The following is a 72,089-nucleotide window of genomic DNA, read 5'->3' on the forward strand; positions in this document are numbered from 1 at the left end:
GGCAGTGAGGAAGTTGGATGGGTTGGAGCAGAAAGTAGCTATGCAGTGGGAAAGAGGTGCCACATAGTTGTTGAAAAGCCTGGGAGAAAACCTGGTTGGAAGACCCAGATCAAATGCAGCATGGTCAGCAGGTTTGTGGGGCTGCGTAGACAAGGAAGAGCCCATTAAAAATATATGCAGATAACACACTAACTCGTCCTACCCTTCCCATACTTGTGGAGCCACTATGTCGCACTAGCTATGAAAATGTTTTGTTCCGGTGGATTGCACCACTAACAGGAGTGTGCAGTAAACGTCTAGGTCGACAGACTTTTTGGAAGGATGTTCACTTACTAGGCCAGAACACAGGAAAGAGGAGAAGCAGAGGAATTCATCATGTATGGCAGGAGTGGCCACCAGCAGAAGTGGCAAAAGTACAGACTTGAAGAGTCCGAAAGTATCAATTGTGCATGTTAGTAGCATCCAACTGGTAAAGTAGGACAAGCACAGGGGTGGAGAGGGAATTTGGCAAGGTGGCAATTGCCCCCCACCCCTAGACTGGCTATGCTGCTTTCCCTGAGCCAGAGCAGCAACATGTTAAAAAGACATTGACGAATACAAAATCCTTCCAAATCCAGTCTGCCTCAAAGGAAAGGAATGCTGGAAGGCCTGCTCAGATTCTGTGTAGATGGGACAAGGCCTTCACCTTGATTTCAGAAATGTTGTAGATGTTCCTGGGGGGCCCCCACACATTGGCCTCCACAGAGAGCGACTGAGTAGGAGAAGAGTCTAGGCTGCAGTGACATATCCACACGGCCCAGTGGCATTGTATACATTTAAATGACAGGCTCTGTGACCCTGGATGGTAATAAACCATAGACCTGTAAGAATCCACAGACCCTTATCACAACTCTTCCTAGACAAGCAAGTAATGGTCCGTATCTTATTAGAGTTTGTCCTCTGTTTAATTCTGTAAAAGGCTTCCCCTATGTTATGTTGCATTTCTTGATCACTAGTGATCTCATTATAAAGCAGTTACTAGCACCTTGAACGGCACTCATGGATGTTACTATATGGTGGTTATGGAAATGGCTTTTGGATTGTTTTTATAACTCACTTTTGGGCACAATTGAAAAGCATTCACAGAAGGAAGTATCCTTTCGGTATCAATTCTTAACAGGCTACAAACTAAGTGGGTAATTCAGAGTTGGGTGGATTTATTTTGAATGAAATACCACTGGAATAAAGTTACCATGAGTTGTTAGCCGTGAACTGTAAGAAGCAGCTGTTTTCGGACCATACCGAACGCTTGGAAGTGACGTTTGGACCACAGCACTGCGAGTCAGCACGGACTCTTGCTGTGTGATTTTCGTTCCCTGGAGGGGGCGGAGCCAACTGGTGGACACGTGACTCATCACCTGACCAGAAGTTCCTTTAAAACGCGCCCGCACTCAGCCGAGCGGTGCGTTTTTTCTAATCTGCAGAAGCAGCTGTTTTCGGACCATACCAAACGCTTGGAAGTGACGTTTGGACCACAGCACTGCGAGTCAGCACGGACTCTTGCTGTGTGATTTTCGTTCCCTGGAGGGGGCGGAGCCAACTGGTGGACACGTGACTCATCACCTGACCAGAAGTTCCTTTAAAACGCGCCCGCATTCAGCCGAGCGGTGCGTTTTTTCTAATCTGCAGAAGCAGCTGTTTTCGGACCATACCGAACGCTTGGAAGTGACGTTTGGACCACAGCACTGCGAGTCAGCACGGACTCTTGCTGTGTGATTTTCGTTCCCTGGAGGGGGCGGAGCCAACTGGTGGACACGTGACTCATCACCTGACCAGAAGTTCCTTTAAAACGCGCCCGCATTCACCCTTGCGGCGTAGAGCCCGGCAGTGACAAGGCCGCTAACTGTGCTGTTGTGCGGCTGTTTGGCGCTCAGGCGTAAGTGCTGGACTCGGTAAAAATCGAGTCTGTCAGCAAAGATCCCAATGAACACAATACGGTCTGCTGTCATTTAGTAAGTCTGTCCTTGGACTCATGGAATTAGTGTAATAAGTCATTTAAGGAATTCTGGTTTTAGTGCAATTGCGCCTGTTCCTGAAATTATTATTTGGTTGTAGTTCTTTTTGTATATATTAGTAATTACAGGTGGCAGGATTATGCAGGCAAGATTTCCGAAGTTGACAATGGGGATGCCTCCAGTTATGCACCTTGGATGTCATAAGGGTCCTCTTAACACCTTGTTATCTAAACCCAAACATCATTTAAATAATAAAATCGTCCCTTTTCGCTGTTCGACTCCAGTCGGTGCCCGCAGTCGGAACAGCACGAAAGCTGGTCCTAGAAGGCCACCACTACCGGACATTAGGGTTTTCTGTAAAGACAAACATGCAATCTCTGCTCCTATTGATATGAGAGCTTCTGCCATTTCACAAGTGTGCTCTACTCCTGGTCCTGACTTAAAGGGTGTGCTTTGCCCGCCTTTTTCAAAAAAAGTGACTTCCATAGATGGTGTTTACTCAGTGCACACCAGTATCACACCTTGTGAAAACTCCTCATCTCGAGTATCCTTATCCGATAGTATGATACTTCATAACTTACCACTGACAGCTCCCGTTGGGGCAAAGGCTGATACGCCTACTTGTGTGACCAATGATGCTGAAGTGGTTACTTTAGATATGGATCCCTCGAGCCTCTCTCAACAATTGCTACCTGAGAGAGCCATGTTGAACTTGTCGCAGTCTCCTGTTATGTTCTCTGATCATAATTCCGAGTGTTCGGAAATTGAAGACTCATATCATGCACCGACTCCACGTCGAATTCCTATGCCAGCAGTAGCAACTGGTAAAGTGGAGGCGATAGTGGATCCGGGAAACTTGGTGGCTCTTACACTATCGGCAATGCATGTCTCCTAACAATCCTTGTCTAGACTCTTTGATTCAGTAATCTCAAAGATGGGTGATCATTCGTGTAAATTAGATCAAATTCTAACATGGCAGGAGAGTGTTTCCATGCTTTTTCAGCAAAAGAAAAAAAAAAACTCATCCTTTGCTTCAACTGACACTAGTGATAAGCCGGTTGTCACTAAAGTATCTTTAGGTTCTCAAACTTCTTTTGAAGCACTTTCAGGTCCCTGGGTAAACAATGGTTCCACGTCTGTGGCAATTTTACCTACATCGTCAGCAGTGCCTTGTATTGCAGGTATTATTGTGGATTCCATGGTTCAGGCAAATTTGAGTCCAGCTGATCCAATGGTCTCCATACCCTGTACCAGTGCTAAAGGTGACCCAAGTGTGCCTTATACCATCTTTACCCCTAAAATACTCATGACTGGTGCAAAATCGATTCAAACTCCCCAGTGTAAAAAATCCAAAAACCTTCCAGCCGTTAAGAAAAATGGTACAGCCCAAACAAAGAGCTTTCTCCGCCGTGTCGCACTACCTAAAAAAAGTGCGCTCATTGCATCATCTGCAGTTGCAAAAAAAACCATCAAATGGCCTTGATACGCACTCCCGTTTCCACTCTACAAGAACTAAATACTATACCTGCGTACGCCCCACTTGATGCATTGGCTGAACTAGCAGAAGACATGGACTGTCAAGCCGAGACTGCCACTCCCATGCCCACATCCATGCCTAGAGCTGATGATGCCTCAAGTGGTCTAGCCGCGAGCCTGCCTTTGGATTTCCATCGACAGGAGATTTGTCGTGCTGTTGATGCATATATGTCTGGCCAGATTGGTATGGCAGAAAAAATCGCCACTCAATCTGAGGCTCTGTTATCTAAGAACCCCTTAAGTGCAATCAATCCATCCTTACCTAATACTGGTGTGAGTTTAACCAAAGTAGTTACCCCCACATTATGCCCACTGGTATCAGGTGCAAAATCGATGGCGCAAACTGATCTACAGGGTACTACTAGTGCTGTAGGACGGTCACTCCTGGCTGAAATTGCCCCCGAACTTTTTGAATTGTTACAGGCTGCTTGCCAAAAAGAGTCTAAGTCCAGTGTAGTGCCTGTAATGGCTCTAAGAAACAGAGGCTCAGAGCCTGTGGCCTATAAACCTGCAACCAAGCCTATGGCCAAGCGTCCTGCTAATTTTAGTTTATTGCTCAGTTGTAGGCCATACCCGAGTCCTCAATATGTCCTAAATCGTAATTCTATTCTGAGCATTTTTTCTGATGTGCCATCTCTAGAAAATATTAGTTCGTACGACTTGGCTTTGGTTGACTTTTGTAACATTTCGAAAACGAATGTTGTGCGAATTTGGATGGACTCATGTATCGTCCAGAACGCTATTTGGGTGGCCCAAAAACAATTGCATGATCTAGGATTTGAGGTATCCTTGGAAGCTACTGACCTAGGTGCTCCAAATCACCAGCAATTAGTTCCCCATGTCAACCATAAAAATCTTGCTTATGAGCTGCAAGGTGAAAAACTTTGTCAGATTCCCTTAAAACAGCATTAGCTAGGTCAAGCTGCTGAGCTATGTAATTTTTCAATTATCAGTTGGAATACGAGGGGTCACTCTAAGCTTGTGAATAATGATCTTAGTTCTCTAGCTAACTATAAGCTAGTTTTACTTCAGGAAACTTGGTTGACTATTGATCCCATTTGGGATGCCCATGATGTGATCTCTCTAGCGGCCATTAAAGGTTTGAGTGGCAGACCGTGTGGTGGGCTCCTAACTGCAATACAGGCAGATAATAACGCTAGTATTTATCCGTGGGCCTCACCTAATGCCTTCATTCAAATGACAAGACTTAAATTATCCACAACATTATATGCCATTATTAACCTTTATTGGAATCCAGCAGGGATTACGGTTGAATGCTTCTTGAAGGCCTTAAATGATATGTTGACCGTAATCCTATTGGATGGATTGGTTCAAAAACTTTTTATTGCAGGAGACTTTAATTTGGATTGCATTAATTCAACTAAACAAAGCAATTCCATTCGTATAAAACAATGGGAACAATTTAGTAAACATCATAACCTCACAAGGCTGAACGGAGCTTTCTATTCCGACATCCCTCCATCTTCAACATGGTCCCGGGGCGCTTCAGCATCTATTATTGACTATATGTATACGAATGTGTCCCTGTTCCATGATGTTGTGGATTTCAAAATTGTGCATTCGGAGCTGAGTGACCATAAACAACTTACAGCTGTCTGGCAGTATAGTAGCAGTTGCAATATGCATAGAGACAGAATGTTGCAAAGTCAATTTTGTGTGAACAATGCTGGTAATAGACTGCGATGGACTGAGAAGTCAGTTGAGGCCTTTCATTTTTATTTGACACAGGCAGTAGCTGCTACATCCCTTACTGCTGACTCCCCAAATGTCTGCTACTCTGATATGCTACAAGTGATTCTGTCCCAAGTCCCTAGTTTCTCAGCAAAACATTCTACCTGTGCTCAATTTTCGCATGTCTTTGACTTAGAAATTAGAGATTACAAGCGCCTTTTCAGACAACAGAAGAGAAATGTATTGAATCTTCCAGCTAATATCCGTCATAAACATCTCTCTAACCTTAAAACAAAGTATAGAAATTGGGTGAAGGCAAGGCGTGCAAAACTTTACCACACTGATAGTCAGCTACTTTTGGTTGCTGTCCAAGGTAAGAATATCTCCAAAACCTGGTCTTATCTTAATCAAGTGACCTCGGGCTTCCAAACAATAATTCAAGCAAATGAAGTCTCAGAGCATGCCTGGATTGCTTATTTTTCTAACCTGTATAAATTACCTGTTAAGGATGTATGTTTAGATAGCTCTCTTTCTCTTCCTAGATTTCATCTAGATTTTGATCTTGAAGATATTCTTTTATATATCAAGAAAGCGAGCAATTCAGGCGCATGCGGTCCAGATGGCTTGTCCAACAAGATGTTCAAAGCCTATCCACAAGTGTGGAGTCGTATATTGTTTACCATCTTTAGTCTGATCTTGAAGTCTCAAAAATTACCGTCGTCCTGGACTCATTCTATTATTGTTCCTATTTATAAAAAAGGAGATAGGAAAGAGCCGTGCAGTTATCGACCTATTGCACTTCTAGATGCGCCAGGAAAAATCTTTTCTCGACTGATTTTAAGAGACTTCAAAAAGTGGATTTCGCAGGTTCAACTTAATGACCCATTTCAATCAGGCTTTGTGACTGGCTTAGGTACCATCCCTAACATCATTACGCTACAAATGCTCCTTTCTGATCACGCAGCCCAAAGGCAGACTTTGTATCTAGCCTTTGTTGATTTCCAGGTTGCGTTTGACTCAATTGATCGATCACTACTACAGCATAAGCTGATTAAGCATAATTGTCCTTCCTCTCTATTATCTCTAATCAATCTACTACACTCCAATACTACCATGCAGGTTCGACTTAATTTGAGTGGTGATTTGACTTCAACATTTCGAACATTTAGAGGGCTAAAACAAGGGTGTATTTTGGCGTCATCCATTTTTAACTTTTTCATTTACGACTTGGGCGTAACTTTGAGTCAAATTGTGAGTGACTCACCGCGATTAGGCCGGCATAATGTTCATTATTTATTCTATGCTGATGACTTGATTCTTTTCTCAAAAACCCATACAGGTCTGCAGAAACTTTTGCATAGCCTTGAAATATATGTAGACACGAACCATTTGACAATTAATACTAATAAAACCCAAATAATGGTTTGTAAGAGGCATGAAAAGTGTAAAGTTAAAACCTTTTGTTGGCGATTACACAATGTTCCATTAGAACAGGTAGCCAACTATAAGTATTTGGGCACCCTTACAGTGGATACCTTACCAAGTATTGACCCTGACATAGAGATCCTGGGCAAATTACGGTCCCTAATTGCGCAAGCAAAGATACTTATGGCCAAATTTGGCAAATTCACGTGTAAACATATTCTCACCTTCTTTCTTCAGAAGGTGACGCCAATCTTGACCTATGGGTCTGAGGCTTGTAGTCCTAAATCTGTGGAGTGGTGGGATAGAATTGAATCCTTGTTCTGGAAACAAGTACTACATCTGCCCGCTTGCACACCTTTACCATTGATTCGATTTGAATTGGGATCTCTTTCATTGTTTTCATTCGTAATTTGGAAATATTGTGCCTTTTTCCGTAAATGTCTATTGTCCTTAGAGCGATCAGACATTTTGGGAAAGGTGGCCTGGCATCCTTTAGAACAAAATCAGGCCTTCTCAAAACAATGGTGCACTTTTACTATGAATGCAATGTCCGATGCCTCAGTTGATTTGGAGTTACTTTTGAACAATGAAGCTCGTGCCAAAATGAAAGTTCAGCAACATGATTGGATTCTGACCCAAAATAAATGCCTCAATTACAAGGACTTTGATCGAGCGCTATTTGGGCTCAAGCAATGTAGAACAATGTCTGACTATTTGGCCAAATTTCCTTGCTCAAAGACTCGTCAGAAGTTTCTCCGTTTTCGGTTGAACCTTTGGCCGACATTAGATGTTCAGACGCGAAGAAATCAAATTATGCAATCAGAAAATGTATGTCGCTTTTGTAAGGTTATTGACAAAAGAGAAACGCTGGAGCATTGTTTAGTGTTTTGTACAAACTTAGCCACTATTCGACAAAAATGCTTTGGAAATTTTTTTGAAGACCAAAATGCACATATTAATAAGAACCTATGGCATTGTATCTTTTCAGCATCTGCCCTAAGGACAAAAATAGCAATTGTGCGATTTTTGGATGACATATTTAGTGTACACCCATAGTTAGCGTAATTGGGAGGCACTAAATTCTGAATTTTAATTGTAGTGAATGAACAAATTGTAAATCTTTTATGAATTGTAGTGTTTTGCTATTTTGATACCTTGTGATATTTGAAAGGTTGATTTTATTAACCATATAAATAAAAAAAAAAAAAAAATAAAGTTACCATCTCTGTCAGTGGTATTTCTGAAAAAATCCCCCCAATTTAAGGTTTACTGACAGCGGATGTGGTATGTCTAGATTACCATCAGACCTATTTCAGAAATATCACCTCCGCTGGTGGTAACGTAAAAATGTGTTATTTTCTGCCATTTTCACTATCAATGTGAACGTGCAAATGGATTGTGTATAATTGTGGCTCGTATCGTGACTGTACATTTTGAATGAGGACAGTGGGGAGGGCTGGCCACCTTTTCACCACCTTAACATGCTCCTTTGATAAAACAGTTTTTTTCACTGCATTGAAAGTAAGCACCTGTAAGCTTCCCTTTGGTATGTAAAGACGGTTTTCAAAAAATTATGGCTAATTTTGATTGTTTACCTTGACTTCTTATGTGCAGGTAAACATATGTGGATTTTCTACAGAAAGTCTGACTAAAATACTGCTGCAGGCATTCACATGGAGTACCGCTGATGGTATTTGATCAAACACAGAATGGGGTGGATGGTAAAATCGGGAAATCATTGGTAATACTGCTGATTTTATCTTTACAACCCAACTCTGATCTTCCCTCAAAGTCTGTGATAATTTTTCATGTTCTTGCCCAGAACACTTTTTCTTATATGACTAACAAAAGATACAAATCCATATCAACAACAGATAAAAATGTATAGATACAAATTCAGAAATACGCACACACACCCCACCTTTCTTGGCAACAAACTTAAATATAATAGGGCACTCTTGCTCCCTTTCCATCACCAGATACCAGGAAGATTCCCCTATCAGTTAGCTCTGCTTCTATGAATTAAAACATGTTGCTGACATACCAAGTAAGTGCATCTTGGGAGCACAATAAAAGCTCAGTCCGCTCAGCTTCTTTTGTTATGTGTTGTCCAAGCGCAGATCCCATAGCTGCAAATACCAATAAGGCCACAGCTTGTTTTCATGTCTGAGTGGCTGACTGGCAAATCAAGGTGGTCTACTGACTACACGTGGCCAGTCCAATGGAATGTAATGGGGGGCAAGCAATGGGCTTGGTGTGATGGGCAATTAAAGTGGTTGAGTGGCAAGGAATTAGTGAATGAACAATGTAAGGTAAGGGAATGGGAGTGAGTTAAATAATCAAGCAAAAGGGAAACAGGCATCTGAAAGTTAATTGTAAGGCAAGGGGGCATCAAAAATGTGGTGCAAATAAAGTGCACTAAAGGTTGATGGATGAGCAAAATAGCGTAAATGAAACAGATATAAATCTGGAAAAGTAGGCCAGCAGGTTGATTGACTGTTGCTGAGATCTGTGCCAGACCTGCATGAAAGTGCACCTAATTGTGGGACTGGCTCATCACCTTTCTTTTTCCTGATGAAATGATGCACACTTGCTTTATGAAGTTATGTTTCACTTATGACTGCTCTTATATTTTGGTCAGGATACTTTATCCTGTGACTCGTTGTTTGAAAGTACACACAATTGTATAGACTAAGATTATAATTATTGTAGGTTTTCATTGCAAATATAATCCTTTTCTGTACAATTGTCTTTACTCTCAGACACATTTACCGTACGATACCGTTGATTAAAAGGCTTCCCTCTTGTAGATACATAGGCCCTTTGAAAGCTAGATTTATTGAATATGTACTAGTTTAGATGGACCCCTAATTGCCTCAGCCCAAAATGACGTCCACCGCCTGAGGGATGAATGCATGTTTTGTACGTAAAGCCGGTTTATTGTGCAAAGGTTCCCGGGGAGCAGTTGGATAGTCCCGTTTAAACAAACCAACTCAAGTCTCAATGAGCTACATCAATTGATACATTTGTATACATTTTAGCAAAAGTTAAAACACCGCCAGATATTTTATTACCCCCCACCCCTCCAACATGATTGGACAAAACGTTTACAAATAATTTCCATATTTTAAAAATGCATTCGTTCTCATTGCTCATCGACAATCTTTAGCACCATCTTCAGATCATATTTGAAGTCTGCCTTTTCTGGGTATTGGTCTGTGGTAGGTTGTGACATTGTGGTACAATGACACATTCACATATAACATAATTCATTTAGTAACAACTGGTCTAAAGCCTTTAACCTTAAGTGTGATTTGCACATGGGCTGCTTGGATATTTTAGCAATACAAGGAAGGGCTGAATAAACAGATTTTCATTAAACTACAGATTGCAATCTCATCTGCCCCAGACACCTGTCTCCTCTTAAGACATTGTCATTTATGTGACCACTACTCCAGCACCGTTCAGCCTCTAGTTTCACACTGTGAAAATAATTTAATTCTGAACACGCTGGCATCGGGCCCCATATTTATTGCTGACGCAAATAAATGGTCTACAAAACTTCAATGCAATGAGCAAGATTACACCTGCTCCTTGCGGAACTATTAAACCATAAACCTTCATCCTGCTAGCAAACAGACCTTCTGCAGGATGACTCATTCTTCCTCCTTCATCCCCTGGCCTAAAAAACAGAATGTCTCAGCTGCCTAAAATACATTTTGTAACGGCTCAACAGCAAAGTCTGAATAAACTCACAAAACCCCACTGAATGCAGATTTATATAAACTCCTTATTAAACATCTTCGAAATGCTTCTCTGTGTGATCAAAACCTCTTTATATATATTTCTCAATGCATATGTTTTGTAAATGTTATTACTTCTTTACCGCGGGATCTCAGGACAGTCCCCCTTGCGCATGAGCATTGAGACCCTCTCCGTCTTCCAGTTTCCATGTACTTCAGAGCACCCTGTGTGTACATTGTATACATGTTTCATTTACGGTTTTAACATTGTATCTGTCTACGCAAATTGTGTACATGTTTCATTTACGGTTTTAACATTGTATCTGTCTACGCATGTGCAACTCTAATATGTATCAGTTCTAGACAACAGTAACACTAAAAAATAACACATCCCATCCACAATTATATATGATCGATACATATGACATTACAATTTCACGTCGAGTTACCTGTGTTTGGGAGTGAGGGGTCATTTGGGCCCCCCTCACACATTCAGCATGAAATTACCCACTTGCTCACGCATTAGCGAGGGATGTCTCCATTGCCTGTATGCTAACATTAGCATAAGTGGGGCTATTGCGAGATACACTTGGCTTCCATTTTGTGTGCCCTCGACTCCAACTTTGGACTAGGCCTTGCTGTGATAATATGAAAAGGCTTCTCTCCCCTCTGCAGCGCCACGCACAGTGCGCTCAAGGCACCCACCTTTTTCTCCACTGTCTGAAAGCCTCACAAATCCCTTTCTCACAGATTTGCTGGGGATAATTGAAACACATAACAGAATGTATCATATCACCCTTCCACTGTGATCACTGCCCTGTGTGTGAACCAGCTTGAACCATGCCTTGTAGTTCATACATCACCACAAACCTGCCCCTGCTCCCTTGTCCCCGCTGTTGGAAAATTACTGCCAATGTAACGCTGTGCCCTCCTAAGGTATTCTCTTGATGTACCAGAAGTGTGACCCTGCTCTGCAGCCCACCCCAGAGTGCCCCCAATAAACCCAGACCACTGTCACAGTATATTGTGCCCTAAAACGAACATATGTCATTACATTCCCCACTTGCCTTGATGTGCTAAGAACCACCCAGTCGCCCAGGTTATCACAGAGGACAAGCCCCCTAAGCCCTGTACCTCATAAAAGTCCCAATGAAAGATGCTGTAATCACATGTATGCGATTTATAGGTTTTCAAGATTTATTCAAAGGTATACTAATGATTGTTGTTTATTATATGTTTAGTGGTAGTTTCTCATGCCAGCTTAGTTAGTGTCAACTCTATCTCGCCGTGACCTAACCCTCACCCCTCCTGGACACAGGCAGCTGGACCTTGTGACGCTCACCCTCCCGCGAACAGGGCAATCTATCCGGAAGAAGCAGCGCCTACAACGATATATGTGCCATCACTTCTCAGCCAATCGTGCACTGTTGTAGTACCCTATGTTAGTTGCATCATTTATGACGTTGTTTTACTTTATAATTCCTTGTAACCGTATTGTTTGCCAGAGCGCTCTCGAGGCAGCAGAGTTCTCTGGATGCCAACTTTATATAAACTTACTAAATCTTGCAACCTGTTCTCCTAGTCTCATTCCCCAGTGGGGTCTGTTATATTTTATAATTCTGCATTGGTAAATCGGGAGTAAGCCTTTACACCCACCACCCATAGTAATTAATATGGCACGCGTATCAGAACCACTCGTAATCATGTCGACCCTTTCTGACCACCCCAGAATTCTCCCCATTAGTTAATAATTTAAGTAACAAATCATCCTCAATACCTATCCCAATATGGGCATATTCCTCTGTCGAACAATCCCGATCTGTCCGCCCACCATTGCAGCAATTTACCCCCTGCTACACACAAGCATGCCGATTTGGTGGAGGACACAAGACAACTTGAGTTTGAGTACCTGTTTGGGATGAAGAAGTTGTGGCCCTAGCCTTGGACATAGTTACATTCATCATGGCAGCAGCTGTTGGTACCTGAGCCGAGGAACATTGTAAAAGCATTTGCAGGAACAGAAAGGAATGAGAAAAAAGACGAAAAAGCAAACATGATTTTCACAGGAAGGCTCAACCAAGAAAGTACCCAGGAGAACAAGTAGTTGATCCATGAATCATTGGTGATCCCAGCCTCAGCTTCCATGATCACTTTCAGTTCATGCAAGGCAGCATTAGTTTATGTGAGCAGATGTAGCAATATCCTATGTATTTCCCTCTGCCCACCTTCCTCATATCGCTAAACCATACGTTGTCTGCTGCAAAACCATGGGATTTCATTGTGGGATCTAATTCATCATCATCATTATCAAAAAGATCATTGTCAACATTTCTATTTCCTCTTAACATTTTCTCCATTGATATAAAACTAGATGATTTTAATTGTTCTGTATATACACTGGTTGTCATCCTCAGACATGATGACATAAGGACCATAGACACCATAAAAATATTGATTTTCACAACATTTTTAAATCTAAGCATCTCTTTGCCTAGACAAAACAATTTAACTTCCAGATCTCTATGTGCACGCCCCTTTGCAATGAAACAAATGGTGAAGCATTAGGGCGTACTTAACTATTATGCCTGCGCCTGCTCGTGTGCCGGTGAAGTGCTGCCGGTATCCCTTCGAGTGTCACTAATACGGATCCATTTTTTGTTGCCCTCTACCTTCACAGCAGAGTCACATAGATTACTTGGTATGGCCAAAGGAACCGTCGTTCTTGTATTTATTTTTTATTTATTGTGCATTTGTAAGGTGCTTACAATGACGTACAAAGTTGCCGTTGTAAATCAGGTCCCCGGGGAGAAGCTGTGTCTTGTGCTGATCGTCAGTAGTCTCACCATTTTCTCCTGCTGTTGGTGAGAAAACAAAACCTATGAAGATATAATCTTAACACATTTTGTTAACGCCCTAAGGTACTCTCTAATTTCTTCTCCTAGGACCGCTCTGGTCTTGTGTGTGTCTAATACCATGTGTGCAGGTGAGAGAAGTGTATGTAACCTATGCCCCGTCATGATTTCATGAGGGTTCAGGTGGTCCTTTCCTGGCTTGTTTCAAAAATAAAATAGTGCCAGTGGAAGGCAGACAAACCATGATTAATTTGATTGTCACATAGTCTAGCCAACCAGGCCTTAAGGACCCCAATGAGCCTCTCTGCGATCCTGTTAGCACGTGGGTGGTACACCCAGCATAACCTATGCTTTATTCCTAACAGCAAAGTGATTTCTGCAAACAAGGCATTAAATAAGTGGGTTCCATTATCAGATTTAAAAACTTCACAAATGATGTACACAGAGACTGACCACAAGCCACTGGGAGAATGGACAAGTGACAACAATTAGATATATGAAGTAACTGCACCTCATAATCATCTCCAAAAAGTTGTTGTGAAGTTCTCTGAAAGGTGCACACTACACAGTCCCCTATGAATCTACTTACCTGCTTTTGTAAATTAGGAATAAACCAGTCTTCTGGGAGCTCTGCTGCAATTTGTCATCAAGAAGTATCCAACAGGTAGTGTAGCTGTTCTAGAGCCAAAAGACATAGCTCTATAGGGAATTACTACCTTCCCCATCATCATACTATCTCCAAAGCAAATCTGTGGGTGATAGAACACATCCTCCCTTTTTTCCAGAGCTTCTGTTCTCTTGCATTTCTATTATCTGGAGTACCAGGACTGCCCTGTATGGGGCTGGTAATTGTACCTGTTGGGACACAGTTTCCATTTTCTGGGAATATGTGAAAGGTAAACACGCTGCCTCCTTTGTGGTCTTGGCTATGGCATCATTCCCGAGAGCTATTGAGTTAGTGTGGTTATTGTGAGCCACGCATTTAACTAAGTGTATCTCTGCTGGCAATGTTAGCACTTCAATGAATCTGGATAGCAGAGCAGCATGTTGGACAGGGGGCCCTTCAGACCTCTTAAACCCACTTCTGTGCCACCTTGATAACCCAGAATGGATGGTGGAGATGACCTATGTGGAATCAGAATAAACAGTGGCCGCCTTCCCCTTACTCATTTCTAGTGTCTTTATGAGTGCCACCAGTTCAACCACTTGAGCAGAGTGATGATAAGGCAACATTTTCTTCAGTCTGATCCAGTACTCCCTATCCTCAAGACCCGGGACAGCTGCTGTCGAATGCCTCTCAACCGTCTCCTGGTTGATGGTGGAAGACCTATCAACAAAAATCACCTCACCTCCTTCTAGGGCATCCTCTTTCACATTCACCCTCTCTTCTGCTTCCAATGCATACGTGGCACAATCATGAATGATTTCCTCAGTCTGCAGAGGCTCTGCTACAAATGTCGCAGAATTGACTAGGTGACATTGCATGGGATGAATTGATACATTTGATACAATTAGCTCATATCCTGAAACTCTCTGAGTCATTAATGTCAACTGGCAACCCATTGTAATGGTCAAAGATATTTGAATCACAAAAACTGCTGCCGCTAAAGCTTGTTCACAAGGGAACTGTCCCTGCATCACTGGGTCTAGGAGTCTGCTGTAATACGCTAAAGGTTCATGGCGTAGCCATGTTTGCTGGGCCACGACCGCTGTCATCACCTGCCCATTTATATGTGAATGAAAGATAAAATGGCTTCATGTAATTCAGCGTCGACAAGACCGGAGCATTGCTGATCGAATCCTTGAGTTCCCAAAAAACAAGTTCCCATTTCCTCAGACCATTCTTTCAGACCTTTCACCTTCTGCACTTCCTTAAGTACTTGTAGTAAGGGCCTTACATAACTAGAGAAATCAAAGATCCATGATCTACAATAGTTACAAAGCCCTAAAAACTGCTGCATCTGTTTCACTATGACCGGCTGGGGCGTATTCTGAACTGCATTGTCTCTCTATGCCATTACCTTCCTCCTGCAGGTGATAATACTTGCCCCATATATACAAACTCTGTCTGGCAGTACTGGACATTTTCTTTGTGCACTTTGTACCGCTTCTCTGCGAGCAGGGTGAAGAGTGTTATTGAGTCTCCTCAACACTGCTCCTCTGAAGTGCTACAAACTAGTAGATCCTCTACTTACTGAATTACAGTACTGGACACATGTGCACACATGTACATTTCCCAAATCCATCTGAACCACCATGTTAAAAATACTCAGAGATTTGCAGTAACCCTGGGGCAACCTTGTGTGCTCAAATCTCTGACCATGACATGTAAACGCTGTGAGGTACTGAGAATCAGGGTCTAAGGGAACAGACACAATGCATTTTAATCAATTACCATGAAGTGGGTCAATCCCTGTAGGGATGTTACAGAGAATGGTTGCAGGGTTTGGTACCACCAGAAATTCTGCCTCAACAATATTATTGAGGGGGCACAAATCCAGGGCCATTCTCCAACTGGCCCCTTTGCTTTCCTCAGAGGGTATATAGCTGTATTGCATGGGGACATAGAAGGTTGTATAATGCCTTGCTCTAACAGTGCCAAAATGGTTTTGTAAATCCCTTTGTCTGCCTCCCTAGTCATTGGGTACTGCTTAACCCACGGTAATATCGCACCAGGTTTCAATTTTATCTTCACCATTCCAACTCTCTTAAGCAACCCTACATCATTCGGTTTTCTGGTCCACAGATGGTTTGGAACTTTTCCCAAATCCTCCTTCCACAATTGCAATGTATTTATAATGATGAGCATGGTCTGTGGTACTTCCGTTTGCTCTATAACAATCTGCCAAGGCCCCCCAAGTTCAAAGACCATTTCTTCTGTGTCTTCAGTGTCTTCCACAAAATTGCTCGTCGGACGCATCCCACAGTGACAAGATCAGATAAATGTACAGAACTGTGCACCATTCTCTGACTTCCTCATCTGTGCCTGAGCCAACTCCCCTCTTCTTCTTGATCTCTACAGCCTGTAAGAGGATCTTAACATTGGCACCTGTTGTTACTTCCTGCAGCATATCAGGCCTAAAAAGCAACTCAAACTGTACCCGCCAAGCCTGATTTCTGATCTAGGGGACCCAACTCAACAGAACCATCACCCCATAAAGAAACAATGCTGCATGCACGGTCACGCCCTAATCACTCTGTCGCTACAATAGGTCTGAAAAATCACTGCTTTTCTTACTGATAAACAAGATATTAAGGAAGAGAGAGTTTTAGGTAGTGCAGTCCCAGGCCCCAGTAAGCCTTGTAGATGATACAAAGGGTCTTGAACTTGTTCATTGCCACCACAGAGAGCCAGAACAGAGGTTTCAGAGCTGTTGAGATATCATCCCTGGGTTTCAGGCCAAGGACAAGTCGATCAGTTCTGTTCTGGATAAATTGTAGAGATCAGAGGGTGGAGGCAGGCAGATTTATGAAGAGGCAGTTGCAGTAGTCCAGCCTAGAGAGGATCAGAGCTCTGGAGACAGTGAGCTTCTGAGGGAAAGTGAGACAAGGAAGAATACCTCTGAGGAGGTGCAGCTGATAGTTTGACTTCTTAGAGACATCAGAGATGTCAAGAGAGTAGGAGAGGGTGGAGTCGAAGATGACACCAAGGTTCTTAGCCTCACTGGTAGGAGCAGAAAGGGAGCCCAGAGTGGGCAGCCAGAGACAGAGAGGAAAGGAGGCAGCTGGTGTTCTGGTGAGGAGGATCTAAGTCTTACTGGCATTAAGGCAGAGAATATTGGTGGCACACCATTCCTGAATTGTGGCCAGACAGTCTGGTATGAGAGAAGGGTAAGAGGCGGCAGAGGGTGCCAGCAAGACAGCCTGGTGTCATCTGCATAACACTGAAAGATGGAGCAGAAAGTAGCGATGCAGTGGGGCAGTGGGAAAGAGGTGCCAGGTAGTGTTTGAAAAGCCAGGGAGAAGGTTTAGACCCCTGAGGAACACCACAAGTAGAGAGAGAGATAGAAGAGAGGAAAGACCCCAGTTGGACCTGAGAGGGTCGGTCGGTGAGAAAGGAGGTCAGCCAAGCCAGGGCCTGATCAGTGATACCCAGGATATCATGGAGGCATTGAGCAGGATGGCATGGGTGACCATATTAAAAAGCCGAAGATCAAGGAGAATGAGGAGAGAAGGAAGGTTAGAGTCAAGGTTAAAGAGCAGGTCTTCATGAATGAGAACGTTTGGTCACCTGCTTGCACACCTTTCTGCGGTTCCTCTTCCAGATCGGTGGCAACAGACAGGACTGGAAATATCAGAGACCCCTGTAGGCTGCCCTACTCCTGGTACATATTAGCACCGGGGAGAGAAAAACTATTTCCCCCGAAAACACTCTCTCCAGTGTAGTGCACAACTGTTCCTTGGGGTAAAGGATTCTTGTGCCATGTCTGCACCAATGCTTGTGCTGGTATGGCTGGTGGGATCCTGAATCTCTATGAAGCCCCAGTCAACAGGTTCTGTTCAACCAATGCCTGCTGTGATTGCACAGAGCCTGGGGTATATGGCAGGGGCGGGGGTTTGCATATGTTGAGCTGAGAGCTCCCATGTTAAAGTATTATATGCACTCATGACAATCGCATGGCACGTGACATAACCTTCAACCAGACCAACACTAAATCCCATAAAACCCTCCATAACCATTTCTCATCGACCCACTGAACCGAGGTCCCATTCCTCCAAACCCACCAAATGATTTTCTCCCTCACAGAAATCATCCCATACCTCTCGGAAACCCTCTCATTGACCTTGGACGGGGAACATACCCTCCATCCACCCCTGTGTCATGCCCGGTTCACTGTGTCCCTGTTGTCCCAATTGCCCCTATTGTCCCTCCATAGAATTCATAATTATAGCCTCTTCTAGACACATTCCTGCCAATATCTTTTGAATGAGCTTAGCCTCTGCTTTGTCTGCCTGCTCTACACCCTTCTCCTGACCCTTCTACAGGCATAGAAGCATAGTAAACACGACCATAGGGTGCCATCTCCCATCCTGTCTGTTCAATACCTGTACCTGTAGCAATCTCTTTGTCTACCACATCCACCTCAACTGTCGTGATAATTGATTTACTGAAACTCACAAGAACCTGCCCTTGCCTTCACCTTCTTCTACATCCTTTGTCTGAGTTTCCTCCTTTATCTGCTCTTCATTTCTCTATTGTCATATAATTACATTCTCACTTAGTTCGAGATCCCAATTTCTAGGACCCAGAGCTGACAGGCACTACCCGCCTTTTCTGGATCTTTTCCCCGATTTTAATACTATGGACCTTCCTGCCTTTTTCATACATGTACAGAGTTCTATGCTATTTAAACATTTCTTCCAATTTCGAGACCGTATGCTTCATAGTCAAGAAGTTATGTAAATGTTCCAATATCCCAAATCATCATTTCCTTCGACAGGCGAAGAATTGATAATTTTACCCTTACTTTCCCTTAACCATTCTCTATGATACTTTAGGATGTTTGCCTTATAGTCAGGTAACACATGGCACAAATGATTCAACTGAGTTACCATGCTCTAACCCAAGCTTTCAAAAAAATAGTTCCACAAAAAGAACCTGTTTATCGAGCCGAACACGTGGCACAAAATGGCACCCAAAGAACATCCGGTTTTACCCATACCCAAGTCCTTAGTCATTCTCCACACTCACTCACCATACTTATCTATACCGCAATTACCTCACTTCAATATTTTTACTTTGCATTCATACACAGAAGACAGCATTGTACCAAAAAACAAAAAACAAACTCCACTGCCCAATATCTCAGAGATATCTCTCTCACTTGAGCATAGGAGTGGCGCAAAGCTTTTCATTGCAGCACCACTCTCTTTTTACTAGTACAGACATCTCTACTACAAGCCTGTCTTTTCCCGAGTACAAGACATTTCCCCTTCACTACTTTCACCAACCAAGAAGACTACCATTGGCATACTCTGCAAAAAGGTATCTATAGTTTGATTTACCATAAAATGCCACCCCACTAGGTGATAAACAAATATGTACAAGGGATTTACGATATAAACAATTCAATAATTCTGTCAAAACATCTACATTTCCGAACCCTGCAACCTTGACTAATTCCAAACCCACCACATTGCAATTCTAGCCTCATAAAAAAACCTCTTGAATCAAAAGAAACCAACCCTCTTTCCCTCTTTACCTTACCTTACCTCCAAATGTACACTCACATGACCTGAAGCGCTCCCATGTGATGCTCCATCAATTTGTCCTGCATAGCTGGTCCATGGTACCACGACTCTAGGGATCAGACAGACCTTTAACCAAGATGGCGTCCAGCAACCTCACTTTTACACCATGCACAGAAGACTGGCCCCTGCGATGAGGCGAGGCAGCCGAGTAGTGTGGACAGAAGACCCTCAAACTCACAGAAAGCCTGGGGTCCCTTTCTGTTCACCAAATTTGTCAGGGCGGCCCCCTAATTACCTCAGCCCAAAACCGGGTCCTCTGCCTGAGGAACAAGCAAATGTTGTGTCCATAAAGCAAGGTATATTGTACAAAGTTTCTGGGGAGTAGTTGGATAGTCCCGTGGAACCAAACTAACTCAAGTCTCAACAAACTACATCAATTGTTACATTTGTATTCATTTTAGCAACAGTTAAAAGACTCCCAGATATGTTATTACCACCCAGCCCTCAAATATGATTGAACAAAAGATTTACAAAGAACTTCATTCTTTTATGAATTCATTCTATCTCATTGGTCATTGACAATCTTTACAACCATCTTCAGATCATATTCAAAGTCTGCCTTAGCTGGGGATTGGTCTGTGGTAGGTTGTGACATCATGGTACAATGAAACATTAACATATAACATAATTCATTACTTAGTTTTCATATTTAATATCTGGCATATCAGCAGTGAATTCTAAAATGTCAACTTCATGTTCATATGTAAATTTATTTAGCTTGGCTCACAGTAATGAGACATTAATGTCTGCCATCTTCATGTATCGTCCTGAGATTAATTTTTGATGCCTCCCATTTGCCAATAGAGAAGGTCTAATGACCCTAGATTTTTTGTGTGGCCTGGTATTATTTGTGTTTATGTTTTCTTTGGCTCCCAACATCATGCCCTTGCACCACAGCAATGCATTTGCATCAATGTTTGATATTAAAGTGATTCTGATATGGGTGCAATGTTGTGGAAATCATCAAAGGGCATGATGTAGCTGGACTTCTGATGTTTTCTTCCTTTTTTCTCTCCTATGTTCTATGATCAGGTTTGAAGGGACAGGAAGACTTGCATTAGGTGATTAATCTCTACGACTGTGATAAACTATTGTTATTTCAAAATAGTAATAACTTCAATCTTTCATTTTCATGAGACTCATCTCTAGCACAAAAAGATACAGCATTATATTCATCCAATTCTACATGTCCCTTGTGCATTATTAGTATCATAATTTGCTAACATATTTTTGAGAGAATGATGATTCTATGCAGGATCCATAATTGCTGGGTATAATCCACTAATCCCACAGGGCTGTGTGAGGGGTCATGAATGTGAGACACAGTAGTAGATTGAGTTTCCTCACAATGAGCCATTTTATTAAATATTAAAAGGTGACATGCATGCCTATCTTTCCCTAGCCTAACAAGGATTTCCCTACCTAACCAACAAAGGCTAAAGGAATGTGACCTAATGTCCAAAGGTATCTGTCCTTCACACTATCATATACACAATAAAACATACAGGAAATATGTGGCAATGTGAGCTTTAAACAATAACATATGAATTCAGAAACACAATAAACAAGGATTGTTGTGATCTGGGTTGGATCCCCTTCATCTGGATCAATTCAGGATGTTTCAAACCAAAGTTCAATTTCAGAAAAGTTCCTTTCATAAGCTAAGTAAAATGCACAGTTCCAAATGTCCTTTGTCTTGGCTAAGTGTACTAATTCAGTTCCAACACGGTTTTGTTATCGTGAAGATAATTATCATAGCTTCCACAAATTGTGCATGGTAAACCAAAAAGGATTCTCTCGTCATATGTCAAACCAAAAGCCAATGTAAATATTCTCCACTCTAAAGGCAAATCACTTTTTATCATCAGTGTTCTTCTTCATGAGAAACGTCTTTTTTGTCAGGATAATTTATATAACAGTTCATCAAAACACATTAGTGGAATTGTCACTTCCTTTCCACCACAATCTTTTAACACTTTGCAGTACTTTAAATCACATTTTTCCTGCCAGGACTAACCTCTAATTGTCCCTTTCATGGTGCACTCACTTGCCAGTATACAAACTCCTTCCACTACTATTTGTACACTGTCGAGAGGTTTGTTCCAATCTTTCAACACTTAAACCAACAACTGCTTTTTGATTCAATTTGTTGACTTTTGGTTCACAACTTTGAACTGCTTCTTGTACAAAAGGACAATGTTTCTCGTATGGAACTGTTTTCCTTAGATAATGCAGGTAATACTTCTCTCCCCTTTATCCTACAAGGAGGGCTTTTATCTTGCAATTTCTGATTTCTTTTTATGCAACTTATTGACTGTTGGCAATTTAGGTTATAATGTCCCTTTGTTGGATATCTCTCTCTTCAGGCAAGTGATATCCATTTTGCTCTTTTATTGTGTTCTTTTGTCCTTGGTAATGAAGGTTGCAGTATTCTCTCAGTCAACCTCTCCCTTTTTCCCCCTCTTGGATTTGGCAATGTGGGTTAGAGTATTCACTTATTCAACATCTCCATTTTGGGAGATAACATTTGCTTTGCTTAGTTATTTCCGCCTCTTGGCTTTTGGCAATGTGTGTTACAATATTCTCCTGCTCGCTTTAGTTTAAATGTTTGATATTCAAAGGATGCTCTTCTACCCAGCTGTCTACTTTAGGAGCGCCTGGGGTTACCTCTAACAGGGCAATGTACTGGTATGTCCTGTCGGCTCCAGTGGACTCGCTGCTTCTGCTTCTTCACACGTTGGACCCTCACCGACATTTGACAGCTCTGCATCGCCTTCTTCTGCTCATGCTGATTGTCAATGGAGCTTCCATTTCTACACGCACGCTTCGGTTAAAACATCTCAATGGAACAAGGTGAAGGACATGGAGCGCCTCTCTCTCCTTTTGGACAATCGGCCTCCACACCATTTTGCGTTGCGCATCCTCTGCATCTGCATGGGTCTCTGACCTTTGCCGCCTTCTCTACACAGTGTCCTGCTAAGGGCAATGAGTTGGTCCCAGCCTCTACTTATTTCTGCTGCTGCTTCTGCTGCTCACACTGCCCTCTACTACCCTGCACCTGAAGGAACATTAAATGTTAAAAGTTCCCGCTGAGGTGTGGGTTGTTACAGCCACTGGACCGCTCACTACGGTTTAGCAACTCTGCATTCCTCTTCCTTGCCTCAGTTGCAACAATGATTTAATCTACTTTGTTTAAATGGTTTACAGGATATATTTTTAAGGGGAGATTTTAAAGGAGGTAATGTTTTTCTCTTAGGTTTATCCAAATCTAACATAGAATCATAACTACTAAAAGTAGCTACATTATCTTCCTCTTCCCTATATACATTGTTGTCCTGTTAACTTAAAAGAATCTCATACTTTGTACCTTGCGGAAGTCTGGGGGATGAAGTCTTACTATGACAACATGCCATCAGATATTCAGGCATTAGGGAAACCTTACTTTCAGAAGAGGATGAATAGCGTGTCTCTCCTGACAGAGTCCTCACCTTCCCTTGACGGCCTTCTCCTCCCATGTGATCCAACCAGCTAATACCATCCCCAGGGTTAGGATCAGATAGCAGCTGCCTTCCCTGGGCCACATGGGTGGAGACTTTATGCTGGGATTCTGTGAGGATTCTGCAGGATTCATCACAGCTGGCTAGACCATCCTTTCACTACCCATTACAATATTGCAGGCCAGGACATTCTCCCCTGTACATCTGCCTGCTTTTCTTAGTCCAAATATGTATATCAGCATTTATGCCAGTGTTAATTCACTGTGATGTTTATAACTGACATCTCTTTTAGGTATTTGTCTTATTTGATCGTTAATTAGACAAACAATTGGGTAAATTGATCAGATATTATAGATTCTGGCACATGAAGCATCATATGCCAATCCTCCAGGGAGGAATGGTCAGCCAAATGGAGTACTTCTGGGATTCATTTTTCCAATCTCATAATAGGCCTGCAAGGCATGAATATTGCAGTCTGAGTCACTATGTCGATTTTGATGGAACCATGTCCTATAACCCCCTTAGCTCTTCTCACACTCCAGATGGTGCCATTGTCTGCACCATATGCTTGATGGGTCTGCTTCATCTTTTCTCTCTTCTCCTTTCCATTTGGTTCTCCTCCACTGTTGCCTTTTAACACCCAGACACTTTCAAATTGTTTCTGCTGATTTCACAAATTAAGAGGAATAATGACAGGATCCCCATTATGGATCTCCCGGAGCAAAACTACAGGGAAGACAAATTAAAAGGGGGCCCATAAACATATGTCATTGCTCCACTGCTCCCCTACTACCTTTGCTTCCTTATTTTCAGTGAACCTACTTGATCACCTTATTCTATGACATGCTGGAGATTATGTTAAATATGTCCTGAGACAGAATTGGGCATTATCGCTTTAAGTAGGCTTGATCTTATTGATTCTCCACTGTGTCTGCTTAACTGTTGATGACTCTGCTTAACATATTTGGATATATGATACAGCAAACCTAACATTACGATTGTGGGGTGTCAGGATTTAGTCAATATATGGGGTGTATGTTTATGTAGCACAGACAGCATTTCCCCTGTTATCTTTATTGTCTTCTCCTACTCTCTGCTCACCACAGACTTTGGCAGGATGGAGGATGACACCTTCACTTGCATTCTTCTAACCAAAGCCCTAGAAGACTGCCATTATGCATCTAGGTGCAAATGCCCACACCTCACTTTAACAAAGGCTTTTTTCAACTTTTTAGCTGATGGCTGCTCATTCGCTATCAGCTGAGCAGTAGCCACCCAACTTGTCCATGGATAACCAGATTAAATGATTGCATGATAATCGTCTTCACAATGAGTGACAGGAGGATGGTCCTCAACATACACACATTTTGTTAGCTGTGGCACAAGTAGATGCTGGCTGCTTTAGCCAGTTTTACCCACGAAAAGGTGTCCCAAAAATGTGGACAGTGTGTGTGAGGAGACATGGAGAAAGAAATATGACCATGCCTCAGTAGTAGTGTTTAATAACTCATAAAAGGGACACACCCCAAAGTCAGAAGATGAACTTTCTGTGTTGTCAAATGTTGTCAAACCCTGTGTATAATGGTGCAAGATTGAACGGTTTAAGGGAATTGCTTCATCTAATGCGATGAGGTTGCGTGACCTTGAGGCCTAGAGCAAAAGCAAAGAAGCCATAGCTCTGTCTTGGAAGTAAAAATGGCAAGACAAAGATCTGCCTATCTACTTTATAATTCGACAAGTATGAAATGGTCATGCAGGATATTTTGGAATTTTCAGAAGAACATCTATTGAACCTATCAGCAACGATCCTGTGACTATCCTGTAAAAGGGAGAGTTAATTGGGTTAGCATTCGCAAATGTCCAAAGCCAGGCCTGGTTTTCTGAAGATCTTGAAGCCCAGTGCTTGAAATACAGGCAGGCCGAGTGTAAATGGCGCTTAGGCTGCCTTTAAAGTTATAGGCAGGCATTTTAAACAGCCTCCATGTCTTATCATAGCTCCATTCATAAGGATAAATGCTCTTTCTTTCAAGAGACGGTTGAAAAAGCTTTAAAACATACAAGGGAACATTTTTCTCTGGTGTGTTCACTTTCAACTACTTCTATTCTCTCTTCATCTGTGGTTCCATCTCAGGCTCTCTGTGAGTCTCTCTCCACTTTTTATACAAAAAACACTGATATCCGTGTGAGTATATCCACCTCTGTGTATACAAACTCTTCTCCTGGTGTGGAAACCGCTGCTCGATCCTGGTAAACTTTTCCTGTCTTTTCAGCACATGATATTCTGCAGGTCACGAATAAACATAAAACAGCATCTCCATCGGACTCTGTTCCTTTAAATATCTGGAAATAAATCATGCTGAAGATTGCCTGTTGGGTTACCAAAGCTGTGAACAACTCCTGTACCTCTGGCATGAGTCCTGCAGAGTTGAAACAGGCTCTGGAGGTCCCACTACTTAAGGAATCTTCACTGGTTCCCTATATCCCGGCTAATTTCGGACCTATTTCACTTCTCTCCTTCCCTATGAAACTTCTGGATACTCTTATCTCACCTTTGTTTTGCCAGCCTTTGGAGGATTCGTCTTTCTTTAGTTCCTCTCACTCTGGTTTCTGCCTGGGCCGAGGGACCAAGAGTGTTCTTGTGTCAGCTATGGGTGATCTAGTGCGGTCTGTCTGACCAGGGTGGAGTGCGAGTGCTGATTCTGTTAGATCTTTCAGCAGCCTTTCACACGATAGACCACTCCATCCTGTTGGAATGCTTTACCTAAGCTGATCCCTAAGGTTGTTCTTTCAGATAAGGTACAAACCCTATCTCTTTTTCCATTATGTTCAGCTCCTACCTCTCTTTCTTGTGGTGTTCCCCAGGGCTCTGCTTTGTCCCCCAATTCTTTTTAATGTATATACGAAACCACTGGTGGGTCTCATTCACTCCCATGGCTTCCAGTGCTACTTAGACGCAGATGGCACACAGATTCAAGTGAATCTTCTGCAAACCTGCATGCCATCTCAGTTCAGGAGTTTAAAACACTCTGTGTCATCCATAGTACCTTGTATGGACAGGGAGCAAAATATTTCCAGCCTAGGTTTCACTTTATGTTCCGACCCGAGCCCTTCACTCGCGGGATGGCTGCGTCCTTGTGATTCCATGTTATCAAATGGTTAAATCTGGCGGCCTTGCCTTCTCCGTGGCTGACACTAAATTGTAGAATGCTCTGGCAAAGAAAGTTAGAGCCACAAAAAAAAATCTCATGTCCAGGCGCTCCCTAAAAACTCTCTTGTTTTAGTTGCTTGGAAGCATGTTAAGTCCATTTTGCTTTATTAGCGCCAAGATGGATTCAGTGAACGTGCAATGTAGAAATGTGTTAACATAACATAGCATAACATCACAGAATATCTGTTGGTCTGTTCCCAAAACCTGATCCAAAATACTAGTCGCACAATTCTGACTCACTTCCAAATCCCCGTCTTTTGAGGTAAGATAAAGTCACCGAGTTGTCTGATCTAATCCTCATTACTGAGCTCTCTACTGGGGAAATAATTTAACAATTTGAAAATCTAATTCAAAGTATAAGAGTCCGTTTTCATACCCTAAGCAAGTAGCCATCATCAAGACATTTAGCTAGAGAAGGTAAATCAACCCCCAGGGCACATAAAATGAACAAATATAGGTTTACATGGAAGATGTAGCATTTGGTGGTACAAGATAAAGAATTCAATTTTAAGAAGATATATTATAAGGTGTATCCTTATGTTATTTGATATTGCCTTGTATTTAATTTACACTCCAATTATAAAAACGGTCTATTGTACATCCATCCAACCTTGCAGTCAATTGGGTACATTACTATAAATGGTCAGTGGCAGCAGAGTCTTTGCTCAAGGGTTGAGTGATTACAATTAAAACATCCAAAACCTGACTCTCCAGGAAGTTCTCCAGGTAGTGCAAGCACTGTTCAAAAGCAAAAAATAAAAGTTATATTTGTAATTGAAATAGAAACTCAGCAAAACCTGTCCCTTTGACAATCCCGATAAGTATTTGACTTTATGTAGCACTTCATGCATGGTGTGTCCAACATCTAGGAACTGTGATTATTATACCTCAGTCGATACTTAGTTTACCAACAACTCAAGGATGATAGCCAATAAGCCAATAAGTTGCAGGTTTGAATTCTGGCAAGGTCAACTCAGCCTTTCATCCTTTTGAGGTCGATAAAAGAGTACCAACTTCGTATTGGTGATAATTGTGATAAATATTTTCTAAATACAACACTTTGCCAAAAGCGCTATTTAAATAACAATGACCATGGCATTAAGTATAACATTTAGTATGGAGTCCTTGCCTCGCTGCGCTGTTGTGTCATAACATTGGCATACCATTTGGTAGTAATAGTTTCAGGAAATTAGGACTTTCATTAAACATCAAAAGATAATTCTGCTATCCAACCTCAAAAAACACAATACAATTCTTGTTTGCTTTACTATGCAATTGGCTAGGTTTTTGTGTTTTTAACATTTAAATATATACAGGAGAGATAAAATGGCCAGACCTTAGAGAATTAATGAAAAGTGTATTCTGTCACAATGCAGAAAGCTGGTGCAGTTTAACGATTTCCATACAGTTTTTGCATAGGTCGACTGGATGTCACATACATTTTACTCTTTTGCAAAGGAGAAAATAGGGAGTAAAATACTCCCACCTCAAAATACTATCTAGAGCACTGGGCAACTATGCAAAAGTTGGTGTAGATTGGTGAAACAGTGTGGAATTGCATAAGGAACAACGCTTCGCCAAGCCACAAACCCACAAACAAATTTAGATTTTTGATGACATCCAGGGAAAGGGGTGTGGTGTCCACATGTCATGTAGCCTGTAATGTCCATAGGAGCCTAACAGGTAACTATGCAAAATGTGGTGCAGATTGGTGAAACGGTGTAGAATTGTATAAGGAACAATGTTTCACCCAAGCCACAAACCCATACATTTTCACTTTTATCAATATAGATGAATTATGTTGCTTTATTCATAATGTTTGGTGAATGCATTTCCTTTTGGAACAGTCTCTGTATAACGTTGTGCTTTCTGTGAAAGTACTGAGCAACATATCAAGATTTAAGCCGGTAGCCATGTGAAAAGTTACTTACCCACATTGGCAAAGAAGGGTGGCCAATTACATGAGCATGCATTCACCACATCTGAAAGGTGATTGCTGTTACTTTAAAATGAATAGGAAAGTACTTAATAAGCAACTGCCTTAATGTCCCACACCTCAACAGGTTCTCAGTTAGCAAATATATATCCCATGTCAAAAAAATATTCATCTATTCTTTGGTTGTGTAATTAATAACTATATGGCAACCACATTTAGCTTACACTACATATGATATATGTCCGTTTTTTTTAACCAGAAAGACACTGGTGCCTTGTCGGGATTCCAGAAATCTTGCAAACCCCTGCCTAGATTCTTCACATAAGCTCACACTCACGCATTCCTGCCCTGACTTTAGTTTTATGACCGTATCAGCACCTGTGACCTGCACCACATACCTACTCAATTAGTACGAAGAGGCTGGAGCTGTAATAATACACAGTAATTCACATATAAAACAGTGCGCAAAAGCACACATGTAACTGTTGTGTAAACTGATACTGTGCTTTACAATATAAGGGTAAGTGATACAGCAATAAACACAATGCACCTTGGAAGTGAAGTTGGATAGATGCTACTAACAAACTATTATCATGCAGAAAACACATTTATTATCAAAATACGTGCATTAATCAACGCTGTTTGCTCATAAGGCACATTAATTTACATACATTTGACATCATCAGATTCATTTCACCATACATACTCATGCTTTCTAACAAACATCCATGTCAATTTAACAGTACATAGGTTTACCCTTAGCATGGGACCCTTCTTAATAATCAGATCAATGTATCATTTCTTTACACCCATGTAGACTACCAGTGTGTATTTCTGTCCAATAGCAACCCAGGCTTATTAACATAATCTACACGTGTTTCAGTCGTTACAAAAAGGGCTTTCCAAAATTAGCCTTACGTTTCTCGACCTTCTTCAGGATATGGGTGAGGCGGCTATGTTGCCTGACACTGGTGGCATAGTCCAGTGAAAGATGTCTTCCAACAAATAGTCCCCAATTTCGATTCATGGGGGTAGTGTGAACTGTGGAACTAATCCTCGGTGCCCAAAGGTACAAGTTCAAGAAACTTCTAATCATGCAAAGTGAATTGCTTACAATTATCTTGTTCACCGGTATAACGGATGACCAATACGTTCGTTTCACACTCGTGCATCAAATACTGGTTCAGGAATCAAAGATTCTCTGGTTACTTCCAAAATGTTGTAACATTTATCCAGGCTGCCAAAGTGTCTTGCTCTCTCAGAGAGCTAATGGCGCTTGATGCTGAATATTCCTATACACAGTGTCTGTTGTGAACTCAGCCATATATCCTCTTCAATGTTGCAGTTCCTCTCATAGTCGCATTCGCGGTGAAGCAGCTAGAATGGAAACTTTCCACCATTGTTGGCAATCGAAATTTCTTGGTAACACCGGGATATCAGACGCTGGTAACGGTAACGGTAAGGTGAGACTTCCAGTAACCGTGATGGCCTATGTATATTGTATACTCCTCAGCTTGGTTTGTAAAGAGTTTTATATATTCCTGTACCAGATCAGAAAATGTTTGGTTTGCAGATCTGCTAAAAAATAAAAAAGCTCAACATGACATGATCTGTGGTCAATGTGGCTCTTAACTTTAAACTTCAGTTAGACATTTGGAGTGTTAAGAATATCTGTTGATCATGTTCCAAGATAAAACATTCCTCTCTTTCTAACACGGGGGGTAATTCATAGAATTTCGCGCACAAGTGGCACACGTGGCTGGCGCACAGTGTGCACGTGCGAATGTCTCCGCCAGTCACGTGCGCTAAAATCGATTTCCGCGCACAGCGTATTCATGGATTTTAGCCTCCAAAACCAGCCGTGGTGCAGAGTGGTGCAGTGACTCTGCAGCAGCGCCATGTTACGCCCCCAAGAACGCCCTTGCGCAAGGAAAAGCCATCAAAATCCCCAATCCAGCCCAAAGGGCTGTGCTAACCCTGGACCAGTTTACAGGGCTGCCAAACAGCAAACACCAAGCGGGGAACGTGTATTACTGGGGTTCGCGGGAAGTTTCACACGCGAAAGGGCCTGTGCGAGTGGGGTACGTGTATAACTGGGGTTCGCGGGAAGTTTCACACGTGATTGGAGCAGGGTACGTGTTTTACGGGGGTTTGCGGGAAGTCCCACACGCGATTGGATCCAGGTATGTGTATTTTGGGGGTGCGTGGGAAGTTTCACACGTGAAAGGGCCTGCGCGAGTGGGGTATGTGTATAACTGGGGTTTGTGGGAAGTTTCACACGAGATAGGCCCTATGCGAGGGGGGTAAGTGTATTACTGGGGTTCGCAGGAAGTCTCACACGCGATTCAGCAGGGTACGTGTATTACGGGGGTGCGCTGGAAGTTTTACACGCGAAAGGGCCTGTGCGAGTGGGGTACGTGTATTCCTGGGGTTCGCGTGAAGTTTTACATGCGAAAGGGCCCTGTGCGAGTGGGGTACGTGTATAACTGGGGTTCGCGGGAAGTCTCACACGCGATTTCAGCAGGGTACGTGTATTACGGGGGTGCGCGGGAAGTTTTACACGCGAAAGGGCCTGTGCGAGTGGGGTATGTGTATTCCTGGGGTTCGAGTGAAGTTTTACACGCAAAAGGGCAACGCCCGTGCGCGATACATCACAGACGCACTTACGCGCTAAGGGCCTTTGGTCCAATGAGATTGCGTACGTGTGCTGACCCGCTTACGCACTAAGGGCCTTTCCTCAAATTACATGCTAACGTGCAATTTTTTCACGTGCCAAATCAATCTGTATCAAGCTGGCCACGCATAAACACACGGAAGACCACGCTCCTGCCCTGAAGGCCATTTTCCTGCCCCCCAGCACCCTGATGTAACTATATACAATCCATTGTCCAAAATAAAAATCCATTAATCCATGTGCAAAAATCCCCCCAAAAAATCAATCCATTGTCCAACGATGTAAAGGGTCCATGAGCCCAACTAAACAAATGAAACCTACCTAAGAAACTACCTAAAAATATAACTATATACAAATGTGTGTGGCATTGTCCATTGACCACAAATAAAAGGAAAACAAAAAGGAAACCTAACTCTAAAAACTATTTACAATGGCATCAGGCTAGTCCGACGGCTCACTTTTGGATGTCCCGGGCCTGGGCATCATCGAACTCCTGCTCAATGTCCTGGAGCCGGCCTCTGTCCTGGCCCGAGGTCTCGCAGGGAGGCACTCATGGCCTGTTCCAACTCCCTGCGAGTTGCCTCGAGGCACTCTGCCCACCTCTGCCCACCTCAAGGCGCTCTGCATGGAATTCTGCATGGAATTCTCCGCCCTGACCATCGTGAGCCGTGCCTCTTCTGCCCGCTGCCGCTCCGCATCTATAGCATGGCCTAACCGCTGCCACACGGAAGACACTTCCAGTCCTGGGTCCTCCTGCCCTCTGGCCGATGCCTGCCCCTCCGATGACGAAGGCCCTGAGCCATCATGGCTCCCACCTTGTTGCTGCTGCTGCTGTGCCTCTGCCTGTGCCCTGGCTCTTGCTGCCTGCACATGCTCGTACGGCTGGGGTGCAGCTGTTGATGTGGCCACCCCTGCTGGACGTCCGACTCCCAACTGTAGCAGGGATGTGTCCTCCACCTCCTGGCCGCAGGGTCAGAGTAAGCTCCACAGGGTACCCAGGTGATACATGGTGGGAAGGTGGCATGGAATACGACTGGCGCATAGGGGGTTCACTCTGCTGGTGCGGGATGATGCAGTCACAGGATCGGGGACAGGATTACACACAGGCACCTCCGCGGTGGCCTGTGCTGCCTCCTGTCCCTGCCCCTGCACTGCACCACTAGCACCAGTGGAATCCCCACCTCCAGACCCCGTGTCTGTCCCTTGCACGGCCTCCTCCTCCACCAAACCCCCCACCAACCTGGATGACTCCGTGCCATCTTCCTCCGTTGGACCCTGTGGGGTCTCAGCTGCCACTTCTGCTGCCGAGGAGTCCAATTCCGACCTCTGCCTCTTGGACCTTCCCTCGGCAGCTGCAGCCTGGGACGCGGCACCGGACTTCTCACTCCCCGACAAGATGACAACCTGGGAGGGGAGCCGGGCCTTGCGTCTACGGCTGGCGGGATGATCACTGCTGCTGTGCTCCACAGCACCCTCTCCGCCCTCTTCTTCAGTGGACGCTGCAGACAGGGAGAGATAAAACACAGGCATCAGGACACTGTGCAATGGACTGATACACACATGACAGTTGCACATGAGTGCCATTGTTTAACTACAGACCCCACATCACACTCCACGACACACATGTCATTTTAACTTACACACATGAACATTTCAACAGCAATATTGCACCAGGCAGCACCATCCATACACATACCACAGCATGAACAGCCAAAGGTGAGCCTGACATCACATGAAACACAAGGAGTGCACTAGACATGCACACACGCCACCACACTTACATGCATGTCTAGATCTCCTCCAACTGTTGCAGTGATGAGATCGCCATACATGTCACATCTGACATTCATCCTTCTACATATCAGTGTCACGTGCATCCATGTTGCATCACAGTTGCACACTTGTCAGATACACATATATGCACATGTACACAGTGCAGATACATGCATTATGAACCACCATCCATGCCACAACCATGCCAATGTACATACACAGAAATTCAAACATGTGTGCTCCCACACCTGCATTTGCCCAGCATGCTTACCTTACACCATCAATGTGTCTCACAACTGAGAGGACTCACATGTGGCAGCCTCACGCCCATGTTCATACACATCCCTACATGGCCCTACATAAACACATGTGCAACCTGTACACTACTGGCACACCACAACACGCACAGCGTACTATCAACATGCATGTACACTTACCGCTCGACTCCAGACGGGTCTGCCTCTCAAGGATCTGGACATAGAGCGCTGGGCATATGCGTTCCAGGACCCTCATTTGATGGTTCGACAGCTGGCCCCGGCGCCCCTTGGCATCCGCTGCCTTAGCGAGGCACCGGGCCTTGTTGAGGGTCCTGGACCTGAAGTCCTCCCAGCGCTTCTTGACATGATGAGGCAGTCACAATGTCCATCCAGACCCTGGTCCGTCCTTCATTGTCGGCGCGCAAACTTACAAAGAGGGCATCATACTGCCTCCGGACTTGCTCCACCAGGACACCAACTTCGGTGGCAGTGAAGCTGGTGGTTCTCTGCCTCTCTTTGGCTGGGGGTTGCCAGTGCTGCCAGATGGTGTTGTGCTGGACATGGCAACCCCCGATGCAGGAGTGGGTGGGCAACTGGGTCCTGGGGCTGGGCTGTGGAGCGATGGAATCCCAGTCGGGAGTCTTCGGTTCCAGCAGGGGTGGTCACAGCAACTACACCCCTGGCTGACGTGCAGGCAGCAAATGGCAAGGCACGTGGGCAGTAGGCAGTCAGGCAGCAACAGATGGCTGGTGGGAGCGTGCTCGGGGCTCTGGGGGGCAGTAATTCGGCCTTCTGGGCAGGGGCGTGGTCTTCCGTGTGTTTTCGCGTGGCCAGCTTGATACGGAGTGATTTGGCACATGAAAAAATTGCACGTCAGCGTGTAATTCGAGGAAAGGGCCTTAGCGCTTAAGCGCATCAGCACACGCACGCAATTTCATTGGACCAAAGGCCCTTAGCGCGTAAGCACGTAAGTTACATTACGCGCGCGGGCGTTTCCCTCATAGCACGTGATGACAGAGAACACGTGGAAAAACTGCATGTACGAGTGTCATCGCCTTAGCGTGTTAGCGTGTAAGTTACATTATGCGCGTGGGCGTTTCCCTCATAGCACGTGATCACAGAGCACACGTGGAAAAACTGCACGTCCGAGTGTCATCGCGTGTAATTGGAGGAAAGTGCCCGCGTACACGCGTATCTGACGTGTACATGTGGGCCACTTTAAAAGCTACATGTAGCACGGCATTTCCTTGTACGTGCTTTTCGTGGAGAGCGAGTGGGTGAAATCTGTACTTCTTGTCTGTTCACATGCGATTACTTCACAGCGTTTCTAGTTCATACTGCCTGTTACCTCTGACAGCTCTTTTCTGAATTTTTGTTGGGCCTGTTTCCTCAAACAGAGTTCACTTCTCCATTTGTCCTACTCCTCAGACAGCGTCCAATTCTTCTTTTGGCGGGGGTGTTGCCAACGTGCACACGCGCATATTTTTCACGTTCTTTTTCCAGGCAGACGGTGAGTTCCACACGTACTAAGCAACTCTGCTTGCCCCGGGTGTCGCGTTCCCCTTCAGAGGTCATTGTAGGCTGCGTGTATTACGCTTACGCTTATTTTTGTGTTTCTGGGTGCCACAGCGTAGTGCGGGTTCATTTTTTCACGCACGTGGTGTACGAGGGGTTGCGTGCACGTTAATTTTTGATTTTGGACTGCCTGTGTGTTGCGTGACCCGTCATCTTCCCCCAGGGGTCACAGACAGCCTTGTTAGAGCACTAGGGTACGAATTCCATCTAGTATCCTACCCCTTTGACCCCCAATTGCCCAGGATAATAGTTTACTGCAACTCCCATATGCACAACAACATCAGTACTGTGGTTGGGAGGCAACCAAGCGGTAAGGGAGGCAAAGGTGGCCGACCTTCAAAAGGTGGGCGTGGTGGGTGCGGTAGGGGACGTGGCCGGGATTTGCAGGGTGCCCCTATACCCCCATTTGTGGAGGAACAATCAGTGACACCCATGCCCCCCCCCCATGGTTGAGGGAAACGTGGCTGACACCATCCCAACTCAGCCCCTGTTGGACCAGCCCATTGTGGCACCTGACCTGGCACAGGATTACTCCCTGGCTGACTTCCAGGTCAGCAAGTCTAGGCCACGTGTGGCGGTGCAAGTTGTTGTCACCAAGCCACGTAGATCTGGGGCAGCTATGTCATCTGCTGCCCCAAGTATGCAGGGTGGGGAGGCTGCAGGGGCAGCTGCAGCTCCATCCGCCCCAGCTCTGACTCTCCCAGCCAGGACAGTGTCAGTCCAGGTACATCAAACTGACGTTCCCCCTGCCAACATTACCCTGCAACCAATGCCTGCATCAAGACCCATGGTCATTGTGCATTCCCACACTCCTACTACCCAGTCCACCGGTGATTCTGCCCCTACTGACCAGAGCGGCGTAAGCCACTCTGGCTCTGCTCCACCTTTAAAGAAGAGGAAGAAGGGTGCTCTGGAACAACAGGCTGAGACCCCAGACACGGCTACACATTCCGGTACCTCAAGGAAGCCTTGCTTTAATGAGGTGGAACTTGATGCACTTGTGTCCTATGTGTCGGCACATAGCCACGAAATGCTGGTGACTGCAGGGTCCAAGACCACAACTGGGCAACGTAAGGCACACTGGAAGATCATCGCCGACCGCATAAGTGCCCTTGGATTGGTGAGAGGCACAGCTGATGATTGCTACAAGCGGTGGAATGACCTGAAACGCAGAGCAAAGAACAAGCTGGCCTCAAATCATGCCGCTACTCTAGGGACTGGCGGTGGGTATCCACAAGAGGACAACAAACTCACTGGACATGAGTCTGTTGCTGGGGCCTTTGTCACAGAGGAACAGATCCAAGGTGTGGGAGAACTACCTGATTATGATGCATTGTCCGGTGAGTGCCCATGCATGTGTGTGTAATGCATGTGTATGTTGTTTGGGTGACGGGTTCTGATTGAGTGCCAGGTGAGGGTGCGTGTGCCTGAGTGGTATGGGTCACCCATGTGCTTCATCCAAAACATTCAGCGGCCTTGGATTTGGGTGTGACAGTATCCCTTCTGCCCACAGTAGTAATTTAGCGCAACATTACGGCAGTTGCCCTTGAAGTGGCATCTTGCAACAACATTGTTTGTATTTTTCAGTGTTCGTTTAGGCTGATTGTTTCAATTCTCCCACTTTTGCTACGCATTCCTTAGCCCTATTGTCACATTTGTGACATGCTTCTGTCATTGATGAACCCCACATTGGCCCACATGTGTTACCTTGTTAGGTGAATGATTTGACCATTCAGGCTGATTGAGTATTGGCCTGATCACATACATTTTTGGAGCCTGTTTGAATGTGGAACATGATAGTTGTTTCCTGTCATGTTGAAGTGCACAACCATTGATGTGTACATCGGCCTGCAATCACTGTATTTTTGTACACTGGATGTGTTGCAGTGTGTGGCACATGCCTATTTTGTCACACTATGTAGCATTTTTCATCTCATCATGTCCATCTCACATGGATGGCTGACTGTACTCATTCACTGACATATGGATGTACTTGTGGAATGTACCATGGCTATGGTACATGCCATCTGTGTGATGGCATGTGTCATGTATGTGTATTGGACATGCCACTCACAGGCCAATGTGTGATGGCAGTGCTACCCAGCATGCAGCAAATGTGTTGCTCTTCCATCTTGATGTCATTAGTGTCTGCCTTTTGCCTCCCCAGTGCATACATTGGAGAGTTATAGTCATGTGGGACATGTGTAAATCATGTAGTGGTTCTGTAGCTTGTCAGGCCTATTTGTGTGCTATGGTGCTAATGACTGCTTACATTTTTTGTCTTTCATGTTTTTGCAGGGGATGACGCACTTGATGCTGTTGAGGTTGAGGAGATGGTGCAGACACAGAAGGGATCTCAGGCACGACTGGGCACCAGTGGGGGAAGTGGTGTGGTGGTGGGTGCGAACCCAATCTTGCTGCAGACCATTCTGTCCAGGGGTGTCTCTGGGTGCACTTCCCCAGACCTCTATTAAGGTGCTGATTCGGATGATGAGATCTATGTGCCGTTGCAGGTAAGTGTTTCTGGCAGGGATTCTGTTCTGTCCAACCCACCTGCACCAGGGGTAGAAACCTCTATGGGGATGTCAGTGTTGGTAAGTCCGCCTTTGGCAGTTATGGATGCAGGGTCACACTCCACAACATCTGATCCTGTTCCTGGGCCAGCAGATCAGAGGGGGAATGCAGTCCTGCAGCCTCAGGCAGTGCCGGCACAGCAAGGCGCAGATCGCCTTGCCCCAAACAGGTGTGGCGCCCGCCGACGCGGTAGCGGTACGCCACCAGGCAATACCGCATGGGAACAATCCATGTACGGTATGGCAACCCAACAGGCAGCAACAGTTGAGATGATGGCTCAAGCAATGGAGAGGGTGGCCACTTCCATTGTCCCCCCTGAAAGGCAGATGGAGCAACTACAGCAGGCAACAGACTTCATTTGCCAATCACACAGTGAGGACATGTTGGCGTCCAACAGGGACCGACGGGCGGCACTGGAGACTCTACGCCAATCGATATCAATAGAGTCCCAGGGCCACAGGGAAGCCCTGAGGGTAGAACTCCATCACCCCAGGGAGACTCTTGTTGACCTTGAGGCTTCCACTAACTTGAGGACAGAACAGCAGCTGGAGCGGCTCACACGTTCCATCTCAGCTGAGATGCAGGCAACTCGGGAGGAGATTCGGGCATCACGTCAGGTGCTGCATGGGGATCTCTGCACCATAATCCTACAGAACGGGACCTTCCACACCCGCATGCTTGCTGCCATGGAGGACAATACCAGGGCTTTGCGTGGGCTGCCTCCCATAGCACCACCACCTCCTGATGCAGCAGCTGAGGGTGATGAGAGCGACAGCAGCAGTTCTCCCACATTGGCATAGCCGTGCAGGCCATGAGCCCATGGAGGTGTTTTTTTCCCCAACATCCACACAGGTGGCTGTTGGTGTGCACCCTGTCCTAGGACCTCCTGAGTGGCCTCCCCCCCGGCCCCCACATGGCCATTTTTGATTTTTGATTTTTGATTTTTGATTTTCTTTTTACATTGTTTTATGTTGCCTTGTGTGGCTCCCGTGGGCATCCACTGTATTCCGGCTGGGCACATGCAGGCTTGTCCTGAGTTTGGGTTAGATGCTTGGGTTTGTGAGACACACACCCCTCCTGCTTCCCGTCTCCATTGGCTTGCAAAGGGTGTGCCCAAGTGACAGTGACTTACACAGTGACGTTGGACTCCCATGAGCTGTGTGGGCAGTCTGTAGTCAATACTGTGTATACATTCCTAGTGGATATTGTTGTTGTATTGTACACTGAATGGTGTATTGATATGTACTTGTGCATCCATGTCTTCCTCCTAATTTACGGGTTCATTCCTCATGTCTTCACAAGGTTGTCTACTTTGGAGATGGAGTTCATGTTGTAAGCAGTGCACTTACACATTTGCGTGGCAGCAACACTGTACAGTTGGAAGGGAGCGATATGCTGGCATAATCAGGTTGTAAGACTACCACTACTTTACCTTAGTACTGTCATGTTTTTGCTATGTTTGAGGTTATGTAGCTGCATTGTATTGTTGGTAAATATTTGGTCATGTGTGTTGTTAGTTCTACATTACTGGGAGCATATTGTGTGTGGCCAGTTTCCATTAGGGACACTGTACTTTGTGACACTTGTGTCAGGTTTTGGGGATTGCTTTGTTTGCTCTCACATAGCATGACATGCCATGGTGTGTTGGGTGGCGGTGCTGGTGAGGCTTTGGGTGACATGGCACTGTTGTCATGTTGTATTTTGCAAGGGGGTAATGAATTTAGCAGCATAGAAGTGTGTCTTTTGATGACACAGCATTGGTGGTGTTTGTGTAGGTATGGATACACACAATGTAACACTTCCAGGTGACCAATCTCAGGCTGATATGGTTGTGACAGTTGACTGTCCCTTATGTCATCATCATTGATTGTCAGATGGTATTTGCCAGGGCTGTGTGCACTCCACAGGGGTGTGATTTTAGGTGAAGTAATTAGCCACCAGCTGCGTACGGGCTGCCTCACCCCGTACCCTTTCCCCTCCCATGCACAGCGGCCGTGCATGGGAGGGGACTGTGCGCTCCACTATGCCCTGGGTGGCAATGTGGGCTGTGTTGTATCTTACCTCGGGAGGCGTGGTGGAGTTCCGAATTGGCGTCATCATGTGGGTGCTCAGAGGGTAGGCACTGTCCCCTGGGGAGGTGGTGATGGGTATCATTAGTGGGGTTGTGACATTACTCAGTATCTGACATGCATGCATGTGCTGTCTCATTTATACTCACCGAGCAGCCATGTATCGCCATGCCGCCCAGCTTCTAGGTCCCGGTTTAGGGTTGACATTCTGTAAATAAAACTGTCGTGGGTGGACCCTGGATAGTTGGCATATACTGAGGTGATGATCCCCTTGGCATCACATACTACCTGGACATTGATGGAATGCCAGTGCTTGTGGTTTCTATAGATGTGCTCTGATGCCCTGGGGGGACGTAGAGCCACATGGGTGCAATCAATGGCACCTATGACTTTGGGGAATTGTGGCACCCCGTAGAAATCTGGACGGCAGCCTGCCTATCTGCAGGTGTTTTGGCCAGGTATATGTGCCTGCAGACTGATGGGCGTGCACTCATGATGGCCAAGACCTGGTGTAGGCACGTGACTGCGTGGCCTGTGACACTGCCACCACTATAGCACTTGTCCGCTGAAATGATCCAGTGGCCAAGAAGTGCAGTACATTGAGGACCTTCTCCAGGGGGCTGAGTGCTTGGGAGCACAGGGTGGGTGATGTGAGATCATCCTCCCACTCACTCACCAGGTCGAGTATTATGTGAGATGAAAACCTGTACCTCCCATACACCTGGTCATCAGGCATCCCAAAAAAGGCTGGTTCTGGGTGTTAAAATTCTGGGCCTGACTATCCTCCTCCTCCCACGAACACTGCTGCTAGGAACGGTATATTCATCCTGGCGTCTGAGCTTGTTTGTTGTTTGCGCGCACTTTTATGCTGCGTGGGTCCACGTACGCCTGCTTCCTGCTGGCGTACGTGTTTCCGGATTAGCGCGTCTTTTTTAGCGCACGAGTTAACCCCGTTCGAATCCATGAATACGTGTTTTGATATGCGTGTGGGCGTTCCGCGCATTTGCCTCCTGTACTTCCCCCGTGACACCCATATATTCACGCGTTGTTCCCCATTCTGCGTGTCACGCCCTCTGTTCCTCCTACTTTTGTTGTGTGCGATTTCGCTGTGCGCGTAGCGCACGCTGTTTGGAGACGTGTGCGCCAGCGTGCGCCACGCAGAATTTTGGTGCACATCCTGGGATTTAGACGTGCACGGACTTCCATGAATCGCTGTGCGCGGGTTTCGCTGCGATTTTCCCACTGGCACTGCGATTCGCACGCTTTTGCACACTTTCGCACGCTTACGCACGCTTGCGCTGAAAATTTCAGCGCACATTCATTCCATGAATCGGCCTGTCATGCTTTACAATTCAAATGATTGTCATAAAACTACTCTCCTGAAACTAGAAGATATAATGAATGCAATTGTATTAGCAATTCTAGCAAAAATGCATGTATATAACAACAAATATTCTGAACTGTGTCCCTCCTATTAAAAACATTACTTTAACACACATATATAGGGGACGTTATGGTAAAGTTTCACCAATAAAAACCTATGAAATTAAGTAAAAAAACGTTGTTAAAGGGACGTTATGGTTCCAAGTAAAACCGAAAACCCCAGAAATTCGCCAGTTATGGTAAGCTAAGCAACCATAACTCGCGCCACCACCTTGCATTGCTAAGACTAACACCCAGGACATCACTGATGACATCACATGCACATTTACTTTTCATGAAAACTCTGTAGAAGGTATTCTCATTATAATGTTGACCAAAAAGTGGCAAGAAATATTGGAATAAATATCAAGTGCTAATTAGTACATACATTAAGCAAGGCGTTGATATAAATAGCATTCTATTATGAAGGTCTATCCAGTATACTAAGCTACTCATGTAGAAATATAGGCATTGTGTGCAGCATATATGATGGAGGTGCAATATTCAGAAGCTTGCCATGTTGAATAGTGAAATGATAACTGTTTTCTTATTAGAGTTTTGTGTACTGTGAAACAGGTGATAAGTAGGTAATAAAACCCACTTACTACATAATTGCATTATTATAGACAAAACACAAAGAGACAACAACACATACAAATTTGAGTATGTACAAGGACTTTGAAGTAAGGAAAAAAAGAGCAGTAGTAGCAGAAAGTTTTCATATTCTAACTGATTACGTTTATGCAGAGAAATGATTGCTCTATTTGGAAGGTGCCACTTACCCTATGCATATGTATCACATGATTTGACTGGATCCTAAGGGAATTACTGTAAGAACATACTTGAAGGATAAGTCTACAAATAGAGTACCTTTTCAATTTTTAATTCCTGACTGTTACTGAAGGAAACCATGTGGCCAAGATATTGCAATAAAGGAAAAAAGGGGGAGCCAGACATGTGATGCCATCAGTGATGTCACAATGACATTTGTGATGTCATCTTTGATGTCCTGGGTGTTAGTCTTAGCAATGCACGGTGGTGGCGCGAGTTATGGTTGCTTAGCTTGCCATAACTGGCGAATTTCAGGGGTTTTTCGGTTTTACTTCAAACCATAACGTCCCTTTAACAACGTTTTTTTACTTAATTTCATAGGTTTTTATTAGTGCAACTTATCCATAACATCCCTTTAACACATTTTTTTTTACTGAATTTCATAGGTTTTTATTAGTGCTCCGGCGTCCCGGTGTAGGAAGGAAAATCTTTTACAAGATGGCCACCATGGAAAGGGAAGGCGGGGTGTATAAAGAGAACACAACAGGGCATCAGCGGGGGGTGGGGGGAACAAGAGGTAAACAAGGGGAATCATAGGAAGGGGGACAAGAGGAAGACACAGGGCTTGAGCGGGGGGGAACAGGAGGAAGACACGGGGCATGAGCAGGGGGTGGGGGAACAGGAGGGAGACACGGGGCATGAGCGGAGGTGGGGAGGAACATCAGGTAGACACGGGGCATGAGCAGGGGGTGGGGGGAACAGGGGAGACACAGGGCATGAGCGGGGGGTGGGGGGAACAGGGGAGACACGGGGCATGAGCGGGGGGTTGGGGGATCAGGGAAGACACAGGGCATGAGCAGGGGGTGGGGGGAACAGGGGAGATACGGGGCATGAGCGGGGGGTGGGGGAATGGGAGGGAGACACGAGGCTTGAACGGGGGTGGGGGGAAGAGGAGGGAGACACGGGGCATGAACGGGGGGTGGGGGAACGGGTGGTAGACACGGGGCATGAGCAGAGGGTGGGGGGAACGGGAGGTAGACATGGGGCATGAGCGGGGGTGGGGGGAACGGGAGGTAGACACGGGGCATGAGCAGGGGGGTGGGGGGGACAGGAGGGAGACATGGGGCATGAGCAGGGGTAGGGGGGAACAGGGGAGACACAGGGCATGAGCAGGGGGTGGGGGGAACGGGAGGTAGACACGGGACACAGGGCATGAGTGGGGGGTGGGGAGAATGGGAGGGAGACATGGGGCATGAGCGGGGGGTGGGGGGAAACATCAGGTAGACACGGGGCATGAGCAGGGGGTGGGGGGAATAGGAGGGAGACACGGGGCATGAGTGGGGGTAGGGGGGTACAGGAGGGAAACACGGGGCATGAGCAGGGGGTGGGGGAACAGGGGAGACACAGGGCATGAGCAGGGTTTGGGGGAAAAGGAGGGAGACACGGGGCATGAGCAGGGGTGGGAGGGAACAGGGGAGACATGGGGCATGAGCGGGGGGTGGGGGGGAAAAGGAGGGAGACACGGGCATGAGCGGGTGGTGGAGGGAATGTCAGGTAGACACGGGGCATGAGCGGGGGTGGGGGAGACAGGAGGGAGACACGGGGCATGAGCGGGGGTGGGGGGAAAGGGAGGGAGACACGGGGCATGAGCTTACTATGCAGGCAGCAGATCCCGCTCCTTGGCTCTCATGCAAACGATAAACAAAGATGGCAGGTGTCTTTCAAAATACAACGCACTGCACGCTTCACCGCAGTGCGGTAGTGGCCGTGTAGTTATGGTTAAGTTGCTGTTTCCATCGGAAGAGCACTTTTTGGGCACTCTCCCTGGACGAATCCTCACCAAACTTTGCAAAAGAAGTATATGGCCCACTCTGAATTTTTGCAAAGTTTGGTGAGGTTTGGTCCAGGGGGGGCAAAGTTATAGGGGGGGGGTCCCAAAATGTATTTTTTTCCCATAGACTGAATGGGGAAAAAACTTTGCTCACGACTACAGCCCAAACCGCTGGAAGGATTTTCACCAAATTTGTGGCAGGAGGAGCAGCTTGGTCCCGAAAGCTTGCTTTTGTTAATTTGGTGAAAATCTGTGCAGTAGTTTTTAAAAAAATTACCAAAAAGTAGGACACAAAAAATTTGTGATATCTATGTCCACTCCGCTGACACACTTCCCTGTTCGGTCCGCGGACAGTGTCCTGATTGGCTAATCGGCTTGCGTCATGTCCGCGGACATGCAACGTGTTCGCTGATTGGATGGTGAGGAGCGTGAAGTGCGTCAGATTTTTGGAAACGCCCGCCATCTTGGATTCGCGGACAGCGGGCGATGTCAGCGGACATCGCGATAAAAACATATGTAAAAACACAGCATTCCACTTGTCAAACTTATCAAATAATCTCTGGGGAGGTGAGGGTTGATGAGGATGGGATGGGATATGGCTGGAAGAAGCAAATTAAATGGGTGTTTTTTGCCGCGAAAGTCCACGAACAGTTCGGATGTTCGCGAACAGTGCTGTGAAAGTTTGCGAACACCTTAGCGTGACTGGGTTGGTGAAATGCAGTTCTTGGATGGCTTATAACTTTGCCGCCATTTAATAGAACTGCATGAAATTCTGCATGTATATTCCTGGGCTGATTCTGAGCGGCTTTGCGAAGTTTCGTCGGATTCTGTTATGGGGGGGCAAAATTAGAGGGGGGTCCCAAAATAATGTAAAGCCTTATAAATGAGGTGCCATTTGACGAATCCTCACTTAATTTGGGAAACTGATAATACATTTTGATATGATTGTTTTTCCGAAGTTTGGTAGGATTTTGTGAAGAGGGGGAAAAATTAGAGGGGGGGTCCCAAAATAATGTAAAGGCTTATAAATGAGGTGCCATTTGACGAATCTACACTTCATTTGGCAAACTGATAATAGATCAAGATATACATGTTTTTGTGAAGATTGGTGGGATTCTGTCAAGAGGGAGCAAAATTAGAGTGGGGGTCCCAAAATAATGTAAAGCCTTATAAATGAGGTGCCATTTGACAAATCCTCACTTAATTTGGGAAACTGATAATACATTTTATATGAATGTTTTTCTGAAGTTTGGTAGGATTTTGTGAAGAGGGGGCAAAATTAGAGTGGGTGTGCCAAAATATTGTAAACGCTTATAAAGGTGGTGCCATTTGACAAATCTACACAAAGGATTGCAAAAAGATTATAGATCTAGATTTAGATGTTTTCGTAAAGTCTGAATGGATTTTGTTAAGTGGGGGCTAGGTTATATGACGATTGTATGTGCATACATTTGACACTTTCGAAAAAATGAAACATGGGTGGATTTCCAGCAAACTTGCGTAAGGAGCATTCGCAAGTACCTACAAGCATGGTTTTGCAAATGTGCCAGTGTTTTATTATTTGACAAGTGTCATAATGTAGCTACAAAAAATAGTGGTATACCTTTAGTGACTGAGGGGTAGCCTGTGGCCATGGGCAGTGGCCAGACTGTCCGGGTCATGGAATAAGGTCATGATCCGGACAATCTGGCTACTGGCCATGATCACAAGGGACAAAACATATTTCCACCTGGGTCTGGCTTTGTGGTAAAATTATTTGAAATTAGGATAGATTTGAAAGGGAAGACAAATATGCTCCTGGTAATATGGTCATAGAGTTCTCTTTTTGCCTTCTGCAGACTGCCATGGAAAGCGAAGAGGGGCCCTGTATGGAACCCTCACCTTCCCTTTCCATGGTGGCCATCCTGGAAAAGGATTTTCCTTCCTGGCGGCCCGGTGTTGGTAAGAAAATCCTATTTTTTAGCACCCCGGGTTCCCGCTTTGGGAACCTAGGGTGCTAATGGACTTCATCCCCCATTTCAGGGGCTGGAATGGGGGGATAATGATCCAGAGACCTTGTTATCCACCCTTGCTTCGCTTGGGCTGATAACTTGGGCTGCTGGGCTGGTATCCACCATTCCAGTGCCTGGAACAGAGGATGAACGCCACAATATTCCCATTAGCATAACACAAAATGCAAATGGAAATGTTGGAAAATGTTATTTAGTCTATGTGCTTTACTGAGAAATATAAAGTAGATGGAGTCTATACATTTTTTTAGTTCTATTTTTTAACTGTGAAAGGTGGTTCCTAAAGGAATTGGTCGTTTGTGGTTTTTGGATGTATTTGTTTTGGCAGGAGAGCTGAGAACGAAAGGTGGGGAGGGAAATGAGGTAAGAGCAACCAAACACTAATATGGAGGGGTAGGTGGACAAGGGAAAATGTTGCGTGTGTGTTATTTCTAAGTTAGGGGGCACTGTTTCTCATGCTCCTTGATTACAGGAGTGGTGGTTGCTCTTGGGGAGGTGGGATGGCATTAGCTGATGCCATTTTAAGATAAATAGCTGTTTTGCTAAAAGTATGTACTGTGTACTAGATTGTTAATGGATAATGAGTAGGAATAGGTGTTGGAGCTGTGCAAGGGAAATTTTAAAGTTGGAAGTTCCTAGATTAGTCAAAAATGCAGTTCCGAAATGTCCGCCAAGCAGAGATCTTATTGTGAAGTGCGGATGGGTTGTCAGACACGTCATCATGCCGCACGCCAGCGTATGGTCATGTGGCACTGTCCGGAAGGTCCGCTATGAAGTCAGATGTTCGTAGAGGTCTACGGATGCAAAACTAGTTGAAATAGTTGCAAGAAGTGTATAGAAGTGTTAAAAATTAGTCTAGATGGTGTGAAATGGCAGAGCTTTACGGTGAAAATTTGGGAATTGGACACAAATATTGCTATATTGGGTAAGTATGATATTAGTAAGTTGTAGGAAAATAGCATGCACTGGTAAAAACCTATGAAATTCAATGAAAACACTTTGGTAAAGGGACGTTATGGTTAAATTGCACTAATAAAAATCTTTGAAATTCACTGAAAAAACTTTGTTAAAGGGACATTATGGTTAAATTGGACTAATAAAAACCTATGAAATTCAAAGAAAAACCTTTGTTAAAGGGACGTTATGGTTAAGTTGGACTAATAAAAACCTATGAAATTCCAAGAAAAAACTTTGTTAGACGGACGTTATGGTTCCAAGTAAAACCGAAAAACCTCTGAAATTCGCCAGTTATGGTAAGCTAAGCAACCATAACTCGCGCCACCACTGTGCACTGCTAAGACTAACACCCAATACATCAAAGATGCCATCACAAATGTCATTGATGACATCACTGATGGCATCACACGTGAAATACATGTTGATGAAAAGTCTCTACAAGGAGTTGTGTTTATATTGTTGATAAAAAGATTTCAGGAGTAATCGGGAGACCTATCATGAACTACTTAATCTATTAAAGAATGAACTCATCTAATATCATTGTATTGGAGTGTTGTTGTTAATACAGAAACCTAATCATATATAAACATAGGCAATGACTGCAGCATGCACCATAGAAGTACACTATTTATAATATTGTAATTTTGGATAGTACAATAATGAATCCTCCCTTATCAGAGTTTTGAATAATGTTAAATATGTAATAACTAGCTAACAATTCAAGACTTACAGCACTTGTGCTGGAACAAACAATACATATGAAGCACCACAATGCATACAATTCAGAGGAACATACAGGGAAACTACAGTAAGGAAGAAAGAAACTGCATCATCAGAAAATGTTAATGACATTAAAGTTCATCTTCATGTATACAAATGAATTGTGTGTTTGTGAACTGCTCATTTCCCGATGTATGTGCACCATGAGCTGAGACCAAACCCTAAGGAAAGTACTTAAAGAACATATGACAAGGTTAACATTTAGATATATAGCACCTTTTTAAATTGTATTATTCTGACTGCTAGTGAACAAAACCACCTGGCCTATATATTTCAAGGAACAAAAACAAGTGGTCCAGATATGTGATGTCATCAGTGATGTCATCAATGACATTTGTGTTGTCATCTTTGATGTCCTGGGTGTTAGTCTTAGCAGTGCACAGTGGTGGTGCGAGTTATGGTTGCTTAGCTTACCATAATTGGCGAATTTCAGAGGTTTTTCGGTTTTACTTGGAACCATAAAACTAAGTTAACAAAGCTTACCACATTTCTCCTCTTTGAGAAACGTACGAAATCTGACAACAGGGTGCGTCCATCTTGTGCTATTGTTAACCATTGCTGCATCGGCCTAAGGTAAACTGGCCGGACGTCACTAAATCATATGCCCGCCCCTGACCTTCACATAACCAACCCTAGTGATAATGAGCATCTTTTTCTGTGACGTTCCTCTTCAGCGTAGCCAATTGCGCCCATAACCACCTACGTGACGCAGAACCAAAAAATCAACACACAGCAACTAACAACATACCACGTCAATATTCAAATTATTAAACCGCTCTTGAAAAGAAAACGATAACAGTATACAATTTATAAAGTACTTTTATTTCACAATAAACTTTCTGAAAACATCCGACTGTCCCATATTCAATCAAATTGCAAATTGGTTTCTTCGCTCATGATCAAAAATGTTAATTGTGAGACACACGTTCTTCTTTTTCCATACACAAAGTGTTCGTTTTTGATGAAGGAACGGCTTGGGTCCCACAGTGAATTCCAGGGCTGCTGCATCAACTTATGCCTAGACCACCATAAAAGATGTTATGTTACTCCTAATCGCTAGTGCAGCGTACGGGCACATGGGCCCTGGCCGATCGTCCCACAAAACAGTCACAGTAATCCACCCGTCCACGACTACGTGCACCTGACGAATGAAGAGCCCATCAGTTGGCATCTGGAATCCATGGCAATCGCAGTAAGGCAGCATGTAGCTATTTGGAAAACATAACAGAAAATATGTATCAATACCCAACCTTTATTACACTTTATTACACTATATGTATTATTTTCTTAATTCGGCATAGAGTTTAAACTAACGATTAGCACACACATTAAACAATCTCAAAAAACACAAAACATACATGACATTTTAAAGAAATATTAGCGTTGAACCTGGGTGAATCTAGTTATAGTGGACATACGACTACATTTTGCACTTCCCATAACCACATAAAAAAGACAACCACCCAGAAAAATAGTATTTGAGTTACATTGCCAAAATTAATCTTCAGATAATAATAGGTTAAACCTCGTTCTGGTATACAGTCGTCAAAAGCAAACTTACATAGTATTTACCGTCTCATTTGTAATGCATAACCTTATCAAATGTTCTTTATTACAGACCTCCTCTCACTGTTCACGAAAAAATCCCTTTCTTTCAAGGTAAAAAAACAATTGACCCTTCTACTTTCTGTCCCATGCGTGGCCTCCCTTAGCTTGCAACCAAAAAATTAAAGTTGTAGACCTTCACTCAGAATCTAAATACATTCTCACTCTGCAACAACACGGCTCAACGCACCCATGAGAACTCGTATTGTCGTATGTTTCCATGAAACACTGCAGGTGGCTGTCTCAGATGCCAAAGTCTAGGGGCACCAATCTGACTCCAATATTATTTTACATACATTGTAACACAGACACATTCTTCTTCACCGGTATTTTACGCACAATATATTGAGGAATACCTCCAAATAGGGTGGTCAACTTTGTTACATCCCTTTGCGGGACAAAAGGTGGTGATGATGTCACGGCGTCTTTCACCTGGCAGAATCAATGCATTGCACCCGAAGCTACTGACATGACCGGCCTGCAAGCCTGTCATGTCAGCAGCTGTGGATGCAATGCAATACAATAGGACTCTTATTTACAGATTAGCTGCCACTTGCCAGCCACTGTTATTCCCATTCGCGAAAAATGTATGTATATGACCCTCTCCCTGCTTGGCCCCAACTAATTGTAACTCCTAACTTACTCAGTTAGATCACAAATTGTGCTCAAACTGAGCAAGTCAGGACAACCCGCTTCCCGCAGAGCCACTCTGCAAACTGCACAAAACAGGCGCCAATTGTGGGACCATCCCACAAATTACGGGACAGTTGCCCACCCTACCTCCAAATATACTGTATGACTTTTGTGCCACATCCCATCCCAACCTCATCAACCCTCACCTTCCCAGACAGTATTTGATAAGTTTAACAAGTGCAATGTTTTGTTTTTTTTATATGTTTTTGCAGCGATGTCCGCGGACACCAAAACACAGATCAAAGATGGCGGACGCATCGGAACAATCTGACGCACTTGACGTCCTTCACCATCCAATGAGCGACATGATGCGGACATGACGTGCCCGATTACCGAATCGGTGTCCTGCCCGTGGAGCGAACAGGGAAGTGTGTCCGCGGAGCGGACATAGATATCACACATTTTTTGAGACCTACTTTTTGATTGTTTAAAAAAAAACTACTGGACGGATTTTCACCAAATTTACAAAAGCACACTTTCGGGACCAAACCAAGTCCGTCCAATGGTTTGATCTGTAGCCATGCGCAAAGTTTTTCCCCCATTCAGTCTATAAGAAAAGAAGTTTTGGGACCCCCCCTATAACTTTACCCCCCCGGACCAAACCTCACCAAACTTTGCAATTCAGAGTGGGCCATATACTTTTTTTGCAAAGTTTGGGGGGGATTCGTCCAAGGGGAGCAGAGTTATAAACTGCCCAAAAAGTGCTCTTCCTATGGAAACAGCAACTTAACCATAACTACACGGCCACTAACGTGGCCGTGTAATATACACATTGCTGAACAACAATATATGTATATATAGTTGTAGGTGTTACTGTGATGTTGTATATACATACGAGACATCTATATATACAGGAACAGCAACATATGTATACATAGATTTATTTCTAGTACAATGTTCTGTATTTGAGTTCCATGTGCATTTTTCCTGGTACTCAGGAATGTAAGTTGGAAAAGATGTGTATTTATGAAAGCAAGGGAAGAAGTTGAAAAAAGGGACAACATCAACATCCTCAAACATTTACATGAAAGAAAGTCCATAATAATTTGAAAGATCTAAATTCCACATTTGTTTTTTCTATGTTCAGTTAAAAAATGCATGATTTTTTCATTTTCTTCTCATGTGTGTAGGTGACGAAAATGGGGACGCACAGTTTCTAGAGGAATTGTTAAAATGACAATAACTACTGCTACACTAGAAAACATACATTTCTAAAGTAGAACATATAAATGCTATACTTGCTGATATTTAAGCAATATAACCCGAGCAGCGAGGCCATTACTGACTCAGGTAAGGCCCCAGGGCATTACCTGAGTCGGCACTGCCCCCGCCGCGAGGGTCATATTGTTATTAGTACCCCGGCCCGCATGTGGGCACTAAAAGCATGTTTTTACTGTCTATAGTTCCCCAGCGGGGACGCAGGAGCAAAAAGTTAGTAAGTGGAGTAGGGAGGAGGGAGGGAGGGAGGGAAGGAAAAAAAAAAAAGAAAAAGCTTACCAGAGTCCCCGGCGGGGGTGAAGGCAGCATCTCAGCCGTGGGGAGTCTCGGAGAGGGGATGGCCGTGCTTCGAGCCTCCTCTTTGGCTGAGGGGCTGCCACGCCACCGCCGAGGACAAGGTGACTGGAATCCCCGCCGAGAATTGAAGGATTCTTGGCCGGGTAAGGACCCGGCGAGAGCCAATCAGAATGCTTGTTGCATTTTGCTTGTCTCTCGCCGGGTACTAATAAAAAGTAACTTTAGTAGAAACTAATAATGTTTTCGTATGAATGCAATTATAAAATGTAAGTGGTATTGCAATTAAAATTGTACCTGTGAATTTTTTTGTGAACAATGTTCGCTTTGCTTTGCTATAATATTCTTTTATTTAATAGTGTGATATGGCACTGAAAATATATTTGCCAGAAATAATTGCACAAAATCTGAATGGCTTTTAACATGAAGTAAAACTGATGACATAGTCATAATAGTTGTTTAAGTTTCCTTACCATGGGTTATTTAAATAATTCTGCATGGTTCTATATCATTTTGCCAACCAAAGTTTTTATCCATGGAATAAAGAACCCCGTCGAAAAAACAAATTGAAATATTTTCTAATTTTATATGGGGGCTTCCATCCCGAAGTCCCCGCCTTCCTTATAATTTTATACTCAACCCAAGCCCCTCCCAGTGCCTTTTTTTCTCCTTACCCCCACTCTATATTTTAATGAGTTTTTTCGATCGTATTTTGTCTGAAACAAATCAATTGAAAAAACTTCTGTCAATGTAACAACATGAAACCATTCTGCATTTCATAAATACTGCATTTTACAAAAAAAACATGTTTTCTGTTGTAAATACTGATATGTTTTTGTGTACAGTTGTTTTTACAAATATTAGAAGGCTATTTAGAAAATGGTAATTTGCTTATATAATTTTAATAAGAATTATTAGTAAATTAGAGTTTGTTTCTCTCCAAAGAGTTATTTTTTCCTCTAGCACCATATAGTTACAAGCTCAGCAGTTTGGGTACTGTTTGAATTATTTTATTTACACTTTTGGCTATTTTGGCCTTTTGTTATGGCAAAATTTAAAGATAAAAACATACATAATTTTAAAACCAGGTACGATTAAAACCCAAACACAGATTTAAAAGAATATATATAATCTCATGATAAATTCCAACAGCCGAAGGAGACAATGGGCCTCATTACGAGTTTGGAGGTAGCCATTGAGCTATTAGCTCCATGGCTGCCTAAAACCGGGCTCCTTTACCGGGTTCCTGCAATGGGGACTTACCGGGTCATTCCGACATAGGAGGAACCGGTAAATCCTCCTTGCAGGAACCATTCCCCATTCCCATTGAGCCCCTATTGGGCTCAATGGGGATGGAGGTAACAACGGGCACATTATGAGTGTCCCATTGTTACCGCTCTCTTCCCCTCGCGGGACTCGGAAAGGACGCCTGGTTTTACCAGGCGTCCGATCCGGGTCTCGCTAAGGGAACCTTGTAATCAGCCCTGACGGAATGAAGGGGGCTTGTCCCACACCGGCCCCCTTCATTCCGTGAGCGCAAGCCTCGTAATGAGGCCCAATGAGTAAAACATATAGTACATCAGAGAATAATGAAAATCTTAAAGCTAGATCAAATAATCACAGGCTTATCCTTCCATGAAAGTAACTATTTCACAATTGGGTAGAGCATGGAGGAAAAATAAACATCAGTGAGTTACCCCTTTGCTCAGAAGGTTTGGTACTGAGAGTTAAATGTCAAAGGTATTTATATCGTGCACCATCGCCAACGTATTTGGTCCCCAGGCGCACAGGCGGATCTGTAAAGCAAGAAGGTGGCTGGGTTAGGTTAGTCGGGTGAAGAGGGAGTAGGAGAGTGATGTGTTGTGCTGTTGGCAGCTTCAGCTTGGTTTCCACCGTGCACTGAGATTTGGTGTGAATATCGGACTGGGGCAAGACCTTGTGTGCTGTTGGTGCTGTTTATGAATTGTTTGTTGTTGTTGCGGTGTGGTGAAGTTTGTGCGGTTTGCTGGGCGAGATGTGGTTGTGTGCTTTTTGGGTGAATAAGGTATGCAGATATTGGAAGTTGGGTTAGGGGGTTGTATGTCCTGGCTCTAGCAGATCTTGTTCTGTTTAACTGGCATTCCTATGAATACACTTAGTTGGTGATTCCTTTCTTGACCATCTAACTGTTGTGGGTGATGGTGTGGCTCGTTCCCGGCTGTATCATAATGAACTTGGTATAATGGGGTTGAGTATGTCTAGTCCCCCCTATCTGGTTGTTGGTGCTGTGGATTGGATCCCCCCTATTCCCTTGCTATATTATTGTGATGTAGGTCTGTTGGAGCTAGGTATATTTAGGGTCAGGGTGTTATTGATGAATCGCCCTTGTCCTTCTGTCTTGGTCTGCCTATGTAATCAGTGTTTAGTGCCATCCTATCATAGCCATCTCTCAGTTTTTAGTATGCTATGTCGTAGAGTATCTACCTTAGATTTTGTTTGTAGTTGATTGCTTGGTGGGAGCCAGGATCGGTATCTTCATTCATCATTGTTTAGCTATGTGTGTGCCACTGTGGGCGATCTTCTAGTTACGCAGTTAAGAGCCCGGATTTGAGTAGTTTCCTGAATAGTAGATGGTTTCTTGTGTTACGTATGTTCGTTGGTAGGTTGTTCCACGTTTTCGGTGCATGGTGAGAGAATGAGGATCCTCCGGGTTTTAGAGAGTACCCACAGTATTCAAAAAGTACTAGTGTGATAGACCAAAAATGCATGTGTTATTATCAATCAATCAATCAATCAATCAATATGTTTATTCAGATAAAAACATCCATTAAACATACACAGAATAAGTACAAACAGAAATATAAAAGACCATTCCGTCCCAAATATAAAACATCAGTATCAAAACATCATTATCACTCGAAAAAATAATACATTACAATGTCCTTTGCAAAGACGCATAATACATTCCCAATAGCATAAAATGTCTCTTCACAGTTGAGCCAAAATCCCCTTTCTCTTATAATTGATATTTTCAAGGAAGGCAATGCTGAGTCTGCTGCTTGAAGAAACAGCAAGTTCGGCCTATAGAAGGAACAATTGTGGACCTTCTGACATCATTATAAGCTGGTTAAAACAATAAAAAATGCTTCAAATCCTCTGTGGCAGCCCTGCATGCTGGACAGCTAGCTGTATCAGGGTACCCATGCCACTTTATCATATTTCCCCTCAAAAGCAAGCTGTCAAACCTTGCAAGCATAATCAGCCACCAATCTCCCTCTTTCGAATTCAGGAGAAGGTATAGTTGGATTTCGTTTGCCCTGCTAATCACACTGTGATCTCTATCAGAGTAGGTTGCAAATTCCATATTCTCCGTCTTCTCCCTCTTCCCTTGCTTGTAATGATTCATTTGCCCCAAAGCAACAGACTAATAGGAGGGCAAAGAACCAAAAGTTTACTCTTGCAGATCGAGTCATTAATAAACACTAACCAAGGAATTCTATGCCAATTTGACCTCTCCTTGAGGGTCCTGATAATAAAACGGCATAGTTGGCATGATCATTAGACCATAGGCATAGCCAAAAAATACTTGGGGCTGACATCCAATGATCATCCCAGAATTACACCCGCAGTTCCCTATGTACTGAGACACAGGGGGCGGATCACAAGAGTTTCAAAAGCCATCTGAGAAACCTGTTTTCCTTAAACTGTATCTCAGATGCCTTCAGGTAACCCACAGAGGATCTTCATACAATGTTGCAGCCCTGGTCTGCACAGCAGAAACCTTCAGAGCCTGTTCCAAAGGTTGTCCCTGACAGCGGGACAAAAAACAAACCCCCGCTTCGTATCTTCAGGGATTCTTTATTAACATGTGCTCAGCCTGTAACAGTTTCGGAGAATCTGAGGCCAACGTAATCAAATTCCTTGACTCTAGGAATTACAGATCTGTTGCAGACAATCAGACACATCTTTACCACTGATTTTGAGGTATTCATTTTCAGCCCCAAACTGTTCATAAAGGCTGCATAGGCATCTATCAAAATCTGGAGTGCCCTAGGGGTTCTGGCTATTAACACTGTGTCATTGGCATAAGCCAGAACTGGAAAGGCCCTACCCCTCAAACTCAGATGGTCCGCCTCAGTGTCCACAAGGGCTTTAAAAGGGCCATTGATATACAGGGTCAATACAATAGAGGTCAAAACACAACCCTGATGAACACCGAGCCCAAAATCAAAATGTGCAGTACATTGCCCCCTGGTCCACTGCGCACACCTGCCCAGTTTCGTTTATGCAATACCGTTAGAATTTCCTCTGGACAACCCATGGTCCCGAGCAGACCCAATAACTTCGATCTGTCTACTTTATGGAAGGCAGTGCTCAGGTCCATGAATGCCAGATACACAGCCTTCCCCCTACAAAACACGGAATTAAAAATCAGTATGTACAGGTTCAAACCCTGTCCATTTGTTCCCACTCCTGGACGAAAGCCAAACTGTATATCAGAGAGCACCGTGCACTCCAAGAGCCAAGTCACTACATAGACCAACAGCACCCTCCAAAATATTTTAAAAGAAGTGTCTTATAACGATATTAGTATCTATGACATAGGGCTGTCAGGATCCCCTTTTTTGAAAATAGGGAAGATGCTGGCAGATTTCCATGAGGATAGTAAACGGCCAGAATCTAAGCAAGTGTTAAACACTACTGTCCAAAGAGGCACCCAGAGATCGAGTTGATCTTGGAACAGGTCCGAAGGATAGCATCAGGGCCTGGGGCCCGATTGCGAGCCTGGGCATTAATGGTCAGAGAGACCTCCTCTAATTTGAAATGCAATGAATTATGACTACACCTAGGTCCCTCAGATGGAGCACTGTCTCCAAACAAAGTAGCAAAGTACTCTACCCAGACTGCTGCTTCCACGTTGGTGCCCCTAGATCTTTCCTGGGTTTTATAATCTTGACCCCTATTCACAAATTCACATAATCCTTTAGAGTTACTTGACCATGATGCCTCTAAGAACTCTTCCCATGCTTATTCTTCTAACTCTATTTTCCTCTTCTCCAACACAGAGCTATAATTAGCTCCAGCCTGAACTATCTCCCTTCTGGAGCAATCCAGTATTTCAATACCGTCAATAATAATATTTTCACCGAGCTACAGGTATCGTTAAACCATTCCCTTTCCTTTGGATTCACCTTCCTCTTCCACTCCACCACAAAACCCCTAGACAGTGCCACCAATATGTTTGCAAAACATTCCTCAACCAGCTCTGAATTGGCGGTATTGTGCAAGATTCGAAGCATTTCTGAGATTTTCCCTGTCAGTATGTTATAATGCAGCTTAGAATCACAAATTTTAGCCCAGTTGATTCTCCTGTTAGACACATCTTCCACTTTCACCATGCATGGGGTATTGTGGAATGCTCCCACCCCCCTCAAACTAATTGGGTTGTGATCACTATAAGGGTCAGTCACCACTTCAAACCCTACTATCCTTTCCCATAACGCCAGTCAAAGACAGAAATAGTGCATTGTGGAGGCACCCTGATGGTTGTTAAAAGTCTTATTACCCGGGCACACCATGCGCTATGTGGCCATTCACAGATTGCATCTCCCATTCAATAAGTCAAGCAGAAAATTGCAAACCCTTCGCACAAACACGAGCATCCTTCATTAACTGCTTCGGGATGTTTAGACTTGACTTGTTCTTCAGTTCGTCAAAAATATCAGCCGCCAAACCCAGCACCCATTCTAAGATGAATGTCTCCTCCCCACACAAAATTGACCCTGCTATATTCCCTATTCTGTAATTGGTCATCAACAAAGGCCTTACGTTTTACCAGCCTGTTCGCTTCAGCCTTGTGGACTATGATAGAAATTTAGTATGGCCACCGGGTCCCCGTGGGGTGATGAGATTAGCAACATCTGTAAATAATCCATCCTTGTCTCCCTTATCTTCACCCTACAGTTCAATGAATCCCTAATCATAATAACCATTCCCCTATAACATTTGTCTCTACCGTTCATCTTAGCTGGAATCTCATACAATACATCCCCATTGAGGAGAGGAATCTCCAAGGCCCATGTTTCCTGAAGAAGTATTAACTCATGGGACTTCAAAAACATCCCAATATTCACCTTCTCCAGTTTCCCCCTAGCCCCTGCTATATTCTACAATAACAGACCCACCACTGGGGAGACATCATTGACCCCAGCAGGGCCCTCCCTTCTCTTTGTACTCAGGACACCCCGTCCGACCCCATCTAACCCATAATCATGTTGAACGAGTGAAGAGCCTGTCCGTCAATCTATCTCTTCAATGGACGAGAGTTGATCAAACCAATTGGAGGCCAATACTGCCAGAGGAGCACCCTCCCTGCCCTTCATTGCCTTCTGGGCCGTATCAATATCAATTCTAGTCCTGAGATTGTGCCTAGAACACACATTGGGATTAGGAAAAGTCCCCTCCCACTCTCCCTTCTTCCCTAAATGCTCCATTGGGCCAATCCTGTCATCAACACCCCTCCCTGGGACCGAATTAAAAAGCTCCAACATAACCATTGCACTGCCATTAGATGTAAGGCCTCTTGAAAGATTTGAATTTATCAGGTGTTTTACAATTAGTGGATCTGAAAAGGAGACTACAATGCAGTCCCCTTCCACCGATTCGCACAGATTGGACCGATCCACCCTACCCTTCTGGCAATCAGAATAAGTCTTGGATCAATACTTGGGCCCATCAAATTTGTATTAATCCAATGACTTACCTTGTTCATCCGTGAAATTGTGGATTCAGAACCACCACTTTGCAGCCCTGGTACACCCATGATAACCCCCAACAGAGGGAGTGGCCGTTGGAGGTAGGTTTACAATGCTCCTCTCCAATATTTCCCCACTCTCGCTAGAATCCCTAAGATCCTTTCGTTTACCTTGTTCCCCCAGAAAAAAAGTGACTCCCACATCTTTTCAGGAGCTGTCTCCTTGGCCCATGTTTACACTAATAGAATTAGCTTTTAAAGGGTCAACCTCTTCCGCCTTTTCAACCTCCAATTACTTCCTCCTGTCCTCCTTCACCACCACCACCCTTACCTGTCCCGGCATCCCAGCTTTTATGCAAACTTCCTTATCATACTCAACGTTAATAATATATTGTATTATTATCAAATGTTTTATTGTATGAAAAAGAAAGAACTTTGAAGTTACAGACCACTTTATATGTAAGTGTCTTTGATATGTTTTTCTGCTACTTCCCTAAAATATAGAATTCATATTTAAAAGAAATGTTTGTACAACTCGACGGGAAGCACCATGGTTGGAAAAGGGGAGCGAGTTGCGGTCCAAGGGTATAGATATCTATTAGCGGACTCAGGGAAGGGGACGAAGGTGGATCATCTGAAAGTCTGCACGTTAACCATTAAAGGGCTCAACTCACCAACAAAAAGATCCCTGGTGATCAGAGAGTATCAGAGGCTCGAAATGGATGTTATTTTTTCTTCACAACACTAACTTTCTCTGAGGAGAAGAAAGGAAGATCTCATGTGGTCTTCTTGTACAGGTATATTGGGGATCGGGGAACTCCAGGAAAGGGGGAATGGGAATTCTAATCAATAAGGAGCTTCGGATGGAGGTTTTAAAGGTCTGGATGGATGTTGACGGGAGGGCCTTTCTGATTTTAGGTTTGATAAGGTGGATACGGGTCACATTTGTGACTGTGTATGTGCCCAATCAAGGTCAGATGAAATTCTTGAAGGGATTGTGTTGATCTGTACGACTGAGTGGACAGGAATCCCCATGGGTGGGTTGTGAGGATTTCCAGGCAAGCCTGGATTTATATGTTTTGCTGGACATATTGTGCTTTTTTCACCCACCCAGAAAGGGCTTCATCATTCCCCCCTCCCACGCCATGGGACCTTCCCTCCCATCAACTACATCTGCATTTCAAGGGACTTATGGGAAAGGTGCAGGGGTTGGAGATTCTTCTGATTAGTTTGTCGGATCACAATCTGGTTTCCCTTGATTTAAGGTGGCTCTGGTTACGTCCACGGAGCTCCAGGTGGGGATGTAATGAATCCCTTTGGAAGGGTTTGGTATTTAGAGAGGAGATGGAAAAGGAAATCAAAGATTTTTTTTCTCATCAATAACCCCGGGGAGGTAGAGAGAAGTACACTGTGGGAAGCGGGTAAGGCAACTTGGAGAGGTTTACTGATTAGGGAAGGTGCCCAGAAAAAAAAAAGAGAGAGACTTCTATTGGAGAATAAATCTTGGAAGAAGATAGGAATCCTCGAATGATGAGTACAGATGTCAAATGGAAGGGTGGTAGACTGACTTGACGAAGTGAGGGGGGAAAGGGGGGAATTGAGGCTACTGGAGGAGGGGAGAATAATTCTCACTCTTCAGTTTTTCAAACAGAAATATTATGAGAAAAATTGGATAATGCGGTCGTGCTCCTTGCAGCACGACTGAGGGGACACCGAGAGGAGAGGTGAGTGAAAGAGTTAAAGGTTCAGTGGGACGTAATGGTAGAGACAACTGGGCGAATTTAGGAGGCCTTTTCCTCATTCTATGAAGTCTTATATGATGGAGGGGGGCGGAAGTATGTGAAGGGCACTGAAACATACCTAGTACAGATATGTCTGCCTATATTGACTAAGACGGAACCTCCTATCTTAGGGGAGTATATTTTAAATGTGATTGAACGTTTGCAACTTGGCAAGGCCCCAGGAGAGGATAGGTTTACCTCAGGCTTTTATGAATCGTTTGGGACTGTGTTACTCCCCTTTTTGAATGAATTGACTGAATTGAAGTCTTTACATCAAATTAACAAAGCTTTGGGAGGGCTGGGAGATCCCACCCTCATGTCAGTTGATGCAGAGAAGGCCTTCGACAGGGTGGAGTGGGACTTTCTCAGGGCAGTCCTGATCAAGTACAGATCGATAACAAACTCCTGTGGGGGATTATGGGGATGCACTCTTCTCCAAAAGCACGTGAGGCTGTAAACAGAGGCTTCTCTTGTGGTTCGAATTGGGGGGGAGAGACAGGGTTACCCCTTTCAGCCATTTTATTTGCACTATCCCTGGAGCCCCTGGCCCAGAAGTTGAGAGAGGATTCTCATGTGAATGGGATAGTCATATGGGGGGTGGAATACAAAGTAGGTTTATATGTCGATGATATGAGCCTACATATACGGAACCCGCTGATATCCTTTCCAGCCGCGATTGATTTAATTGAACAATATGGGACACTGGCAGGATTCAAAATCAAGAAAACCAAGTCCATCATATTCCCACTAGATCGGACAAGGGACGATGATATAGGCTGATTTTTGACTCTTGGGATGAAGGTCAGTTTCTGCATGTTACTTGGGGATTAATGTCACATGGGATGTGTCATGATTATACGAGGCTAACCATCCACAATTGAGGGTCCAAAGTGTTGTTCAATGGATGGATTTGGACAATGTTCCCCTCAAGCTAGCTACGGTGGGGGAATGATTAAAAGGAAGCTTCCTAGGAGGATAAGAGCCCAATCAATTTTGGGGACCTTTTGGAATATTTGGTGTCAAGGCCCTGAGATGAAGGGAAATAACTATGTGGCCCTCTCCACGGAGCCACTTGAGCCACATGTGGGTACAGGGGGTGAGACATGCCATTTCAAATCCGGAAAGGTTCCAGAGTTGGTTTGAGGCTGGCTTGGAAAGAATTGGGCAACTTTTGAAAGATGTCAAATCTTTCCCAATAACAGACTTAGAAGAAGTGTTGGGAATAGGTAGATTATCTGTGTTCTCTTATTTGCAACTGAAAGGGGTGATTATCACTGAAGCATGAAGGGAAAGAATACTGCAGGATCTTACCCCCTTTGAAACACACTTAGATACTAGAACTAATATGAAAGGGGTTAATCTCCTCCCTGTAAGAGGATTCAATTCAGCACTACAGCCAAGTTAACGCCTAGTCTAGAATACTGAATGAAAACCCTTATTGATATATCTTTAGGTCCAGTTCATGCGTTCTGGATGACTACCCTTGTATAACACCCCTCTCTTGGAATCCCCCTGACCCCACTGAGCCAAGAAGTAGTTCTGTTTTGCAAGTTTAAAAGGTTTATTTGATAATTTAAACAATAGATATATATATGACACTTTATAATAAATTAATAATTGAATAGCACACTTAATCTGATATGATAAAGATCAATTACAGAGAATCTGGCACTAGCACACTTCTTATAATCAATAAGGAGTTGACATGAATGGATAAGGTAGCACACTGGTAAATAGGAACAAAAGTATAATGTGGTAGAGGATGCTTTATGTAAGCTCAGGTGGATGCAATATTCAATGAATGCAGTACAGAAAATACTCAATAGGATTTCAACCAACAATGTAATCACTTTTCTCTGGCTACTCCCCTCCCCCCCCTTGATGCAAGGCAAGGAAATGGAAGGAAAACACACAGTTCTCAGAAATGCAATCAATTGTAATTCAGTTCAATCCAGCAAGCTTAAACAGAAGTTTGAAAACACAGGCAAATGCTTTGATAGGTGCTAGCAATGAATGAGAAATATGCTGGAAACGCTCTTAATTCCCTTTTAGAGGTTCAGGGTGAGTGGTATCTAGTTAATATTAGTCCAGGCTCACACTAGCAATGATGCAGGGATAGTTAGCAGGTTAAACGAATTTCTGGCAAATGAAATCAGGCAGCAGCAGTTTTTTTACATGTGAAGAAATTGCAAATCGCGGCAAAATTCGCGGATGCGTGTTCCGCGATTGCGGTAAAACTATAAGGGGTAGGAATGCGGTTCTAGGTTCCTAGGAAAGCCACGATTCTAAGCTATCAGAGGAAAGTTACTGCAAGTCTCTAGCTCAAACGGTCGCGGAGATATGAGCGATTTAGTAAAGGTCGTTTTTGGTTTTGTAAATTTTAAACGCACACTTTTTCAAAATGACAAGTGACAAATTTTTGCAGCTAGAATGACAGGTGACAGCTAGGAGGCAGTTCTACTTAGGTTAAATCGATTGAATTAGATGAATTTAAACTAAGAGATGTGTTCTGAGTTTTGCTAAGTACTCACAAGAGATTTTGAACAGGAAAGCGACTTGGTCACGGACTTCAGTCTGGTCAGGTCTTTCCGGATTCTGCTCACAGCGCCTGGTCTGGTCTCGGCTAGGCACAGCACTGCTTTCTCTCTGGTCTGGTCTCTGCTAGGCACAGCACTGCTTTCTCTCTGGTCTCTGCTAGGATAGATTGAAGTCTCTAGTTTGGCTTTCTGGAGTTTGATGGAGGTAAGTATGGATTTTTCCGGCAGGGCTTCCAGCGGCAGATGGATTTTGAAGGTCTCTATGTGTCCTGACTCTCTGCTTTTATCTGTTTCTTGAGAATGGGTGTGTGTGTTGCATCACTAGCCTTGCCCCTCTCAATCGTCATTGGTCCAGCTTTCATCCCTTACTTGATTGGGGGAATGAAATGAAGTGTCATCATGATGAGGTCTGTTTATGATACAGAGAACCCACCCCTGTCAACTTTACACACAATCTATATCTGACCTAAAAACATATTTGCACAGGTACACATTTGTTTAAAATTACATATACATGGTGTGGCTGAATTTAGCCATGTCTATGTCCAAATCTGCTCATTCTCGGAGCTTGCATTCAAAGAGTGTACATAACTGACTTTTTAACTGCTTTTTCAATTTCCGACATGGACCCAACTTTACATACATGTGTGCAGGGGGTAGGGACATTAACTGATGAAGTTTCAGATTTTTAACATGCACACATTTAGAGTAATATCCACTTTTCCGCTAAAACCCCCCTGAACATACCACCGGTTCCTACCACGTCTTAAACTGTGGGCAGAAAAATCACAAGAATTATGGTATCATTTATAAAATTTTCACATGTCCGCTCTATGAGTTATTCATCTTTTTAAAGTTATGTTCTGGCTCCAAAGGGGTGTGGTTTACCCTCAGCACAAGGTTGAATTTCTGGTTCTTTCCAGTTCTGCCAAGCCAGCTTGCTCTCACAGGCAGTGCTCCTCCCAGCTCCTGCCAAGAGGAAGCTACAATTTACGACTGCGGTAATAAAAACCTTTGCCTGAGTGAAGAGGGCTTTGTTCACTCTCTTGCAGAGCACAGATAATTCAATTATCAGATAGATGGCATATCCTTAGCTTGGGCAGCAAAAGGAAGGTTGGCCTGGGAACACAGTGGTGACTCAAGTTTCACTCCTGATGGGTAGTTGCTAGGCAAAATCAAGTTCCTTAAGCCAGACCTTCAGCTAACTTTTTGTTGCTTTTAAAATAACTTGTAATTTTACACATGCAGCTAGAATGCTGATTCTAAGTGCAAAACTATGACATTTCAACAGTTACAAAGGCATGTGACACCAAACATAGGTCACTCATTTAATTTAACATTTTCGATTTTGGTGGTTTTAAATCCAGTTGCAGTTAGGCTTAAGCTGCTGACTCCATAGCATTTTTGTTATAAGCATTGTTTTTGGGCTCTTCATTTCCCAGATTTTGTAGGCACACAAAACTCCATTCTGCCAAATGTCTGCTGGTGTTCAGTGAATATTTTGCACATGTTGCAAGGTTTGAAATAGGCATTTTGCTTGCCTTCAGAAAAACACACAGAGTGGTTTTAAAACGCCGGCTTTTGGATAGTGGTGAGTACTGGTACTGCACTCATTTTTGGGATTTAAGAAATGAATTCCCCACACTTCTAGGTTGCATTTGGCAATCAGCATTGCCATTCCCAATGGTTTCAGACTACTGTGCGGGTAGTCCAATGGTGGTTTTAAAGCGCTTTGAAGCTAACCGGCGCTACTGTTTTTCCTTTGGCAACCCGGCCTTTCATTCTCGCACTGGTGGGTGGCAAGTGGGGCAACCATTTTGGTGGGCGCACAAACTGCGCAGCTTTCCTGGATTTCGGCGCACATGTGGGTTTTCCGCCATCTTGAATTTCCTAAGCCCACAGCACCAAATGTTGTAGCAGGATAGCTTAAACGTGGGTCAGGACACCCAACAAGTCCCCCCCACGCGACTGCACTTTGAATTTGAGTCGATGGGGAGTCGCGTGCACAAGGGTTTTGACCCATGCACCGGTCTGTCCGCATAATCTTCTTCCTCTTCTGTAGATGGCACAGTTCAGCATCTTTTTCTCCATCCGGTACTGATCGATCGGTTCTCCTCGCCGGTCCTGATGGGAGTATTGGGCGGTCCACTGGGCCCATTGGATCTACGTTCCCGGTCTCCGGATCGTCCTTCTTGGTCATCCTTCATGGTTTCATCTCTCCTAGGATGATAAAGCAAAAGCGGCAATATCTACTCATAGGCGATTTTTTCCACCACTGTTGAGATAGTGGGGCAGCATATGCATTTTATCATAACGAAACATTACATTCTTATTTTAATAAAAACAGTATGACTAAGAGACAGTTTCATACAATCACAGTATGTTAGAGACTAGATGTGGTATGTTTTATGATTGGAACTGAATTAGTCTGAGACAGTACCCGCTAGGATTCCAGAGGATTCCTCCAGTTGTTGCAGAGTGTGCCTGGGATGGCGACATTTCAACTGGTTTATGTGGACCCACTTGTCTTCCCCCTCTGCCGAAGGACCTTTGGGGATGTGGATTTTGTAGGCCACAGGGGAGATCTTATCGACGATCTCAAAGGGTCCCTTCCATGTAGGCAAAAATTTGCGCTGCTTGGCCTGGTTCCTTTGGAAGTTGTATAGATAGACCCGGTCTCCCACCTGATATTCCTTCCTGGAAGTTTTCAGGTCATAATGGGTCTTCATGCTATCAGTCGATCTTTCTAGATTCCGCTGAGCATAAGCAAAAGCATGTTGGAGGTGTTTCCTTAAATTCTCTACATACTCATGAGTAGTGGAGGCATTTATCAGTGTCTGCTCTTGGGTCCTGTAGAGCAAATGCTGCGGAAGCACCATCTTGCGCCCAGTCATCAACTCAAATGGTGACATTTTGGTTGCAGATGAAGGGGTAGATCTGATGGCCATTAGGACCAGAGGTAATCGGATATCCCAACTTGGCCCAGAATCTGCCACAAACTTCTTTAATATGCTCACAATTGTCCGGTTATATCTCTCTACTGCCCCAGAAGAAGCTGGTCTGTAAGCAATATGTAGCTTTCTCTTGACCCCCAGTATCTCCCACATCTTTGTCATTACTTCACTGGTGAAGTGGCTACCTCTGTCTGACTCAATCCTTTGAGGTAGACCAAAACGGGAAAAGATGTGGTTAATCATCAAGGCAGCTGCAGTTTCTGCCTTGCAATTTGGGGCTGGGAGACATTCCACCCACTTGGTAAACGAGCATGTCACAGTCAACATGTACTTATTCCCCCTAGCCGAGCGAACCACGGGGCCTACAAAGTCGATTTGTAGATCTGACCATGGCAGTGTCATTCCCCGCTTTTGTAAAGGTGCCCGGTGTGTGAGGGATGTCGGCTGAAATTGTGCACACACAAGACAACCCTTCAAATATTGGTTGAGGTCCTGGCCCATGTGTGGCCAGTATGCAACCTCTCTTAAGATTTCCAGTGTTGTGTGAAACCCCCTATGACCGGCGGTGGCCGCATCATGGGCGTGACTTAACATCAGGCTTCGGAATGAGGTAGGAACCACCCACTGATCGTGGCCAGCTCTGGATTTCCTTACCAGCAAACCGTCTTGGATCCGGAACATTTTGGGACATTTCATCAACACTCTTAGGTCCTCTTTCCCAATGTAATCGGTATCCGTCAGGGGAAAGTTCTCAGGGTCCTCAAGGTGCTGGTAAAATTTACCAATTATTGGATCCCCCTTCTGAGCAGTAATCAAATCAGCATCAGGGGTCTCCTTACTCCATTGTGCAATTGAGAGGTCGTTGTGAGCATTTGTCTGGGACCTAGTGATGGCAGTGACCTGGATTTCCCCCAACAGGGACTCAATCTCAATTAGATCCCCTTGGATGGCCCCGGTTTTGGCCAGCTGATCAGCTAAGTCATTTCCAGTTTTGTCTGGTCCCTCTACTTTGGAATGACCCTTGATCTTCTTCCAATAGATGGTCATCCCATTCGAGGTGACCAGATCATCAATGTTTTGGATCAACTTCCCATGTTTCAAGGGTTTGTTGTTAGCACATAACATGCCTCTGGTTTTCCAATTAACCAGGTGCTCCACGAACCCGTTCCGTACATAATCCGAATCTGTGATTATGACCAGTTCGTGGAGTTGATGTTGGACAGCAGTGAGGATGGCCTGATGCACAGCCATCAATTCTGCCACCTGACTACTTCGGGGACCAATTTTGTATCCAGCGGAGGGTTCTGGGGACTCATTCACCCATGCATTCCCTACGCCGGCCACCAGTTCTTTCTCCCCGTTGTTGTCGACATGGTAAGAGCATCCATCCACATACACAGTGGGCATTCCCTCACACTTGTCTTCTTCAAAGACTTTGTGGGGGGAATTAAGGTATGCCTCCATGTTGTCCTTTATTTTTAGACTTTCGTCCTCGAGACAGTTTTCTCTGGCACAATCATGCAAGTCAGCCAGACCTTGCGCGAGGGGACTCTTCTTGTTTTGGCCATATCTGACCTCCACAGGAAAGCCTTGCATTGACAGAATCCAGGAAGTAATTCGGGAATTACTCACATTTCCGGCCCGGATTCTGTCACTTTGGAGATATTGCAGAGGCTGGTGTGGAGTCTCCACTATGATGTGTTCCCCCTGGATAAACGGGCGGTAATTCTTCAATGCCCACACCGTTGCCAGGAGTGCCTTCTCACAATCGTTGAATTTTTCCTCCACAGAGGATAAAGTTTTGCTCGCATAGGAGATTGCTTTATTGACCTTGTCATGCTTTTGATATAATACTGCCGTCAAGCACGTATTAGAGAACCCCGTCTCCAGGAAGAACTCCTTGTTTCTGACAGGGTAAGCTAGGCAAGGCGCTTGTGAGAGGCTTCTTTTGAGTTGTTTTACTGCCTCGGCTTGTTCTGGACCCCATTCCCACTTGACCCCCCCCTTCAGGAGATGAATCAGGGGTCTGGTGATCTCTGCGTAGCCCTCAATGAACTTTCTGCTGTAATTAGTCAGTCCAAGGAGGCTCCTTAGTTCCCGCAGAGTTGTGGGGTCTTTCAGTTTCTGAAGTGCTTCCACTTTCTTTTCCTGGGGACAGAGACCCTGAGGAGTAATCTCATGCCCCAAGAAATTAACACGGGTTCTACACCACTGTGCTTTCTGAAAGGAAAGTTTTGCTCCGGCGGCCCTCAACTGTGTCAGAACATAACGGATCTCTGCTATGTGTTCCTCCACAGATGAACTTTTGATGAGGACATCATCTACATAAGCCAGGTTACCCCTCGTACCCAGGTCGGGCATGGCCTTATGTAGGAAAATATTGAACTCATTACCGGAGTTAAGGTATCCGAAGGGAGTCCGGGTCCATGTGTACTGCTGGCCCCCAAAGGTAAAAGCCAGCTTGTATTGGTCCTCCCTACTGACAGGCACGGTCCAGTATCCATTGGTCAGGTCTATTGCAGTGAATACCTGTGACCCCTGGATCTGGGCCAGCCCTTGGTCAATGTAGGGCAGAGGCCATCGGGAAGTATGGACCCGTTTGTTGAGCTCCCTGAGGTCGGCGCAGAGTCTCCACTGGCCGTTTGGCTTCAATATTCCCAGCACCGGATTATTGAAGGTGCTGTGGACTGGACGGATTATTCCCCGGGACTCAAGGTTCTTAATTATTTCAGTAAGGGACTCCATTGATGCGAGAGGCAAGCGATATTGCTTCACAAACACAGGAGTCATGCCAGGGTCCGTGGGGATTGTTGTGGTGTGGATGTCGGTGCGACCACAGTCATATGAGTCTACCGCAAAGAGATCTTGGAAATCCAAGAAAACTTGTTTCAACTTTTGCTTTTGTTCCAGAGTCACACAGGCATCAGCTAGGTTGACTCTCTCTTCCACCATCTGCCTGAAGCCTGGAAAGACTTCTGGTTTGGCTATCTCCGCGGCCTCCTCCAGCTGGGTGGAGAAGTCCCTGGTCAGAGTGCTGATTTGGACCGGAGGCTTCAGGTGGGAAAGGCAGCCCTCATGGACCTGGAAAATCACCTCATCCCTCCTGAAGTCACAGGTCACATCTTCCTTACCATAGGGGCAGGAAGTGTACACCAGGAAGTTCCCCCCATGCCGGGTAAAAATCCTGTCTGGTGTTGCGTTGTCATCACTGTCACTGTCAAAACAGTCCTTGGGGATGGGTCCTAACAGTTCATTTACAAGATCAATGGAGAAATGTCGGTCATCAACCGCCATTCCAATAATGGTGCCTGCGGCTAGAGTAATACTCTTTAAGTCGCTGTTATCCACCTCTATTAGAATGGGGTCATGTTCTATGTTGACTAATGGAGTTGGGTTTACCCCCAACCCTTGCTGTTGGAAAGAAGCATTTAGATGTATGTAAGCATCAGGGTTTTTCAACTCTTGTCCCCTTTTAACTTTCACTTCCAGGGAGAATTGTCGGGTCCTTTCTGGGATGGTGACTTCCTCTTTAACCTGAATTTCAACTGCATAAGGTAGCAATTGAGCTGACCTAAATGCTTTTTCTGGATCATCAAAGCCCATGGGATTATCCGCTAATCGGGACCAAGCTTTGAAGTTTATTAGGTCCAAACTAATGGCAAAGCGATTGAGAATGTCACTGCCTAAGTAAAAGGCGGCAGTGACGTCTCGCACGACCCCACAATTATGGACTATGCTCTTGTTGCCAATGGAGATTTTGAGCATACACCTGCTTGGCAGGAGATGTTTGGAGTCAGGTGCTTCCAGGTCCATTTCCCATTTGTCTATCAGTTTGAAGGTGGGAATGGCTGGATCTTTTGGGAGTTGGCGGAACATGGCTTCGCTGATGAAGCTCTTACCGTTGTTCACACACACTCGAGCGAGAACAGAGTCCTTCCCATCATTTAACTGGACAGGGATGAACAACTGCTCTCCAATTTGCTGAGTATCAGCCAGGCTTTGAGCTGATTTCACATCTTTCTGGACTATAGGAGTGGGGGTTTCTGATTGTGGATTAGTATAGAATTTCAGAGTGTTTCCTTCCAGCGTGGAATACCACTTTAGACTGGAAGGAAGGTTGATTTTCAGAAATAGAGAGGACCCCCCATCACCAGTCTGTTGTCCTACTGCTATTACCGTCACGTCTGGAATTTGGTTGTTCTGGAAGTGAAATTCTACTTGGTCAGATTTTTGTTCAACCATGTGGCATGTGCCGTTTAAACTAACATGGTTGACACTCTGTTTTAATTTTATGGGTCGGCTAGTCTGAGTCCAGAGGACCTTGTTTATGCAATCTATTAGGGGTGACAACCTTCTCAGGAGGTCATTCCCTAGTAAACAAGGGGTGCCCTCTGGGGTCACAACTATGACCGGGTGTTTCAACTTATGTCGCCCGATCTTAATGTCCAAGTCTGCCGTCCCCTCGACGGGAATTTCCTTCCCGTCAAAGTTCTGCAGTTGTCCAGGAAGAGAGGTGAGAGGAATTTGGTAATTCTCTCCCCTTCCTGCATTCAGTTCGTCAAAGGCCCTTCTGGAGAGAAGGGTAGCTTGAGATCCAGTGTCCACCAGTGCTGAGATTGTACCCTGCCCCTGTACTTGTACCGGGGCATAATATCTTCCCTCCTTCTCCTCAAGGGGGCACAGATAATGTACATTTTGGGACAACTGGTGGGCTAATTTTCTGGTTTTGGACATCGCTAGCGAGGAGATTTGGGCAGAATTCTGTGGAGAGTCTTGGGAATCTGAAAGAAAAAATTTGCAACTGGAGATCAGAGCCATTGTGGGTTCCCCTGGCTCCGTTTCTGGGCCGCCCCCCCCTTTTTGGAGGCAGTCGCCAGGATGGGTTTGAACCAGGGGATTTTCTTGCTGTTGGTTCTGGGATGAGATAGTGGGCGGCGGTAGCTCAGTCTCCACATCTCCCCAGTCTGGATTTGCATCCCTAGGGACCCATTTTTCTTTGGGAGGTGTTCCCCCCTCTCTGAAGGAGAAGATCCTTTTCCCAGGATCCTCTGAGGATCCCTCTCCCTCAAATTGGAAGATCTGTACCTCCTCCTCAAACTGAGTCTGTTTGGGTCTTTTGTTTCTCCTACCCCCCCTCTGCTCCTTAGGAGGCAGACTTTCAGGGGCAAGAGATTTTGTTTCCGGTTCCTGGGTTTCCAGGGGCTGTTTACAAGTGAGGAAGGAAGCTTCCTCCAAGGCTTTACACCCCCCTTCCCTTTGTGCCTCCTCCCTGGGAACCGGTGATTTATCGGGGTGCTGCCCCCGTCATTGTTCTGGAGCACCAGGTCCAGAGTTGGGTGCGTTCTGCGCCGGCATGCTGATCTGAGGGTTCTGCTGTGCCCTCAGTATATGACCCATATCCCGCGCCATGTTTTGAACCTGGCGCTCTAACTGGGAAACCCGCTCAGGCTGATACGGGGCCCTGTTTTCTCCCCTGGGCTGATCCCGGGAAGGGTAGCTGTCCCTCCTCTGGTAGTACCCCGGGTTGGGAAGATTTGGGTACCCCTCCACCCTTGGCCTCCCCTCTCCCGGATTCAGTGGTCTGGGCTCAGGGAATTGGGGAAAGAAGGATGGATGGTTTTGGGGCTGAAAGTCGGGTGGATATCTGGGGAAAAAATTCTGCCCAGGGTTTGGTAAATTTCTGCCCTCCTGTGGGAAGTTTGGAGGGAAGTTCCCTGGGTTAGGTGCTTGTCTGGATCCCCCCCCTTGGGCTGGAGGAGTCCACACATAACCCAGGATGGGTCGATTTCCCTTGTAACGGGGACTTACATAATCAGGAGAGCGAGGGACCCCATTTGTGGGGCTGCCTCCTTGGCTCCCTGTCTGTGACTGACCCGAGGAACTCCTGGGCCTAGCATTATTAGGTGCAGGCAGGTTTTTAGGCCCCCCCATCTCCAAATCCAAAACGGGGGTGACCTTTACCTCTGCCACCTTGGCAGCAGCAGGGGTGCTATTGGCTTTGGGGTTTTTCTGGGCATTACTTTTGCTATCTACCGGTTTCTGCACCTCATAGATCCGGGTAGCCTGTTCAATGACCCAGTCTAAAGATCTTTTCTCGTGAAAATCCCTCACGAGCTGGGTCATGATATATTTGGGCAAGGCATGAAAAAATGTATTAACGAATTCTCGACTGTCTGTGCGCACCCTTCTTGTGGTCTGTGCGAAAGCACGCTTTAACTCCTGCACAAATTCTTGTGGGGCCTGATCCTCCCCACATTGCAAATTGTAGGCTGCCTTGCGAGCCTCTTGAGGATTTCTGTGAACAGAAAAATGTTTCAGGATGGCCGCCTTATATGTGGACCATCTTAAATGATTTTGGTCCTCCAGCCCCGCAAAGAAACTGGAGTATTCCGGGGAGAAGGTCCACTTTACATATTGAATACAGCTTTGGCTGTCCTTCATATGGAAAGTCTCCATCATTTGCTCAAACAACTCTAAGTGCTCCCAAACAGAATACTTAGCGTTCTTATGGTAAGGCGTGATGACGCTCCTGATCGCCTTAATCTGCTTTAAAGGGTCCTTTAGCAAGGCCCTTTTTGCCTTATTGGCCTTTTTGGTTCGGGTAACCCTTGTCCATTCTTCGTCGGACTCAGAGGCACTGCTCCCAGAGGTTCCCGTCTGTTCTTCCAGGTTTTCCCGGATTCTGCGAGCCTGGGAATGGCTGGCGGAATGTGGGGACCTGGTCTCCTGTGTCCTGCGCAGTTCGGAGGAGTCTTCAGATTCCTCCTTGCTGTCAGGATTTGATGGGTACCCCCTCCACTGACCTAACTGGGCAGAGGTTTTCAGGATGCCCTTAATGGGCCTACTCTCCTGGGGTTCCCCACTGAACTGTATTGTACTTGGGTGCCCATACCCGGATGCCCACCCCTCCATTCCTGAGTGGTTCTGGCCTATGAGCCCCATACTCTTAGCTGGATAGTAATCTGCCATCCCTGTGGCCCTGTGCTCATGTGCGCCAGGGAACATGGGGGTGGCAGAGTCCAGGGACTGAGAGGTATGAGGGCCTCTGGTACTAGGGCTCCTGAGGTTATGCTCCGGAGTTTCCCTTTCCCAGCGAACCTCATCTCTATCCGCCCCTGCTCCCTGTTGCAATGCAAGAGCCTGCATTTGTGCCTTCAGTTCTTCAGTTAAGGCCTTACTGGACTCTATCAGTCTCTCCTGCATCGCTACCTGTTGTTGGAGCCTATCATTGTGTTCACAGAGGGCCTCGTTTTCCCTCTGTGCTTCCTGGTTGGTCCTGGAGAACTGGGCCAGTCTTTGCTGCAGGAGGGTTACCTCCTGAGCTGTGTCCCTATTGGCCTGCTCCTTTCTTGCTAGAGCATCCTCCACCCTCCTGGTGTGCTCTAACAAGTTCTGGTGTTCTTTTTGGAGATCACCCAGTCCCTGGTGGGCCAGGTGATTTTCTTCC

Source organism: Ambystoma mexicanum, chromosome 4p (assembly GCF_040938575.1).
Source record: "Ambystoma mexicanum isolate Mex_15411 chromosome 4p, UKY_AmexF1_1, whole genome shotgun sequence".
In the NCBI taxonomy this organism is placed as follows: Eukaryota; Metazoa; Chordata; class Amphibia; order Caudata; family Ambystomatidae; genus Ambystoma; species Ambystoma mexicanum.